The sequence below is a fragment of the Anastrepha obliqua genome, chromosome 1, assembly GCF_027943255.1.
Source record: "Anastrepha obliqua isolate idAnaObli1 chromosome 1, idAnaObli1_1.0, whole genome shotgun sequence".
Taxonomy (NCBI): Eukaryota; Metazoa; Arthropoda; class Insecta; order Diptera; family Tephritidae; genus Anastrepha; species Anastrepha obliqua.
In genome coordinates, this window is record NC_072892.1 from 113,673,433 (window position 1) to 113,734,380 (window position 60,948).

General features: G+C 36.0%; 2 protein-coding genes across 7 annotated transcripts; one reads left to right on the top strand and one right to left on the bottom strand.

The window, feature by feature from the left end:
- The first annotated feature begins 31,801 nt into the window (after positions 1 to 31,801).
- LOC129235683 (atlastin) lies at positions 31,802 to 59,144 on the top strand. 6 transcript variants are annotated; one of them, XM_054869664.1, is made up of 7 exons: positions 31,802 to 32,051; positions 56,953 to 57,255; positions 57,351 to 58,130; positions 58,222 to 58,377; positions 58,452 to 58,732; positions 58,825 to 58,891; positions 58,975 to 59,144. In XM_054869664.1, the coding sequence occupies exons 2-7, from the start codon at positions 57,061 to 57,063 to the stop codon at positions 59,101 to 59,103; spliced, it is 1,608 nt and encodes a 535-aa protein (XP_054725639.1). In that variant the 5' UTR covers positions 31,802 to 32,051; positions 56,953 to 57,060; the 3' UTR covers positions 59,104 to 59,144. The 6 variants fall into 6 exon arrangements, with proteins under 6 accessions (XP_054725639.1, XP_054725642.1, XP_054725643.1 ...); XM_054869667.1 differs by lacking the exon at positions 31,802 to 32,051 and adding an exon at positions 33,232 to 33,334; XM_054869668.1 differs by lacking the exon at positions 31,802 to 32,051 and adding an exon at positions 33,366 to 33,428.
- Positions 44,601 to 48,248, bottom strand: LOC129235682 (putative inactive tyrosine-protein kinase Wsck). The gene is made up of 2 exons (XM_054869663.1): positions 46,449 to 48,248; positions 44,601 to 46,373 (listed from the first exon to the last, which is right to left on the bottom strand). Exons 1-2 carry the CDS (start codon positions 47,751 to 47,753, stop codon positions 45,069 to 45,071), a joined length of 2,610 nt encoding a protein of 869 aa, XP_054725638.1. The 5' UTR covers positions 47,754 to 48,248; the 3' UTR covers positions 44,601 to 45,068.
- Positions 59,145 to 60,948: the final 1,804 nt, after the last annotated feature.

Consider the following 60,948-nt stretch of genomic DNA (forward strand, 5'->3'; position numbering starts at 1 on the left):
GCAGTTTAGCACTAAAATAGTACACCGAGTATAAAAATAGGTGAAGGTCGTCGCAGCCATAATCAACAGCAACATCCACCCTCTTCACAACAACACCTTCGTCATCGAGCAGCATCAGCATCAAACGACAACACCAACAACAGGGACAACAACAACACCAGTCACAACAAAAAACAGCAAGACTGCAAATTTTATTTCAATCATAAGAATCAGCAGCAATAACAACAAGAAGTAACAAAAATTAATACCAACAACAGTACAAACTCGTGACAGGACGAGCAAACCATAAAATCAAAATAATCACAACCTATGAATAAATATGCACAGTTACATATGTACATAGTTCTCAAAGCAGTGACTGTTGAGTACCGCAACGAAGCGCAGAGTAGCACAGCAACAACGCAGGTAAGAAGGCCTTCTCTTGGTCCAGGGACAAGCAGTTAGACAAGCATAAATGCAAATAGAAACAAGAAAAATGAATACTCATCCTTATACAAATACTTAGTTGTTGGTCGAGCACACAAACCAACAATCCCAGATGCAGATTTCGATTCGAATTCAGACGCAGACGCAGTCGCAGCTGCGCTTGTCACATTCATTAAATTACAAATGCACTCACCTTAACACTCTTCTGCCGACCGCCGACCGCCAACTGCCGTCAACAACATTATTCACAAAATCACCCCTCACCTACTCTCCAAGTACACACCCCACTCCCTCTACGATGGATGTTGTTTGATTCCAAAAATAACAGAATCATTCATCTTAGTGGTGGTATCATTCTCTAAGCACGAATGGATAAAAAATTCTCAAACCGCACTCGTAAACAACACTCCTTATTTGGCTCTCACGTCGTCTTACTTGTTTTGCTGTCGGGTTCTCACTCGTTCTCTCGTCGCGAGTTTAGATATTTGGGTACTTGTGGAAGTACGTGTATACTTACGCATATATAGATGAATACACGAATACTCAAATTATATTACATATACATGAAAATATATGTATATATGTATGATATATAAATATATATAGAGTACGTCTCAAGCATTCAGAGGCTTAACAAATTAATAAATATCAAATACTCGCTCTGTTTCAATAAAATAAATTACTCTACAAATCATGTAATCTATTTTTTATTTAGATTAAGAACAGCCTTCGTAGTTTAAGTTCTAGTTTAAGCGGAATAAAGAGAGCGTAAAATATATCATATGTATGTATGTAATTATGTTTCAAGCAAAAAGCGTCAGCTTGAAAAGGATTGAGTATACATACATAAAAGCTACAGTATTCTACTAAAAAAATGTTAATTCACGCGAAATGCCTGCCTCTCCAAAAATGTAGGTCTAACATATTTTCATAGTTATTTTTTATTTATTCGTTTGATGTTTTTCCCCAAACGGAGGAGCCTATAGTTTTATTGCGTCTGCAAATGGCAGATGGTTTTTTATGCGGCGTTTTTTCATGGCAGATATACACGGAGAATTGTCTCCACTGCGACTGCAATAAAAACACGTTTCGTATCATTTGGTGTTCATATCCATCCACATTCATCCACAAGCCCATTCGCTTGCGAAGAAACAGCAATATAAGGTGATTTTTCTCAGAAGCATGATGTAATTTTTTCCGCTCAAATTTTGTTTCGGATAGAGTTCTGGAGTAAATTTTTCTAGTACATTAGATTGATCTGCCTGGTGGAGTGCTATCTGCTATCTTGGCTGCACTATCACGGCAAACAGCAGAGCAGATGAAAATGTCAACTGCAAGGCTAAACAAAGAAAGGGCGGTGTTCGGGCGAAATCGCAAATCTCTAGGCGCTCTAAACAGCAAATATGCAGCTCATGAGCGAACTCAGTATTGTGAATACCTCGGCATCATCTGTAGAATATGCCGATCAGAAAATAACCGAACCTGTGGCAAATCAAATGCTTAAAGTGGCGATTGATGGGTCACACGCTTAGAAAACTACTAGATAACATCGCGAGAATCGAACTGAACTAGAACCCGCCAGGAGGCAGATACTTGTAAAAGGTCGATGTTGCGTGAGCTAGCAGACACCGACATCACAGGAGACTACGCAAAAAAAACAGCCTAAAACTGTGTACGATGGAAGAGTCTTGTCGACGCCCTATGCACCCAAGCGGATTTAACAAGGAAAAAACTTCGGTTTTTTAACTTTGAACTCAAATAATAGTCGTATTGGCATTTCTCGACTAAATTCTTCAAATCGACCAGACTTCGACGCACTTTCCTCTATCTTCAAAAGTGGTAATAAAATTGATGTAGATAAAGTTACGTATACGTTCAAGCTTTCTACAACTTCGAAGTTGTTTGAATGTACAATTAAAGATAAGTTAACTTTTGCAGTCAAAAGCCTCACTTCATGAAATCGACAGGGATTTATTCCATTCTAATATTGAGGTCTCTAATATTGCCGTCTTTACGGATGGTTATATATCTGAGTTTCAAGATGGTTTTCAGACAGATGTTGTTTACATCGATCTCTAAAAGCTTTTGACGGGGTTTCACACTCAGTTTTAATAAGCAAACTGGCAATCATAGTTTTTCACTCTATTTTTCTGGAATGGATAAAATCTTATTTAAGGAATGATACTCGTCTGGCGACCGCTGTAGCTGAATGAGTTGACGCATGTCTACCGTTAAGAAGTGCACTAGTTCGATTGTCCGTGAATGAAATACCAAATGATAGAAAACGTTTTTTCTAATAGCGCCATTTGTGCAAAAGTGGCGGCAACAGTGCATTTCTGCCTCGAGAAATTAGCATAGCTTTTTACTCACGCAGGCGACTTGTTGAGAAGCAATGGGGTTTTCAACCGAAAATGCTCCTGATGAAACACCGTAACTCATTTAATCATATCTTACGTTTTCTTTTCGTGGTTGGCAGCCACACTTAATCCATAACATAACATAATCAGAAACTAGAAATTATGCTGAAGGGAGCATTCGCTGGAAGAACGAGGACAACGAGAGCATTTTATCTTACCCATTTATCTATGTAATAATGCACACTGCTTCAATGCCTGCTATAAGGCTCTGAGAACGTGGCTTATAGAGGGAAAGCATGAAGCTTTACTTTTTTTTACCTTCAACTACGATTTGAAGCCAATAAACCAATTTCACAGCCACTGCACAAACTTAGAGCGCGGATTATATACAAGGAATATATCGAACTCACTGGAAGTATACATATTCTGCCTGTTGACTGACTGTTTAAATGTCTTCCAGGCATAGGTGATTGTTACTTCTATTGTGTTGCCATTTTTCAGATAGTCTAGCTACTGAAGTCTGTTATAGATAAAAGTAGGAGCCAATAACAGTATTCAGGAAGCGCGAGTTTTTGAAGGTGGTTATAGACTCTGTGAATATCGTTTAGAAACTGCATGTACACAGTCGGGCCCAGGGGTTGTCTAATGTGCATGGTGATCTCATCGATCATTTAGTGACAAGAAAATTGCTCGGCTCATAGCAGTAGACTGTTGGGCTGGTTGCTACGGTAGTATCCCAGATGAAAAACCTTCCTCAGCTTGATGTTATACTGATTTACTAGGGGCATGCGTGCCTCACTATGAAGATGATCCAACCAGCATAGTTGGTTGTCGCTAGGTTTGGGTCCCGCCACGTAAAAATGCTCCCAATGAAAACGAAAACAAAGCCTCAGATGAGAACTGTCTGCACTGATGACGACCACTGGGATCAAAATAAGGATTACGATTTGAGGGCATGCACCTGGAATGTCCGGTCCCTTAATGGAGAAGATGCCTCTGCCTGGCTGATTGATGTCTTCGTAAGAGTAAAGGCTGACATCACTGCCATTCATGATATGCTATGGACGGGGCAAGGCAAGAAAAACATCGAACCTTGCGACGTCTACTGCAGGTGCCTTGTAAAGAAGCGCAAATTCGATGTTGGATTTATTGTGGAAAAGAGACTTCGTACTTACGTTCCCTCTGGTGGACAAGCGTCTCGCAATAATCCACATCAAAGCAAGATTTTTTCAACATCTCGCTCATTTGCGCCCACGTCCCGACAGAAGAGAAGGACGATGTGACCTTCTATGAGCACCTGGAACGTTCCCATGAGCGCTACCTCCGCCACGACATAAAATTCGTGCTTGGCGATTTCAATGCAGGGTGGACAATGAGGGAATTTTTGTCCCTCAGTCGGGACATTCAGCCGGTACTCGTCATAATTGCCATACCCAAAATTACAAGATTACATTTACATAAATGACAATACTGTAGACCAGAACAATTGCAGCAGAAATACCGCCGCGTTCATCACAGTCGAATTTTTTATAGCAATGTAAACAAACTAAAAGCAGCAAAAATTAGTTAGTAAAAAGGCTCGCCGATACTACTATTATTGTCTATCGCTCGCTGGCAAAAGTTCAGGATAGTTGTGACACGAAATGACAGGTCATCTCAGATTTCATTCACTTCGGTAGTCCTATTAACTGGAGCTAACATTTTACTTGAATAGGGAAGATACTGGGGTACTCAGAGCGCACATCAAGACAGCAGCCTTCTTACGCATGTTCTATGAGGTAATTTGTATTAAAAAATGTATCTGGATTGAAAAGACCCAACAGCATCTGCTTAATTGTTAAGCAGAGATACTAAATCAAAGTTGAAATTTTGCTGACATGACAATTATTATTACTGCTAACATTTCAATTGCTTAATCTAAAACAAAGTTGACCAACAGCAGAGCATACTATTTATCAATCTGACGAGATTCAAACAATGTCTAAATTATTTGTTTCATTGCTCATTCCCTCCTTTACTGCTGACTAACTAAATGACTTTGAGCGACAATGTGAAGGAATGTCCCATAAAACGAAAGAATGTGTTTGTATTTATAGATACATACAAAAGTGGTAATGGTAGAGGTTGGCTATCAAACTTGCAAGCATCTTCAGACTCACTTAAGAATTTTATGAATACAACAATAACAATCAACAAACATCCACAAAACTAGCCGACCGAAGGCATTCATTAAACGATAAAAGTCAAGTGTTAAATGACGAAAAGTAAAAAACGAACATAAATACACATAAGTACATACTGACGAACGACAATGGACGAACATTAAGACAAGCGACAAGCGATAGAATACCAGAATAGCAGAACGACACAGTGGCAAACAACTGGCGATGGGGGGGCGGACAGTAGAGGATTGAAGACAGAAACCACAAATGAAAGCGACAGGGTGCCTTTGCGAGCAGTGTTTCAAAGGATATTTTACGCGCCACACGCACACACCTCCACATTGAGGTTCACACAATAACACGCGTGTTAACAGAATTGAAATATTTATGCATAAATGTAAATAAGTATGAAGAAGCATATGTGTGTGTGTGTGTGTATGTGTGCGTTTATGGGTACCACACAGCAAAGCAAACGGATAAATTTATTTGTTTGCTTGTGGATGAGTGTGTGCCAGTGTCTTCGATTGCGTGTGTACTTGAGGCACACATAGACATATGCAAGTAAGTAGATATTTAATATATGCAAAATCGTCTTGAAACATTTGTAGTTTTAAGGATTTACCCACACACAATCCAAGGCATGTGAAGAATTCAGTCATACAAATGCATGCATACGTACACATATACATATAAAAACACACGCACACACAAATTTATATACTAGAATAAGATTCTTGAATTTAAAGACACGCTACAACACTAACAACAATAACTGTGGTTGTCTCTACTTCTAGTTGTTGTTTGCTCGGTTGGTTGCTTGTTTGTACGTTGTTATTCCAGAATAGGTTGTTATTCTGAGATTTTGCATTATAAATCGGCAACTTTAACGTAACAATCGACATTTGTAAATTGCTTAATGTTTGTATGTATGTATACGTATGTAAGTATGTAAGGACGCAAAAGTTTGGACATGGGTGTGCACATGTACGAATGTCTTCTATAAAAGCTAACCATATGCGAATACATATAAATACATACATACATATGTATGTTCATATATAAATATAGAAGTTTTTGTTTTTTGGCATCCGTTGCTCGTTTATTCAACATCGCACGAGTTTCGCCTACTCGTTGAATTACGTCGATTTACTACTCGCTATTAACCTTTATTTTTGGTTCACTTTCGACTATATCTGTTAGTGCCAGTGCGTTGTATATTTAGGTTCGAGAAAGATGCCAGATATCAATTTTTTGAAGTGCGTGGTGCATTTAATCTTTCCAACTACAAACTTTGCTTATATCTACATATATACAAATATATACATTAGGCCGGGTCGATTTGTGGGGAGACAAAAAAATCGCCCATTGCTCTGTGAAAATCATATTCTAGGGATCAAAATAAGAAACTTTGCCGAAGGAACCATACCTCTAATACCACGAATTCTGATGTCCCCCAATTTGGGTCGAACTTTTTAGTTTTTTTTCTCATGTAAAGGCCAAAAATGGTGATATTTTGAAATGATTGTATGGGGAACCCCCCAGGGGAGTTCCAGGGGGTGTGCCACTGGCATGGGTGGATCGGCCGTCCAAAGTTAGGTGGGGTCGGTCATACATTTGGACTCGATTGGAGCACTCTAAATGGGTCAAAGTAGGATTTTTCGTTCGACCCAAATTGGGGGACATCAGAATTCGTTTTAGAGGTATGGTTCCTTCGGCAAAGTTTCTTATTTTGATCCCTAGAATACGATTTTCACAAAGCAATGAGCGATTTTTAAATCGACGCGCCCTAATATACATATGTATATACATTTACCTTCTCATAGAAAAACCCCAACTCCTATTTTGTTACATTACAGAAGAAGGAAAAAACTGAGTGGAATTTCAAGCAGAACAGTAATAAGTTATTCAGATACTTGTATGAGCCTCTGCTTGAATTTGGTATTTCCTAGCATAACCTCACATATAACGTTTTCACTTAAGAGCTTTAGTTGTTCTTTTTTCAGTGAGTTGAAAATTTCATCTCGCCCAAAAGTTGGAATTAACTCGTGAAAATTTTCGTGCAATAATTTATTACGATTTTCAAAGTGGTAAAACATCAATCAAGAGTATGGATGTTTCAAGATGCGCTTGGTTGATCGGTTAAAGTGGTGATTCAACCAGAATCCAACTACCGCTTTCGCACCATTTTGTTGCCACATCCTCGTTACCAACTTGTTTACCGGTTAATTACAGCCTGACTATATCCTTATTAGGTTGTTGACGTCTAAGCCAGACAGTTGTTCGAGACTCTCGAGCAGTGGTTTCACAGAGGAAATAGAAAATCGCTTCCTTTTCGTTTGGCTTTTTACAACTGTGACACTGTTTGTTGTGAGGGATACCCATTTTGACTGCTTGTTCTCCGACAGACCAAGCAGTTAGTTATGACTGCCATGAGTCTCCATATGTCCCGTTGTTTCATTTTTATCAATATGGACGTTTGTTGGAGGTAGTAAGAGGGCCACAACGTCTCCATATCGTCGGGACTCTCCATCTACGATCCGCGATTCGAAGGTATTTTGAGGAAATTGTATTCTTAATTGCATCCAGTGATGTGAATACCGATTCTGCAAGAACATTATTCATGGCAGATCCCCCTCTTGTCAGTTCATCTGCTTTTTCGTTACCTCTAATGTTCTGATATCCCGGTACCCAGATTAACGTAACATTATGGTTTTCACTCAACGTGGTAAGACTATTCCTACTTTGTTCCACCAGTTTAGAGGTTGTTGTAGCCAAATCCGGTGCTTGGATTGCAGTACCAGCAGTACCAGCTCCAACAGCAGTGCATTTTTGAACCTACTGTTTAGACTGTAGTGTCGAAGTTATTTAATAAGAATATCTTATTCCATTCTTCCTGAGAAGGAATGAGAGTGGCAAAATTCCTATTGAAAGTTACCGTCGGGATGATGTAGTTAGTTCTTTCCGAGCTGTACACAATAAATAGACCTGGCATGACCATACGTTTTTTCTTTCCAGCGACCCGCTGTATTTATCCTGAATGCACTCATGGTTGCCATGTATGTGGGTCTATCGGTATAACATGTGTCAGTGCATTAAGAGCCTCCCTAGGATATACCTAGATGTAATTCTCAATTGTATTCCGCCAAGTAATTTCGTATTGTAATTCCTGCCTAGAGCTTTCCACCAAACTACCACATTTATGCCACCATTCTCCTCAAATTTGTCGTGATATTATCTTCCAAACCAAAGAACCAATAATTTTATGCCGAATTCCGAATGTTTCTTATGAAAGCTTTTTATGTGAAAAGTTTCCTTTAGCCTCTGAGCGCCAACTGTATTTAAAAAAAAACTATTTTTTCTGGCATTTGATATTTCATATCTACAGTGGACTTCGAACCGAAAACCAACCGACTAGTAGTTACGTGCAAGTCCACACGATTATGACGCACATTCATTCCTAAGCGGAAAAAAGTCCTAATGTAAGAAATCTAAAATTTATTTTTACTGTAACTATTTGAAAAATGTTTAGAAGCTAGTCCCATTTTTTCATTATATAAATTCTATGTCCGTTAAATATCCACTTAAATAAAAGTACAAAAGGCAAGAATATAACAAATAAGTTGCCTAAGTACGGAATCTGTAGTGGGATAGAGGAAGCCAATAATACCCTCTGACTGAAATTAAGAGCCAAAAAGTAAAATTCCATGGATTGCAAAACTAAAAAATAAGTTTTTTTTTTCGAAAAGAAATGTCTCAACGATATCGCCCAACTAAAATCTGGCCCAAACAGACATCCGGTGTGGTTGTACAAATGCAACAATTCCGCCTGTTAACACAGCCGCCAAGATGAAAACGAACTTCATTTGAAAAGCTAACTTTTGCTCATCACAACCAAGTGTACTTCTGCTCATTGAGCGGATTTTGTTCAAGCAAAAAGCGATAAACTAAATTTCTGACATGTCGATATTTCAATTCTCAAAAAAAAATTTAAATAACTTCGGTCTGTTCCAAATTTGCGCAAAAATCCATTTTTTCCATGGTAGATAATTTTCAAATCATTGATTAAATATTAAATAAATAAATAAATAAAAAGTAAAATAAGTTGAAATCATGTTTTATTGGCTGTCGAACAAAATAAAGGAAAGTATCAACATAACAAAAAAGCAAATTAGTTTTTATGGGCATCCTAATAAACATACATATATATCTACCCTTTCTATATGTTTGCCCGAGCTTCTCCTCCAGCTCGTTGGGTAGGTGTGGATATTGTAAAATCAATAGTGGTTGAACTGTAGGTCCCACCTTCGAATGGCAAATGATTTGTTTAAGAAGCTTTCTTTAATGGCATAGATGCCGTCGCATGTTTTGTCACTGCCACCCGCCGCTATTATTAAGAAGTTGCTCTGTCATTTCATGCTTCACACCACAAAAGACATTGAATCCGTGATTAACCGCATGCAAACAATTCTCAATGGGTTCCATAACAAACAGTAACAATAACAGTAAACCTACTTGTTTAGAAATCTTGTTGGGTATTTTTGGTTTGCGTACACGAACTCTTGCCTGAGCTCAATCCCTAAGGAAAACAATGGACCTTCAGTGTGCTTGTAAGTGCGTGAGCCCACAAATTCGTGCTCCTCTGGGATTCATGAGGAAAACTTTCTGTTAAAATATAATATTTCTTGGTTAACATTGGAAATATTTGAATGCATAGACATTGTCCCATTCAAATTTGGTTAAACTTTCAACTTAGCACACTAACTCTTTCAAGGGCAAGGGCACACAGTATTACTGGCATTATTGGCATTCTTTGCTAATTGCAGGATACGTTTTAGAGCAGGAAAATGTAGTTTCTGTGGAAAGTTTTTATGTGATTTATAAGTCTAAAACGCAATTTCTTTCTTTAAATTTATGGCGTTCCAAAAAATTTCAAATTCTTACGTTTTATGTTGCTGCACTGCTGAACAAAGGTAGTGCAAGAAAAAATCGTTTGTGAATATTATTTTTGACGGTTTGTAAAATTAAGGCACGAGATTTACGCTACACAACAATAATTATATTTAAATAAGAAAATTTAAAAAAAGAAAAAATAATTTCTTTTGTAGTCCCACCAAACTGATAACAAAACCTTTTTTGATGAATATCAGCTTTTGATGTTGCTTGAGTTGGTTCACCTGGCCAGCTCCATGATTTTTTCCGCTTGATATTGTGGTAAACAACCCAGTTTTTATCGCCAGTTATCAGTCGTTTTAAAAATGGATCATTTTCATTACGTTTCTTTAGCAAATCGCAGCTGTTAATGCGTTGCGTTAAATGCATTTCTTTCAGTTCGTGAGGAACCCATGTATCGAGTTTTTTAACATAACCAAGTTGTTTTAAATGATTTTCAATGCATGTATGTGATGCATGAAGCTTCTCTGCAATCTCACATGTTGTGCTGTGCCGATCCGAATCGATTATTGCTTCGATTAGGGCGTCATCAACTTCAACAGCAGGAGTGAAAAATCACCAGAAACGAAATTTGCCAAACCAATTTTGACACTGCCGTTCTTTTAAGGCTTCATCACCATAAACAGCACTAACGATGCGGTTCTCCCTTTGCGGAAATAAAAAAGCAAAATATGACGAAAATGTTCGTTTTTCCATTTTTCAACGAACGCCAAACGAAACCTACGCAACCGATCAAAAACTTTTTTTTACTGATTGACATCTGAATTGCCAACTTTCAAAAAACAAAATGTGTTTTACATTTGTATCACGTCTGCAAACCTAAAAATTCAACTGAAGCCATCTATGAGTGAAATCCGCAATTACTTACTTGCCAACCCAATACAGAAAAAATTGTGAAATTAAAATAAAAAACGCTAAGAAGGGCCACTCTTGCATTTAAGGGGGGCCTCTCATCAGTCGGCTTCAAAAAATCGATTTTTTTTTACTGCAATCGATAGATATATTATAGGAGAATATGCCCTCATGCGAAACTAATTAACTAACAAAATACAAAACAAAATCATTTTTTAATGTTATTTAACACCTTTTTTGAAAAAAAGCGAAAAAAGCCCTTTTTTCAATAATTAATTGTGGGTTCATTTTTTTCATATTTTTATACGAGAGTAGTCTATTATATGCGCGAAAGCCTTCTGAATAAGACAATATTTTTCTTTTGTGTTTCAGCTGAAAACTACGACCGCAATCTTACACGCCGTTTTACTAGCACGCACCGAGAAGCTGTGCGAGATCCCTCATATTTCCGCCATTTTGTTTTTTTATTTATATTAAACAATTGTTTATTACTCTTCAATCATGCCTTCAAACAAATGCAAAAGATTATTCCTGTGTGTCGCTTTTTTCGCCTCGAAAAAAAATTGAGAAAAAACACCTTTTTTTGAAGCCACTGATAAGATGCCCCCCTTCACGCTTATGCTATTTCAGTGCTATTGAAATTTTGTTAATTCTTATAAAATTTCATATTTTGAAAGTGCAAATCTCATTTTTAGCTCCATTTGAGGTTATGCAAGAATATTACAACTTTTCTTAACATTTAAAACCTTTTTATAAATTTTAAAAAGCCTTTTACTATACAGAATACGAATTAAAGCCATAGAGCCATATTTAAAAAATTAAGAAAAAGATACCGGATAATACTGAACAAACCATAATGACCTTTTTGAAAAAGAAGTACCTTATCTTTTGTTACATAACCTCAAATATAACAAACAAGTGCTTTTCGTCCTTTCCTTAATGTCTCTTAACATAAGTTTTAAACACAAGGATGGATTTTTAAAACAATTTATTTTAAAAAACGCATACAATTAAAAAACCCTTTTTCACGCATCCAAAGTTCTTTAAGTAGTTCAATAAAAATTTGGTATTTTTCTTTAAATGGGCATTTTAATGCTTTCTTTTACATCCAAAAATAGATCACACAGCAGTTGCGAGAGAGAGATTTAACTGCTCGTAGAAGAAAAAAAAGAGCAAACTTGGAAAAAATATATAAATAAAGCGAAGAAATGTCACACACAAATAAATCAGCCCACAGACCGGAAACAAATCGATCGGTGTGTGAATTTGTTGTCGATTTTAGTTTCATGTTGTTCATTGCTTAGTGAACATCGAGCGCGAAAAAAAATTATTGCCATCTATGGTATTTATTTGTGCGTGAAAAGACTGTTGCAAAGAAAGTCCTGTGACTGATTGTGGTCAAATGACTTGATGTTCAAAACTTAACCGTTTTCGAGACAATCGATTTTAAAGATTATTTAAAAATAAAAATTCTGTTTGCTTGTATGTTAAGATGGATGTGCATGAAACGTGTTTTTCGTTCCCGTTCCTAGCAGTTTCGAATTCTACCTAAAATTCGGAGAAAAAGGTCTATTAGAGCAAAGCTCTTAAGCATTGATGGGCACATTGCATTATATATGTATTTACTGCATTACAAATAGAAGTAATCAGTCAAATTTTACTGATATATATATATATATATATATATATATATACAATATATAATATATATATATTTATATATATATATATACAATATATAATATATATATATGTATATATATACCTATATAATTGGCTCGTACACCCTTTGGGTGTTTGGCCGAGCTCCTCCTCCTATTTGTGGTGTGCGTCTTGATGTTATTCCTCAAATGGAGGGACCTACAGTTTCAAGCCGACTCTGAACGGCAGATATTTTTATGAGGAGCTTTTTCATGGCAGAAATACACTCGGAGGTTTGCCATTGCCTGCCGAGGGGCGACTGCTATTAGAAAAATGTTTTTCTTTAATTTTATTATTACTAAAAAACAAATGCAATACACATTTTTTTTAACTGATTGCTGGATAAGAACTTCAGTAAAAATATTTTTTACTGCTTACTGGAAAAAATTGCAATAAAAATATTTTTTTAATAATTACTGGAAAAAATTGCAATTTCAAATCTGCCAAATTTGAAAAGAAGCTACCTTTAATTAGTACCCAAATTGCAAGTGAGACACAGCAGTTCAAATATAAAGTAGAAAAAGTACACCTTCTGTTGAAAGAAAAAAGTATCTAAACCCAAAAAAAAAAAATTATTATAAATTTGTGGTTAATTGTAAATTAAGCATATGATTAGAAAAAAATACTAAAAATTAATTTTTGAAATTCTACAATATTTATTTTTTTTTTTTGCTTTTTAGCAAATTCCTCTTAGAAAATTAAATATTTGCGTTCAAGCTATTCTTTAAATAAATAAAAAAGATATCAAAAATAATTTCTTCGAACCAAAAAATCCACAACTACAAGTTTGTATTAAAAAAATAACACTCAGAAACTGGTACTGTCGAGGGTAGAAAACGGACTGGTAGGTCAAAAACTGGACGTTCGCTGAGAATGTTGCTGCTGCTGTTGTAGCGCAAAGTGCGGCAACATCGATAACTCGACGTTCTCAACAACTTGGAGTTCATGAATCGGCTCTTTGGCAGATTTTTCTTGTAGACACAGTGGATATTTAAATGATGTCATTTTTCATATATAATTGTTACGAGCCGTCTTTTGAATAAAAATAGTGAAACCTGAAAGAGTCTAAAATCTGTAATTTTTTTTTAACAACATCTAGCCGCGTCTTTTTAATCTTCACCTTAACTTCGCATTGATAAAATATTGAAATTGATTTTACACTTTTTTCTTAGAGTTTTATGTAGAATCCGAATTTGCTAGGAGGCACATTGAGAAAAAATTACCCGCCTTAATGTAAATCCATTTTCTTTTTAAATGTTACTTCAAATGTCAAGTTTTTTTCCTGTTTTTCGTTAAAAGGTATGTCACTTAATAAAAAACCATTTTAATACTCGTAAAATTTGAACCAAACCCTGTGAGTTAAAAACGGCTGCTTGATAAAGTTTTGAATTTACAATTTTTCACTAAGCGTTTCCTATTTTTAACATTTTTTTATCTTTTTCACATCCTTAACAAAACAAACCTTCCGTCATTTCTGCAAATTCTTTTAAGAACTGGCATGTCTTTTACGCTATCCAAAGGGGTATAATATTCTACGAATAATGTGATTGCACAGACTCAGCAGGTAGTCCAACTTAACGAAACATTGACTCCAAACACTGGCAATCGAAAATTTGTTTAAGCAATTTTTTTGCGGTCCACAGGCCTTCACTGTGTACATTCCTCACTCATTCCTTTTTTTTCTCTAGTGCATTTGTGATTCATCTAGGACGATTTTCCCGGTAATATTGTATATGTAATACATATTAAAAGGTAAAATTTAATTTCATTCGATCCCGATGTTTTTTTTTTAGTTTTCTATGTTTTTGTAGTGTTTTTATATATATTTTAGTTTTTTTTCGGCAAACCGATAAGATCAGGCTTTCGACCCAGTTTTTTAAGCGGAACAGATCCTTTTGAAAACGGTCACCCTTCGAATCTCAGATTCGTTATCAGTGATATCAAGACCTCTTAGGGCCAATATTCGCTTAGATTTGCTCCATTTAGACGATTTACGTACAGCAATTTTGGAATGCAGATCTCCAGATGATTCCATTTCAATGATTTTCGTGCTCCATATTGGGTCCGCCATTTGAATTTTGCATTTCCAATCTCAGATTTTATCTCAGCAATCTTTTTCATTTCGGAAATCGAGATATTAAAAAATTCGTCAATTACAAAAAAATCCCTCTGAATGCATTGAAAAAGCAACTTAAACTAGAAATTTTAATTTCCCTAGGTATCTGTGCTAAAAAAAACTCTGTTTCTATGCATAATATTAAAACAAAAAGGTGGTTTCCTATTGTACGCCGTGAAATAATTTGTATTAGATAAAATAAAAAATAAAAGTATTTTATTATTTTGATACTGCCCAGAGTAGGTTTCAAACCTAGTCCTGGTGTATTACACACGAACATATTCGGCCCTGGCAGCCCCTTAAACTAAGTATTAAAAGAAGTACGCAGCATTTTATGGCAAATACTTTATTTTCAAAAGGATGTGTCATCGAGCCTCCATAAAAAAACTACTTTGGAAAACATTCCGTCTGAAAAACAAATTCGATGATTGCTCTCCTATTTGATTCGACTGACTAAAAAAGCTTATTTTCTCAGAATTAAGAAATAAATTAATTTTCTAAAAAACAAATTTTGACAACTACTACATTCATATTTTTCGAAATTATTATTTAAAACTAAATTTTAAAGTTATTTGGCTTTTGAAAGACTTGTATTTCCAAGCATCTTCTGAGTAGCCAATTTTCTGTGTTTTTGTTTTTGGCATTCAGAATAGTCAAATACCTGAACAAGTACTTGGTTTTTTTTAATTTCATGCATTTGCTGTACTCGTGCTTGTACATTAGTGGCGAGAACATCGCAAAATGTCAAATTACACATTTGGAATATTAGAATTTGAGAAGCCTATCCAACTGGCAGCTGTCAACATTTTCGCGTGCTCCAATTAGCCGAAATATTTATAGTGAAAAAAACAAGTATTCGAAAGTATGAGAAATTGATGTTCACTTGCACGTGTAGAAAATATTAGATTTTAATTTACATATACAGGGCTGGCAAAATCCACGCAACTCTTCCTAAGGAATCATAAATAGAAATATTTAAAGATAAAAACAATTAGGAAGTGTCTAGCCAAACCTAATTTCGATGCAATTCGAATTGAGCAAAATCTTAACCAAGAGCAGAAGTATTCCGTACGAAAGTATCGTAGCACTACAACAAAGTGTTAGCAAAATAGTTAACTTGTATACTTATAAAGAGTCTTTCAAAGGTGAAACTTATTAATGTAAATGATCGATCTTTAAGGGGACCCGGTGGTCTAGATATTTAAAAAAATCGATTATTTGTTTTTTCAATATTTCGAAAGTATGGTATCTTACTGAATATTGTCAAATTTTCATGCAGAAATTCTCAATTTTATAGCTTCTACAGCCCATTAGGGCAAAGAGAGCGGTCTGCGCGATCCTGTACCTCAAACTTTAAAATCATTTATCTCGAAACGACTTTTTTCGGCCTGGTGTTGTAAAAAGAAACAAAACTATTCAACCGAATCGACTGAAATTTTAATATGTTGTTCACAACATCAATGGCTATCGCTCGTATTTGAATCATATTCTTTCAATATTTCAATTATTTCGTTTTTCTTTTATTAAAAACTAAAAACAAAATATTTTTAAAGTGTCAAATTCCAAACCGCGCCATTTTGCCAATTTTTTTATTCTAGTAGCGGGACATAGCTACAGTCATACTGATTAATAATTTTTTTGGGGTTTGTGTTTCAGATAAATAGAAGAGCCAAAATGGACAACACCGTCGAGCTCCATTTTTTCGGCAGGGTCAACTTTAGCGTCATTTAAAATTTTTTTTTTTTCATTTTTGTAAATATATAAAAGAAGTTAAACAAAAAGCCTAAAAATTTAAATATCGTTTTTAATATTTAAAACCTTAAAATTTCGAGCTCTAGACCACCGGGACCGCTTAAAAATAACATATCACGAAATTCGAGACTTTTTTTGGTCGAAATAATCGCCCGAATGAGTCGACAATTCAAAGGTTGATGAAAACATTCATGGAAATGGTTTTTTCGAGTATAGAAAAAGGACTGGCAGACCAAAAACTAGACGTTCTATGAAGAATATTGATGCTGTAGCGCAAAGTGTTGCTGAACAACCTGCAACGTCAAACCTCGACGTTTTCAACAATTAGGCATACATGAATCAACTTTTTGGCGGATTTTACCTGTAGATGTGCTCATATTGGACATTTAAAGTATCTCATTTTTCAATGTTTGGAAGTATACCAAACAATCCGATTGCCTCTGGCTCCAAATAGGGTAGCGCTGCCTGGAGTCTTTTTTGAAAAAAAACTACGCTGCGCTAGAAACTCATTAAGGATTCTTCACAAAAAATATCCTTACTGACGGCTTAAAGTCAGAGAATGGAATGGCATGAGTTGATATGCCAGCGATCTTTTAAGCGGAAGTTATTACAATACTTACTGCATCGGAATGGATAATTGAGAGGGGTGTTGCGGTTTCATGACTGGTGACTACAGTGACAGCTAAACTGCCCTGAGGAAATGCTTGTAAAAATGCTCATAAAAATTTGTTTATGTGTATATTTTCTTGAGTTGAAGCGGAACATACAAGAGCAATAGCAAAATTAAATAGTTTTTAAATGATTTCAACACCAGGAGACTGTTGATTTCAAGAAAAATAACTGCCTGACAAATTAGTAAATTACGTAAATAGCATTCCGCGGATAAACACTTGTGGAACAACAAAATGCTTCTAAGAAAGATCAGGTCAGTAGGCAGCGAAATTTCATATCAAACTGAAAAGAACTTAACTACGATCTAGGGCAACACTTTGAGTAATTTTACTTTTCACAACTTTTAACAGTTAATCTGTTTCGTTTGTTCCAGCGAGCTGTCGATCCGTTGGTTTACAATATATCTGAATGATGGAAAATACGTAGAAGCAAAGCTTCTATGGTGCTATCTTCATCGTTTTGCACTTAAAAAGTCCTTCGGGATCCTATTTGTACCCGAGGTGATTTAAGTCAGTGTCCCCTAACTAACTCAGTTCTAAGATTGCTGGCACGGGGTCTGTGACATAGTGGCCACTCTTGCATCTCTTTAGACGAGTACAAGTGTTCGCTCATTCTTTTCAATACTTTTATGAACCAGCTCTCAGTGGATAGTTACCAGTATATCAACGCTAAGTTCATGCATCCAGGCTTTGTACCGTCGTATGTAAAGTGAGCTGGTCATCACAGCCGTTTCTCTCTCAATTACTGTGTAACTATCAAAAGAATTTAAACTTCTAGTTCAGTTTTATTAGCCGCGTCAATCTCAGCTGCAGTGGATTGGCATCAAGGATGATAGATTACTCTGTTTGGCCATCACCATGGTGAAAACAAATTGTGGGAGTAAATTCGGCTGGCACACAGTAGTCCAATATTTTTTTTTTATATCACCAGCACAATCTCATTTTTTTCGTGAACAAACCTCTATCATAACCCCGGTTACGTTTGCAAATCAACTGATTCCATCAAAATGGCTGAGAGCCAATTAACGGTCTGATATTTGCCGCACCTCAGCACTCTGTACCAGATGTTGACTGTTAAAAATCAAACATGTTTTACATCAATAGCCAGTAGAGCAAGAGAGACATTGTTGTTGTAGCAGCATAAATATTCCCCATACATATACGGAGAATGCTGCCGGAGTGACAGTGTCGTTCCGGTAATTAGAACCCACTATCGTAGGAACGTGCGCCGGCGTAGCCGAATGGGTTGGTGCGTGACTACCATTCGGAATTCACAGAGAGAACGTTGGTTCGAATCTCGGTGAAAACACCAAAATTAAGAAAAACATTTTTCTAATAGCGTTCGCCCCTCGGCAGGCAATGGCAAACCTCCGAGTGTATTTCTGCCATGAAAAAGCTCCTCATAAAAAATATCTGCCGTTCGGAGTCGGCTTGAAACTGTAGGTCCCTCCATTTGTGTAACAACATCAAGGCGCACACCACAAATAGGAGGAGGAGCTCGACCAAACACCCAAAAAGGGTGTACGCGCCAATTATATATGGACTTGTTTCACTTGGAGAAGGGAAACAAACAAAAACTATCTACTCAACGCATTGAACCCTTTCGCAAATTAAATGAATTGTTACAATAAATTTTTATGAATTCATTGATCTTAATAAATAAATAAATATGAAATTTCCTTGATTATTTCGTATTATTGGGATTTTATATTCTACAGAAAATGTTTATTGGGCATACGTCACCCAGGATAAAGAAGATAATTTTTAAGTACAATTTTTCAGTAAGAGTAAAACTTTTTATTCAGACTATTTTCGTTATCCGAGTGAAAATCCGTTCCGAAAGGGGTAAAGTTAGGATTATTTTATTGACTTGGTTAGTAAAGCTTTATTTATTGGTTAAGTGAGTAGATGGTCCCTTAATGGCTCCTTGCGATTGTTTCCTGTTTGATCGAGTGAAAAAGCCACTATGGGGAACGCGTTTTGACTGGCGAAAAGAAGTAATGGAAGAATCGAAGACGGATCTGGTGGCTATGCTGAAAATAGAGTTCCAGAAATATTTCGAGAGCTGGATCAGACGGTCTTAAGTGCGTTACAGCTGATGCGAAATACTTTGAAAACGAATATATATTCCGCAAACTTTTTGATCAAAGTGGTATGTATGTGAGTTACATTCGAAAGATTTATCCATGTAGAAAACATCCGCTACTTCTTTATTTTATTAGCCTCTACACAAAATTACACAAAAGAAATTACAACTTATTCTGAAAGGAAATATTAATAAGAAATCCATTATTTGCTCGGTAGACGGCTATAGTGATCGATTCCGTTCAGGCATTTTGGATGTTAAAGAAAATGTCGATATGTCGAAATAATCGAAGTTGACCGCCATGTTAGTAGTCGTAGCCTCGCCCAGGAGCTAAAGATCGACCATAAAACAGTTTTAAACCATTTGCGCAAAATTTTTACTCAAAAATTGTACATTTCTATTTCTCCAAACTCATATTTCCGTATCGTTTTTTCTACAAAAAGAATATAAACATTTTAGAGGTTAATTAGTAAACGAACTCCGTACGTGTGGCAACACCCGTATTTGCGCAAGGATATGAAACGCTAAATATGTACGAATCTATGTATATGCCTATGTATGTACATATTTATTGACTGAAATACAACAAAAGGATAATAAAAACAACACAAATCCCACCAACTACCAAAAAGTAGTGAAAATAAAGGAAAACAATTTCGTAACTGCGAAAGGCATAACAGCAATAAAATTGAAATGGAAAAACAACATTGCGCGTTTGATACCATTGCGAGAGAAAGTGAGAGCAGAAATAGATGTGGTAACAATGAAAGCTAACGAAGGCACTGTGGACACGTCCGGGGCAGGCGCTGATCGGTTACTCCAGCACACAAAAGAGAAAGGCAAAGTACAGGAGGAGAGGATGCCGAATTATATTGAATTGGCAATGGTAGTACAAAGATGTTTTCATATGATAAATCAACGAAATTCACAGTTATACACACCTACTTTGGAAAGTATTGTATTTTATTATATGATATTAAGACTTCACACACACACACACAAGCTTAAATAAGCATAAAAAACGACGATAGTCGACAAACGAGTAACGACAAAGGACATTCGCCAACTTAACGCAGCTGATGCGAAGTAATGATGGGGGTATAGAGGTGGGCGCATGGCTTATGGCGTTTGGCATTTTACCCATGTCCACTGCATGCTGGACAAACTTTAATGAGATGAAAACTTAAAAATCATATGCAAGCTAATTTCATTGTGCATATTGATGCTGGAAAATTAACTTTAAATGGAACGCAAAAATCATTATAGCATACTTTCGAACGCGATAAGTCAGTAATATCCATTTCAACCACCTTTGCGCCAAGTGTGTGTATCAGGATGCGAAAATAGATAGGTTGGAATGTAGATATGTTTGTATGTATATATGTATGTAGAAATATTAAAGAGTAACTTTAATTTTATGTGTATAAGAACTTTTGTATAACTTAGTATACACTTCGTGTATATGTATTTACATATAATATACGTGTGTTTGTGTGCGTATGAATTTGTAGGTAAGGTTTGCGTATGTTTATACTTAAAACGAGCACTAAACTTTTCACTGATTTTGTATGTATGACTCGGCCCCAAACTACTGGCACTCAAGGTGATAAATGTACATAGATGCATGCATACGTTTGTACATATGTACATACAAACATAATATGAGCATCATCAGATGTCATGTCAATCAAAGAAAAGTTGAAGACGGAAACTTCACAGATCCGTCAACTGCCACTTGATATAGAAAAGGGATATTTTTTTACATAGAAAATAAATGTGTTTATTTGTCGCAAGCTATTTCTTGCGTTATTGTAAAAGAGTTATTTATTAGTGTGAGTGTGTTTGACAAACATATAAATATCTTGCATGACCGTTGTCGTTGTTGTTCCCTTGCATTGTATGTGTATAAATAAGTGTACATATGTAATTATATGTTTTGTAAAGTTACACATATACGTGCATACATATATGTATGTATGTACTTGTGTGTATGTATTGCACAGCATATAATTATGATAGATACTAAAATTTTCACTTCACACAACTAACAACAATTTTTTCACATCAATTGTAAAGCTTCAAGTAGAATTTTCATTTTTTCACTTTTCGTTTGAGCGCAACGGTACTTGATGGTGGAAAGTCCTTATTATTTCAAATACATTAATGATTTTTTACTTTCTTGTGCACAGAAAAAAAATTTCTTCTTTTAGGCCAAACGCCTTAAAACGCTTGCATTTATGCGCTGAATTCTTTGCGTGATTTCATATTTTGTCCTCTTTTCGAAAATTCCTTGTCCATTTCATTTCATTCAGATATTTATTTATTAATTTCGTTTTTGTTTTTCAGTTGCATCTGCATAAATAGTGCATACATATGTATGTATGTATTTTCATTAACGTCGATTTAATAAAAACAATTTTTAGAATTTTCAACCGAAAAAATTTTCGCCGCGATTTTTCGTTGTTCTTTAATTTGTATTTGCTTCTTTTTTTATTTTGAATTGAATGCTATTTATCTTTTAATGGCCATTTTAGCCTTTCACAAATAATAATTTTACATTTAGTGATAATATTTGGTAATATTTTCTTTACTTTCTAGAATGATGTGTAGAAAAAAAGTAAAATAAAAAATAAACGCGTTTGGTATTTTGCCGTTTTTTGCATGCGAACCAACTATTTTACGGAGCACTACTATTTTGGCCAAGACGAACATCAAAGACGAGCGAGCGACAGTCAAAATCATCTCGCCAACAGCATCACCTTCCTGCCTCGCCCTCAAAAGCGTCTACACCTTCGGCGCTCTAATCTCATCACCGTGCTCGCTGCACACTCTGCCTATCTGACGACGACGTCAGGAGTCCGCCACCCGATGATGACGTTCGCATGTGTTTGTTATTGTACCCACTGAGATGCTGATGCCCCAACGACGAGTGTTTAGGTTTTCTATGGGGCTATGCGCTCTCGCTTCTGCACGCTTTCTGCACCTGTCCACTCTGCCAGTAGGAGAGAGAGTGCGCCTTTTGGTATTGCTCGTACATTCGTTCATACATATATTCGTGTTCATACTTGTACTTGTACTCGCATAATATTATATGTGTGTTCTTGTATTTGTTTGGATGTATGTATGTGCATGTGTATATGTAAGTAGTGGTAACTTTCACGTTGGCTATCTGAATGTTTACCACTTTCTCGCAGCAAGCGTTTTGGGGTGAATGAAGGTGAGCTATGGCAGGCGGACGGATACGCTAGGGCTCATGCTTATATACATACATACGTATGTACAAATATATATATGAATGTGTGTTGGTATATGTGTACATATGTGTCATATAAAACAAATTTCGTGTGCCATCTATTACATATATTCATGCGTATATTGGACATGCCTTAAATACCCATACACAAACTTGTACGTAAGTGTGCATGTACGTATATATATCGTTTTTGGCGCGTTCTATTCAGTTGCTCGGTTCGGAAGAACAACAACTCAAAGCAATATACTAAACCATCGGAAAATACGAAATATGCGAATAAGAGATAAATGCGCATTAAAATGGACCGACAAGAGGCCGAAAATTCGACGCGCGCATCCCACTGTTCGATTCGAATGACTTTTAAAAAGTTGCCAGACAAAATAATAACACAAGTATACAGGGTTTTCTATCTGAACAGCCAAAAATGTTCTGTTAAATAATTTAGATATTCTTTATTGAAATTGGATATAAGTTCTCACACTTGTCGCGACTTCATTGCATTTGCATAGCATATACTTAGGCGTTACACTTACATTTGCACATAGTTTGACAAACTCGGTATGCCAGAATACTGATAAGGATAATATAAAGTGTAAGGATATACTAAAGTATTGACTATCAGACAACATTTGCGGTAAATAAGGCAGCAAATGCTCCCTATCACTGAAGTATTTTTTAAAACAATTTCTTACCTCTTTGGTTGGTTGGTTACTCATCTTCATAGACGGTTGTTGTCCTTTCTCGAGAAGCATGTTGCTGAAATCAATAGCGAAGATATCTTATAAATTTTTCTTGAGACCGACAGTATCCTCTAGAAGTTTATTGACATCACATTAATGGTGACGTTGAGGCTTACAACCTTTTCACTTTATTATCTACCATACATATGTATGTGTGTATGTATGAGTACGTTAAAAATAAAACAATTCTAGATAGATGTATCGTTATAAGTTTTGAACATTATTATAATTTTTTTTTGTTATATTGTTTTTTGTTATTATTATTCAGTACAACAGTTTTTTACATAACAGTTATAAAAAATGAAAACTTTAACATGCCTTTTTAACAAACTAAGTATATTAAAAACAAACAATAGAAATGACAACGGCGTGTACAGGGTTTGATTGAAAAGTAATGAGCCTTATTTTGTTTAAGCAGTTTTATTAAACCTTTTGGCTTATACAACTAATATTCTTCAAAATAGGACCCTTGAGCGTCGATACATCGCTGGTAGCGGTCCTTTCACTGCAGGAAACATTTTTTTAACTCATCCGCCGGAATCGCGTTCAATTCGGCTCTCACAGTTTTTTGGATCGCCTCGATGGAGTCGAAACGCCTCGCCTTCAACTTTCTTTTCAGGCGCGGGAACAAGAAGAAGTCCGGAGGGGACAGGTCTGGGCCGTAGGGAGGGTGGGGAAGCACCTGAACCCCCATCTTGGCCAATGCAGAGGTGCAGAGGAAGGCGGTGTGCGCCGGCGCATTGTCGTGATGAAGGGTCCAATTGTTGACGAGGTCGGGCCAAATCCGGGCGACGCGGTTTTTTAGCCGAAGGAACACTTCTTTTTAAAATGCCGCGTTTACAGTGCTTTCTGGAGGTACAAACTGTTTAGCTTAACGAAAATTTGATCGAGTAACGTTGCTCCAACGATCGCTGCATTTTCCCTCACCAGCCGATTCGGTTGATCGCTTGGCAGACCCTCCACGCGCGAAGGCTCATTACTTTTCAATCAAACCCTGTATTTTGACATTGCATGAATTCTCTAGGCAACAATTAAATAAAAAGTAAACAAAGTTTGATTATTTAGAGAGTACATAAAATTACAATGAAAAGTCGAATCAGCTGTTCTACTACCAGCTACTACTCTTGATCTAATTACCTTAGCTTAAACTTTGTAGCTTTGATGTGAATAAAAATTTAAATTAAGTGCTTTTTGCTAACCAGTAGAAAAACTAGTTTTTCCACCGTTCACTTAAGGTGGAACGCCACTGTGTGGGGGTCAAAAAATACTCGATTTTGGGAATGTTTTTTTTTGTAAGTAGGAATGATTATTCGAGGATCGGACAAAAGGCAATTTATTATATACATATGTATTAAACTATGTGGATGCAAATTTTTATTAAAAAATATTGAAAATTGACAAGTTTATGTCAATAAACGTAACGAGTTAAAAAAAATGACGTAATCTGGTAACAGCAAATCAGCAATGAATAATCATCTGAAATCAAAAAACCAAAAATTTTATTAATCTACACAATAGTGGCTATCGTTGTACGTAGCCTTTTTTTTTTGTTTTTGACAAAATGGTGATGATTTGAATTTCGATGTGTGTTTTTCACCATTTTTTGATTTTCAACAGGCCCAAAAAAATAGTTATTTTCCAAAGTTTGAAATTCAGCTACGTACACGATAGCCAATGCGATACCAAAAATTTTGAAAAAAAAGAAAATTAAAATTGGTTCATTAGTCTTCGAGAAATCGTTGCCACCGTATCAAAAAAAGTCGTTTCGAGAAAAAAGGCGTTTGAAATAAAGCATCGTATCGTATCGAACGGACGGGCGCTCACTTAAGTGCACATAGAATCGGGAATAAAGCGAATTTCGCTTTAAAATTTTTACGACGTTTTCTTCAGTAGTTATACTAACAATTTATGCAAAAAAAAAACAGATTTTTTTGAATTTTCACAGTGGCGTTCCCCTTAAAACAGGTGTGTATAAACAAAAACTGAGTACTTAAAATTTCTATTTCGACTTTTGCCAGCATCTGAATGATAGAATACAATATTGCGCCTTCCGAAATCGCCATGTCGTAAGGGTTCATCTGTAAACAAACAAAAGGAAGGGGAATTACTTGGTTGTGAAGAGGAAGAGTAGGCGAAAGCAATAGAAGCTGTTAAACCCAAATCTATTTCATCTTTTTGTTTTAAAATGTTACTTATTTAATGTAAAATATGTATGTTAATCATTAATTAATATTAACTAATGGCTTCACACTTAACAAAGCAAGCAAGAAATGAAGATGCATAGAACATCTGAGCATCTGAAGATGAAAAAGATTATGCTAAGTGCCTGCAAAGGGATTTGAAGACATCTTAATTCGCCTTGTTTTAAAATAACGCTGGAAATACTATTTTCTAGTAATCAGCAAAACACTATCCATAACTCTCTCCTTTCGTAGTAATAAAGACATCTCTGTAGCCTGTTTCTGTAACCACTCTCGGTCAAGTTCCCGATATTAAAAAGAATGTCATTTATTAATATGAAATTTCCTCTTGATATTCATGTTTGCTTTTTTCAATGTTGCCGTATAGAATTGTTCATTTGATTTCACTCATTTCATCGATTCGCATACCATTTTCCTAGCTGTTTCACATTTTGTCGGTTAATACTTATAGAAACACTTTCTCGCCCAATCGTACAATTTGATTCGAATCAAAGTGGCGACATTAAAATCGACAGAAACGGGCTACTGAACTTATTACTTTCGATTCCCAAACTTTTCGTAAATTGTAATAATTCTAGACGTAAATTCTTGAAGCCTCACATATAACAACTCGCTTCTTTCGTTGCACTTTAATTCCGCTTTTAAACCTACACTGAAGTGATAAATAAAACAGAATATTTTTAGCCAAGTGTTTGTTATATGGCTGCGAGGTCTATAAAAATGGAAACCGAAACAAAAATTTAAAACATTTTATATTTATCGGTGTAATGTTAATAATTGATTTCATTCCAGAAAAACAGGTAATATTTACATGTAAGGTAATAATTTTGCATTAAATGAAATAATCCATATAACAACCATATAGCAACCTTGTGAAATAAATGGAATCTTCTTCTTCTTAATTGGCGCTATAACCGCTTACGCGATTTTGGCCGAGTTTGTAAAAGTCCACGCAAGTGGGGAAAGTTACTGATCGCCATTCACTTGGGAGTGACCAGGACGATTCTTCTGCATATGGTGCAAGCAACTCACAATGTCCGGGATTAGCCCACGTATCCTCTGGGTAGCTTCCGAACACCCGTTCGGGAGTGAGCTAACGTGAGAAGGCGAAGCATTCCAGGATAGCTGGTTGTGCGCTGGGTTTGGGACCCGCCACTTAAAAATATATTTAAAAACTTTATTTTTTTTTTTAATTTAATTTTAGGGTAGCTCTTAACACTATGTTAATTCTGGACTGACTGCCAACATATTTGACAGTGGTATTCATACTTATACCTCATCTTACTGTTTTAAGTACACGACTTATATATTATGTTCTTTGTTTGCTGTTTAGGAAAAACATGTTTATCTTTCGTTATTCTTAAAATACATATGTATGTATGTTTGGATTTGTTCAGCCCTGCATGATTATACTTAGAATTTCCTTAACTATTTTTATTTATTATTTGTGAATGAAATCATTCCTTAACTAAGGCCTACCTAATATGTGGTAGTGTAGCAGCTATTTATCGTTAAGCTAAATACACACCAGGCAACCGTTGAAGCAACGGTTGCAGCAACGTGTTGCCTTTGTTTAAGAAACATGTTGCGACCGTTGCTTCAATCTCAGTATTGTGTATAACTGTGGTGCAGGAAAGGTACAAGCGGAAGATACGTAAACTTAAATTTTTTAAATGATCGACGAAATGCGTAAAATTACTTCTCTTATTATAATTGACGAACTTTTGTACGAAAATGAGGAAGAAGAAATGCAACAAAAGAAGAGAAAAAAAATCTGGTCCAAAAATTGGCTTTTAAAAAAATCGAATTTTCGAACGAGAGGCTGCTGAAAGAACTGAAGGAAAATGAGCCAGCGGACTATAAAAATTACATGAGGATGGACGAAGCCCTGTTTAGAAAATTGTTGGACTTCGTAAAGGCCAAAATAACGAAACAAGATACCATAATGAGAGAGGCAATATCAGCAGAAATTAGACTGGCAATAACTTTGCGGTATCTTGCAACAGGAAACGCTTTTGCGGACTTGAAATTTTTATCAATTTTATTGTATTCATTTTTTAATTGTTCGTATGCTTTTTTTCTAAAATTTTTATTTTTATGTTTTTCACTACTTATATCCCACAGCTCTCTCAAATTTTCATATTAAAATTTTATATTAATAAAATTAACATAATTTTCATTATTTTCAATTGCCATATTTTTCCTTTTTCACTTTATTTTACTCCGCACGAACCTTCTTCTTTCCTTGTGTTCAACGAACTGAACGAGTAAAAGCATTAAACAATGATACACACGAAGCAACGGTTGCAGCAACCTATCCCAAAAATTAAATTTATTTGATATTTCAGGCAACGGTTGCAGCAACACGAAAATCATTTGGCAACACAGCTACACACGAGGCAACGGTTGCTTCAACATGGCCGAGTTGCTGCAACGGTTGCCTGGTGTGTATTTAGCTTTAGGACGTATGGTGAAATGCGAAAGCAACGGGCTGTACTCGCATCTGTGGATGTACACATGTTTTAACAAACCAAATATTTGTTTTGCATAACTCTATTGGCATGTATGTACAGGGTGGGCCATATAGCGTTTGCTTTTTGAACCACCTATTTTTTTGAGAATGGTAACACAAATTACATGTCAAATGTGTTCATAATTTACTTAAAGGTTTGACATTAAATTGAAAATCTATTTCCAAAGAGGTGAGTCTTCTTCTTCTTTTCTGATTTTCACATCGGTGGCTACGTCAATAAGCAAAATTGTCGCATTTGGGGCTTAGAAAATCCACACGTTACTGTAGAGAACCGAATGCATCCACAACGAGTCACTGTTTGGTGCGGTTTTTGGTCTGGCGGCATCATCGGGCCATTTTTTTTCGATAATGAGCGAGGGGCCGCGGTTACAGTAAATGGCGAGCGTTACCGTGACATGCTCAACGAGTTGTTTCCAGAAATTGAAGAGGATGACATGGACGACATTTGGTTTCAACAGGACGGTGAAACTTGTCACACTGCCAAAGTTACACTCCAACTTTTGGCTACCGTTTTTGAAAACCGAATAATCAGCCGAAATTCCGATATCAATTGGCCGCCTCGGAGCTGTGATTTAAGCCCGTTGGACTCTTTTTTGTGGGGAGCCGTTAAGGACAAATGCTATGCGAACCATCCAAGAGACGATTGATGCTTTAGAACACGAAATCGAAGTTGCCATTCATGAAATTGGAGCCCGAACAATCGAAAATGTGCTTAAAAATTGGGTTGATCGAATGGCCTTCTGTAAAGCCAGTCGTGGCAGTCATTTGGACGATATTATTTTTCATTCATAAATGACAATGTTCAATCTTCAAAATAAAAAAAAAAGTTTGAAAAAATATTGATTAGTTTTTTTTTATAGCCGATTCAAAAAGCAAATTTAGCAAGGCCCGCCCTATATGTACTCTCTCTCTCAAACCGGTTTGGTGTTTATGCAGCAACAACAACACTAGTAGCAAGCAATAATGCAAATAAAGACAAAGATTACAATTTTGCACTCAACCATTTTTTTATTTCTTACAATAAATAAATATTAATAAGATTTCCAATATCCTTTGGATTTGTTCAGCTCGTGGATACGATTGGGCATACTTCGTGTATACCTCAAGCTCATACCCACAGCTCATTAACTCCACTGGGCGGATTTGAATATTCGGCAAACTTCGATTTTACATGACTCCATAAATTTTCGATTGGGTTCATGTCCGGTGATTGAGGAGGCCACTTCAAGCTGCGAAATTTTTGGCGTTGCATCCAATTACGTACAACGTGTGCGGTGTGCTTAGAGTCATTGTCTTGCTGAAAAATTACTTTTTCAGCAGCAAGACCCATTCTTTCCACTACAACCGGCAGATTTTGTTGCAATATGACCGGGTATTCCTCTTTGCGCATAATACCGTCTATTTGTACTAAAGGACTCACACAATTTTTGGAAATGCAGCCCAACACCATAATGGCGCGACCACCTTGTTTTACTGTTTGCTTGATGTGATGTGGCTGGACAGCATTCCAATACCAGGCCCGACCATCTGACTGAAATCGATTGATTTTGAATTCATCCGACCAAAAAACCTGAAATCCTTTTGAAATTTTATCAAAAAAGGTCTCTTATAATCCATAAATAATAAAGACGTGCCTGATCCCAATCTTCAACTGTCCAGCTTTCGTAAGCCGCAACAAAATCCCGCCTCAACCGCATATGTCGTTTTGTCAGCATTGGCTTCTTTTTCTTCTCTGCTGCCTTTAGCCCCAGTTTTGACAGGCTGCGCCTGGCTGTCCACTGACTGGCATCAATATCCACCATCTTTAGTGCTTCTTTGGGAGTGACTGCCTTGCGGCTTGTTAGCAAATTTGCCAGATGGCGGGCATCGCGGTCGCACATCTTCCTTTGCCGGCCGCCTTTGTTACTGGGAACAGCGTCTGGTATATTTTTCCGCAGCCATGTGGCTAACTTCGAATGTTTTAGCTATTTTTCTTATAGACTCTCCCTTCTTCAGCAAATCAATTATTTGGTGGTGTACTTCCCGATTTAACAATAGAAAGTATTATATTTTGTTACAGTTATACTCTTCAGTGTATATTTTAAGCAGTTATTAACAAATATTCAATTTGAATGAAATAATTTACTGTTTTAGCAGTTACGTATCACTGGCTTATTTGCGCAGCAATGAAATAACTTATGGAATAAGAATTAAAACACATATTAATATCAAAATATGACTATACAACTTTATGCTATAGATTTTTCTTTGATTTTCAGCTAAAAACATTGTTAAATGAAATTATTTGATGAAAAACGCGCGCATTTCAGAGAATTGAATGGTGTGAAAGTCAAAACAAAACAGAATGGGCAAAACATTATTGCCTGTTAACTTTTTAGCAAAAGTTTTTATTTCTGTACTTTTGAGTGTTTTTTATTTAGAATTTACTCTGAAATATTAAATAGTTTTTCCAAGAAGACATCACGAATTTATAAAATAGTTCAAGGTGTGCCGACACAGGGTGAAAAACAAGCAACTTACACCACCTTTAATTATTGCTTCATGAGTTGAGTAAAATATAATATTGCTCACGGTTCCCAACATCAAATGGTTTTTCCTAATTTTGATTGAAGCATTGAGAAAAGAATTTATTACTTAAATAATATTTCTAAATTCATAATATTATTTATATAGATTTCTTCCTTCATTCTTTTTCAGACATTTGAATTTTCATTTTTAACCTACAAATTTCCACCCTGTACTATTGTACACATTGTACATTCCTCTGCCTGTGAAACACAGCTCAATCAGTGCTGCAGCGCATGGGTTTTTCGCACCATTAAAGGGCCCGTGAGATTTTGCGTTTCATTATGAGATTTCTACTAATACGCAATAAAATTATTTCACCAGCTACTTATCTTTACTAAGGTTCAAAATTCCTGAAAAATTTTCTCTTAATCAGGATTTTTTGAATTGCTAGATCCCACATTGCTCTTGACAAGAAAAAAGGTAATATAGCAAATCACTTAAAAACGTTACCAATTATGTTAGCGTTAATTGCAAGATGAGTGAATCAAAATTCGTGTTTATTTTAATGAAGTTGAAAAAAGTAAGTTTTCAATTTTAATGTGGATATTCGTGGCTAATTAAACAAATTTAAATGGAGATAAGCTTTTCTAAATCTAACTATCCTTTTTAATTTTTTTTTTTTGTTTGTTCTTTATCACTCGCTGATGCGTTAAATCCGAAAGTTATACATACATATATAGATATGCCTATAGGCTGCTCATGAGCGAAGTTATGTACGAGTTGCAAATAGTTCATGACAGTACAAGGTGTTTCATTTGTGATTTAAATTCAAGATTTTTGTTTGATTTATGAATATTTTAGGTACATCTTATTTATTGAAAGAAATTAAAAAAAGTTTTAAGAGAGAGAGGTTTAAGAAACTCGATATAATATAATACAACAACAAAAGAGTTCACCAAAACTTATTTATTTGAATAGTATTTACCAAAAATTTCAGAGTGAGACTTCATTATATAACATTTAAATGTATTTATTTATTTATTTATTAGAATTAACATATAATACTAAAAATAATACTAGAGCGAGTACTACCTGCCAGGGCCATTTAAATGTAATTTCCGGTATTCCACTTAGAAATTTGCAGATATAAAAAAGGCTGACAAAAGCCCGAAATTGTCGAAATTAATTAATCAGCTATACGAAGCGTTGTTTTGGCACTGCTAAGAACTAAATAAAAGTTATTCTAACTTTTTTTAGTCGTACATAAATTTAAATCATTTTTCTGCAGATCGAATATTCCGTAGAAAAGTTACCAAAAATAAATATAAAGTTGCCAAATAATCAAGCAATTAAAAAGTTTACTATTTTAGTAACCAGTTACCAAATATGGCAACCATTGTTTGAAGTTGATATGATTGCTAGCTGAGAAATCATACTTTTTCTCCATTTGACAATACGAAAGTTTACACTGCAACCCATTTGGTAAATTGACGTGTGTCTCCAATAATCGTGTTATCTCGGTCTTGCGCACGATTTGTACTTAAGCATGCAACAAAAACAATAAGCATTTAATGGAAAAGAGTGTCAATAGCCAACAAAAAACTACAAATCGACGACAGTTTAAAGAAAAACACAAAATTTTGCGAGCAAATTTCAGAAATTAATAGAAAAAGAATATTTGCAAGCGAAACGAAGCTTGGGCAGTTGGGTGCATAAGGCCAGTCTGAAACGCAAAAGAAATATGTAAGTGCAAAAATGTGATTATAGAAAATTCAGCAGTATTCTAAGTAGTATGTATAAAGATTCGTGGTCAAGTGTTAAATGTGCAAGTCGTGGAACCTGGACAAAGCAGTAATATTAAAAACTATATCGAATGATTCACATGACAATTGGGTTTGCGTTTATTGCCCGGTTTGCGGTATATGATCAAAGATCAACCAGGGTAATAGGGCAAGCAAGCTATGTACATAGGATTCGTTGCCGAGAGCAGCACTAGGCCAAGTTATGCACATTCCCATCAAAAAGCACAAGCAGTAGTAGGAAATTACAAAAATATACATAACTGTTACATTGAAATATTAAAATTGAGAGAAATTGTGATCTTACATTCCATAATAATAAGATTAAAATGTGTCAATATAGCGCCTTTGTTTGATTTTTCAATTTTTGTGAGATGTTACTGGACGAGGGAGTGTTGCTTACCTAGGGTAGCTGCTTGAATAATCACATTTCGAAACGTCTTGATTACATATAGTATATTGTTGAGGCAGGTTTTAGAGCGACACCCAAATACAGTCGTATACGTACATATATTTCGAGCATATTAATCAACAGTTAAGTTACATTGAAATAAATGCTGATAAGTTAGTTTCGCGTGTAGCTGAACATAAAAAAATTAAATGACGGTGTTACCTCATTCCAGTAAAGCCGAATATACAACTTATGAATATACAAATTATTTTCGAAACTGCTTGAAATACATTAACTGGTTTTTTTTAACAGAAAGCTATGTTTGTTTTCAGATTCAGCTTGCTAGTGCATCGCTAAGAAGCTGGCCAGAGCTTTTTCATTATAAAACTTCACATAGAGTTGACCGCTTTACAGTAGTTCGAGTATATTTCCATCATAATTCAAGGTTGAAAAAGAGATGAGGTTAAAAACTTCCACGTCTATGAATGACTTCTACTTCGAGCACATTAATAAAATAAATTAGAGACTCAAAATATTCGTGTACAACAACTCCCATATTAAAATACAGCCATAAATTCAGTTCTTGACTTTACGTCGCAATCATAAGTTTTTGCTTCCTCTGTTTAAAAAACAAACAACACAAAAAAGCACTCCTGTAAAATCAAATATTTTATGAATCGTTCAAAAAGCCAATTAGTTTCAAAATTTTACTGTATGTGACTAATCGTTTAAATTTTGTTTTTATAATATATTCGTGGCACAAATTTTCCCACTGCGAGTGTTTACATAAAACATAATGTGCGATACATGAAATAACTCATTGGCGCAGTACATATGTACGTATCAGCTTTGTGCAATTTACATTCAACACCTGTGCGCCATCTAATCGTACTCGCCTCTACATGCTTATGCAGATATAATTCATATTTTGTAAGATCATTTAATGTGAAATTTTCATCAATGTATGTATAAGTACATACCTGTTATGTGATGTAATTTGTATGCATGTGCAATTTTCTAAGTGCATATGCACGAGTATGTTAAAGGTTTCTTAAATCTTTTACTTTTTATTTATTTATTTATTTATTTATTTATGTATGTATATGTGGAACTATAAATAGTCCAATTCCCAACAAAGTTGTGCACTTCTATCATTAAAATTGTTGGTCTTTCAGCAAAATATATTATTGAGTTAAAAAGCTTTTAGGTATAGCTCAGGTATACCATATATTATCAGGTTTATACAATAATGAAGCTATTTATTTTTTTTAATCAAATTTACACATATGTATGTTATCACAATGGATCGGCAACGGTGTAAGTGATTCGATTTAGAGACCGACTGCCACTTCTACTTACCTATGTACATACATATGTATGTATGCATAGCCTTTTTTACCGTTTATGAGAGATGTCCGCTTATTTAAATATCGTTATTTAATTCATTAATGTTTAAAATACAAATTCTATTTATTATTTGATAGCAAAAAACGCAATATGAGTACAAACTAATTTCAAATTAAACAATGTTTAATGTAATACAAATTCAAATGCACATGCACATATGTATACATAATAATAAAACCAAAATATAATCAAATTCAATCTCAAATGAAATCACTTAATTTTTTTTTTAAATTTTAAAATTTTAGTTTGCTCGTTAGTTTTTTTTTCACTTTCTCTCTCATCAAACTATTGTGGTTGCTAATTGTTTTCTATGTTGATAAACTAAATCGCAAGCATAATTATTTGTCACACGCATCACACACACTCAGTCTATCTCAGCTCTATCTTAGGTTTATACAGAGAGCTGGGTTTGGATGAGGTACTGTGATGAGGGCAGGGCTCAAAAAACCGTAAGATCGAAGTGCATACATCATTTTCATTCATTCATTCTTTTGAAATTTGATTCCGTTTGAAATTTGATTAGTGTCTTTTCATCTTTATTTATATACATACACCGTCCCTTCCCTTATCACTTTCAATAACACAAGATGCTATTGATTATAATGTAAGCCTGCTCCGTGTGTGAACTTCCGTAATATAATATATAATATAACGTAATCATTTAAACAAATATTTATACATCGAATGATTTGGCTTACAAACCTTTGCATTGTTTTACCTATAAACTAAGGCAAAGGCTACAAATTATTTTTTGCGTTCCCACGATTCTTTGTTCTATATCACCGGAACGACGCGTATTTATATTCGACCAAACACTGTCACTTCAGCTGCGTTTCATAAAAATAGATGGCAAATATTTTATGCTATTACAAAAACAACAACTACTTCTTTATTTTCCTTTGTCGTAACAACTGAATAGCGCAAAAAAATTATAAGGAAATTTATTTCAAAAATAAAAACATTTAAAATTAAAAAGCGAAAGTGGAATAGTGCTCGTAATGTTGCAAATCAAAACAGAGAAAAAATTGTCCGCCCGTTAGATCTTTACGTGGACTTATGGAAAATCGTTTTCATACATAAAGTTATTTTAGTTTTTATTTCCTTTTCAAGTAAAAATTGTTTGTTTACAAGTATTTGTATGTTCACAGGAGATGCCATTTTATTAGAATATACGGCTTTTTGATGTTTTGTTGATTGTTTGGCCGAGTACAACCTCCAAATTGTGATGTGCGTCTTGATGTTGTTCCACAAATGGAGGGACCTACAGTCTTACGCCGCCTCCGAACGGCAAATGGTTTTTTGTGAAGAACTTTTTCATGACGGAAATGTACTCACAATTCCTTCCGATGAGCGACCGCAGTCAAAAAAAAAAATAATTTTAGTATTTCGGGCCCACAACGGGTTTCGAACCCAGGCACTACCGAATGAAGGTCACACACCAACCGATTCTACTAATGCTACTTAGTACTGCCATAAATTTTGTTACAAGATTTTCGAAGCAGTAGTCTTTTAAAGCAGCTGATTTTGTGGTCTACTTCTTTGCTGCTCTAGTGGCACCACCTTTAATAATTAGCCCCCTTGGTTCACATTATCTATTTCACACAATCTATAAAATAATTGTTAGAAGTCTTTTACCAAAACTTTAATCAATTCAATGAAAATAGTGAATAAAACATTTTTATGCAACAGATTTTTCGCTGTTGTATTCTTTCTTCAATGGCTTTCTATAGCTCTTCTTCGAATTTTACTGCCATCCACATTTAAATTAAGAGTCCTCATAGCCTCATTGGTGATGAAAACAAGCTTAGCCCAACTATAAACAAAATGATAATTCATGAAAAGTGCAATGTGTACACAGGTGTATTTATTTCTTTCTCGCTTTGATATACTTTTTTTTGGAAATATAAACTCAAATTTGCCTATAAAATAGGTACGAGACTAATAACCACGTACTCAAAATATAGGAAAAATATCAAAATAAGTGGTATAATTTCACACCAGCTGCTCGGCTAAATAACACATTCACCCCTGATAACGCAAAAATACAATTTCATATATGTATGTACAGTGGCTCACATAAGTATTTTACTTGTGATCTATAATTTATTTCATATCTGTTATTAAAATTATAGATTAATACTACATAATTAATTCAGCAAAACGCGAAGATAATTTTTATTTTAATATAAGCTTAACAATATGTAAAAAAATCAGAATTAATTCCCCACAAAAGTATTTTGCTTTCTACTAGTAGTGTTGTATAAATATCCCATTATTTTTATGTACAGCCTCCAAGCGCCTTGACATGGATTTTATTAATTTTTTACTGAATTTGGCAAGTATTTTCCCCCATTCCTCGAGCAAAACAACCTTAAGATCACTTTTTGATGAAATTTTGGGTTTTATCCTCGAGATAGGTCTAAAAATGTTCTGTAAGGCTTGTGTCAGAACTTTGGGGAGATGTTTGCAAATTCTTTTTGTTGCAGAGTATTCTCATTTTGTTGTCATAAGCTTATATGTTTGGTACCGTTATCATGTTGAAATAAAAACCTTCTTCATAGATATACCCACTTTTTCTGCGCTGGAATGTAAAATTTCCCTGTCAATGGACAAAGAAAGATGCTTACCCATCGTACCCTTCTATAAAAACTAGTTTTCCGACTCGATGAGGTGATATAAAACCCTAAACGATGACAGAACCTCCGCAGCGCTTAACAGAGAATTTCAAGTTTTTGATTCGCAGCTCTTCATTTGACTTCCGCCATACTATACGACGACCATCGTTCCCATGACAGTCGATTCTATGAGACTACGGATCGACCTCGTTTTATATCCTTGAAATCCAAAATCCACTTGCCAACAAGTGGTACTTTGAACTACGTAGGCAATCGAGTAGTAAATTCTTCTCTCGACGAACAAAACTAACACTCTACACTCTACAAGGCTCTCATCATCCCCGTCTGAACTATGGCGCGGAAGCTTGGACGATGCCAATATCCGATGAGGCGTCCCTTGGAGTGTTTGAGAGAAAGATTCTGTGGAAGGTTTTTGGTACTTTGCACGTTGGTGATGGCGAACATCGCAGGCGGTGGAATGATGTACTGAATGAGCTTTATGATGACATAGACATAGCTCAGCGAATAAAGATCCAGCGGTTACGTTGTCTGCGTCATATCATCCGAATGGATACAAACGCTCCGGCTCTGAAAGTATTAGATGCGGCACCAGCTGGTAGTAGCAGAGGAAGAGGAAGGCCTCCTCTGAGTTGAGAAGATCAGGCGGAGAAGAACTTGGTGTGTCCAACTGGCGCCGGTTAGCACGAGAAAGAAAGTACTGGCGCGCTTGGTTGAACTCGGTCAAAATCGCCTAAGCAGTTATCACGCCAAGGAAATGCTCAAAAATTAGAGCACGCATTTAAAAAAGTAAATTCCTCTTAAGGGGTTACGCCACTCTAGCTACTGTAAAAAAGCAGTTTTTGAAGGATTTTTTTTACATTGAAAGAAAGGTGCCAGGAAAAAACTTTTTAAGTATATTATTAAGCATGTATTTAAGTGTAATTACAAATATTTTTATTGAAAAATATTACAAAATGGCGCCTTTGGAGTGAATCTCTGAACGCGCCCTGCGAAAAAGGCACTTCACGGCAAGCAGTACAACTGACGTAAATGTCCACCTAAACCAAATTAAAAACATTCTTCTCAATCGACGTGAGTATAGCTGTAGAAATACGTACGGGATTTTAGAAATATTGAAATTTGTGTATTTTGCAGATGTTTGAAGTCAAAAGTAGAATTTTTCGTCTAAAATGGAACCGTTAATTGTTTATAAAAATTTTTCTAATTAATTAATAAAAAAATCCGTACGTATTTCAGTGCGGAATAATGTTCTAAAGATCCTTGTACAATTACAAGTGAAAATATTAAAAATTGTTTGTGTTATGCTGCTTGCCGTTTTGAAAAATCACGTTTTGAGATAAACACGCTTTAAATTTGAATAGTCGGTTCAGAGACGTCAGAGGCGCTCGCGCAAAAGTGCGAAATATTAGAGATAAACATTTTTTTCACGCATAGGACTTTTTGTTTTATATTCTAAAGAGTTTAAAGCATCTTTTAAGCAAAAAAAAAAATTTCGATATTTTGAAAATCCTAGAGTGGCCTAACCCCTTAATATATCAAAAATTTAGAATTCGTACATAGAAAGGGACTATGCAAAATACTTCTATGAGCCACTGTACTTATATACGAGTATTAGTGCATACGAGATTTCCAATTTTTTTTTTGCCCACTCATTTATGTATATACATACATACATACATACATACGTAGTAGCCAATGTTAAACCATAATGGGACCTTTATTGACTAATAACCTTTGCACCGCCGTAGAGAAATTATATTTGTTAGACAGAACGATCTCACCTACCGATTCATGTCTTTATGCATTCTGAATCGTAGATATTAGTTTGTGGTTGTGTTGTGGCTTTCCACCTCGGAACTTTCACATTTCTCTTTAACGCTCTGCCAATGCTTGTTTCACTCAATTCACGCAGTTTCATTCAAAATATCTGCATGCACACGTATGTACAAGCACACGTACGCACATACATATATCCTACTAGCTATGGCCTGCCTTATAACGCTGATCACTTTGCAGTCGATCGTTGATCATCGCTTGATTAAACACGGCCATCGCTTCAATTAGTTAGCGATGTGAAATAAAATGTTCAGTTGAATTGTTTTTCTAAGGTGAATCGTGTGTAATACTTTTTATATTGTTCGGTGAGCTAAGCCATGGGAATATTGTATATTCACAAAATAGTATTTGAATTGCAACAAAACATTAAATAATGCTGCGTACGTACGTAGATAGGAGCGTAGATGTTGTGCCGCTCTTATTCATATTTGCTATTCTGAACACACTCGTCCAAGTATGTATATATATTTGTAACGGGTGTTTGTTTTTAGCTGCCGGCGTATGACGACAGGCTTTTGATATTTCTGTTCTGTAATTTAGCAAATTATGCAACGTCACAGAAAAATGTCTCGTTCTGTGGGTCAAGTCTTTAGCAATAAAAGGGATCGATTTATGTTTGGGTTCACTCCTGTTGATTATATTCAACATGAGCTGTGCAGCAATATCGCTGTAGAAGCGCATATGAACGAGATCTAAAACTTGTCCATTTGACCACTCGGTATATGCCAGTCCGCTAGGTGGAATATTTTAAGAAAAGATCTTGACCTACACCCCTATAAACGCATGTTGCTGATGAGATTTCACTGCTTTGAAGTTAAACTAGCCTTTAGTCAAAACCGGATATGGATGCACCGTTATTATTAATAATGGGCGCTTCGTGATTTCTTGGCTTCCGAAGTCAATACTATTCATCTTTTTCCTAGGTTATACAACTTGGCCTACAGCATGCAAAGCGTAATTTTATAGCGAACGTTTGTTGACTTAAATAGTCTCTAGAAATGGCTCGTATCAAATGACCATCTAGATCTCGTGATTTGGCTCCTTCCGACTACTTTTTGTGCAGGTACGATCATACACTAGTCTATGCTGATAAAGCAACTGCGATCGACGACTGTAAAGCCAAAATGGGAACGTAATGGCTTTTTATGTGCAAAAGTGGTATTTACATTGCTTAGAAAATATTGGCTTGGTGTTTTATTTTTAACAAAAGCTCTATATCTTAAAAAAAAAGAAACACCCGTTACATAACTATACAGCGCTTTGTATATTGCGCAAAGTTCTGATTGTGTTTTATATTTTTTAAAACCATATTGCAATTGTTCCGGAATTATCTAGGGTTTTTTAATAGGTGCGCTTCAACTTTTTTCCGATAGGGAGGGCGAACGACGCAATATTTTTTATTTTTCGCTTGTCATTTGTAAACTTCATTAGTATACATTTCATCATGGAACGCTACACACTTGAGCAACAATTGCAAATCGTGCAAATTTTTTATGAAAATAATCGTTCTGTTGCTGCTACTTTAAGAGCATTACGGCCATTTTACGGTCCATTTAACAAGCCGTCCCGTTTTGGGGTTATGTGAAGTCATTGGTCTACAGTAACAAGCCGGCGACGATTTGTGAGCTCAGAGCCAATATTGAACGCGAAATTGCTGGAATTTCGGCCGATCTATGCAAAAGAGTGGTCGAAAATTGGGTTCAACGATTGGACTTCGTAAAACGTGCACGTGGTGGTCATGCAAAAGAAATCGAATTTCATACTTAAATGTATATGTTCAAACTCGATAATAAAAAAAAATTTGTTAAAAAAGTCAAACCGTGTGTGTTTTATTCAAAAAAGTTCAAAAGTTGAAGTGCTCTTACTGAAAAACCCTATACAAAACTTCCGCTAGGGGAGACTTTGAATTTTTGTGCAAAACAAAGTAAGGAAGGCTAAATTCCGTCCGGATCGAATTTCATATACGCGCGCAAACTTAATTTGCGCTGGTTATTAATTTTTGGAATCAAACAAACTCATAGGATATGAAAGTTATAGTTTGTAATATAATATTAGTCCAATGGACGGAAATTTAGTCTTACTATGTAAAAAGTGGGCGTGGTTTTTATTCGATTCCAATAAAATATGTCAGATCTGAATGAGATGCGGAGTAAAACGTGTACCAAGTTTGGACGAATTTGTTATCCAGATATACGCATTTACCCAAAAGTGGGTATGACCCCGCCCATTTTTCAAAATTGGCTTCTGTTGTATTTTTTTTTCTTGGGTGCATCATTTGTAAAGAAATATCGCTTTTTTTTCTTTTTAAAGATTGTCGTTATTTGGTAGGTGGGCATGGTTATTGATCGATAGCGCTTATTTTTAATGCCAAACTACATTGGCGAAAGAGTAACATATGTACCAAGTTTCAGTGAAGTATATATATGTATGTATTAATTTTCGCTCGAGTTATCGTGATAAATCGACTCCTATCATTATTCTGAGCATATTTAGATATATATCCCGACTATTCTATGCTGTTACATACAGCAGTTACGTGAGGAAAATTACAATACCTAGGTGCATAAGTGCACGTAAGCCTAACAGCATGTGGTCCTGTTTTATCGCACACCGCTGTATTTAACAATGTTCTGTATGCAGATGCCCATATATAATATATTTTGTATTATAATATATTACACAAGTTTAACAATAAGCAATTGTAATTTGCTTTTTGTATATAACTAAATTATTTCTAAAAATATTTTTGCAGTTTACAACAACAAGTTTACAAGTTTAGTGCGCTTGTACATGTCTACGAATGTTTACCTATGTAAATAAATAAAGTAATTCTCAGTTGAATAAGGTTCAACAAGCATTGATACAATATACTACTTAAGTCTGTATGTACCTATGTCTGCACGTACTCAATAGAATATGCATTTATTTGAACATCTCATTCTTAGGGTCGTTTTCTTAATGCCTGATTAAGCGCTTACACAAAATTAAAAACAGTAGATGGCTAGGAAATGATTTTTCAATGTGCGGTAAGCGAACATCTGTCACTTGCCTTTTACTTAAGTTTTTCGGAAGATCTGCTGTCAGTTACCCCACATCTACACCTTCTATAGATTATGTTAAAAAAAGCCTGTTGAAACAGAAATGCTACGTGGAAACTGCAAATTTCGCTGTTAAAACATATTTGTCTTACCGAATTTCTTGCCATCACTGTTTAAACATCAGCTTTTTTTCGTAATTTGACAGCCCAATTTAAATTCACCACCCAATTTGCATGCGCGAATCCGATTTGCTCGGTGCCATTTTGAAAATGAAATGCTAAGACAGCAAGATGCCCACATGTGAAAATGGGACAAAATCAAAAGAGAAATTTGACGGATGTTAAGACACATTTAGTAGAAGGTGTAGATGTGGGATAAGCTGCCAATCAAAACAACTAACATCTAATGTCACAGAAACAAAATTATTATTTTTTGCCATCGTTTTGCAAGTTTACAAAGACTTATTATATTTTTTCAAATAACGGAGGATTTATGGCGAATTCACCTTCTGCCTATATTAATATTACTATAATGTTCCGATGGCACGTAATTCGCTCTCTTATTAGTATTTCACTTCCCAATTACCCTTCAAATTAGGTAAAAATTGTGAGAGCGAATGACCTCATTTGATGGAAAGAATAATGAGATGGCGCCTATCGTGGTCCCGTTACTTTGCTCTCAGCGAATTTGACAACGAGTTACGTGATTTTAGCTCCAGTATGGCCAGATTGCCATTTTCGTAACTTGATTTAGCATTTTTTTTTTGTTATTTAGTCTGAGAGTTTTAGTTCTTTCTCCATGACATATTTCTAGCCTGTTCTAATTAAAAGTAATGTTTATAATTATGTAAAATATACATTTTTTTATATTAGTTAAATAATTTACTTAGTTTTATTTAGATTTACTTTTTTTAACATCTGGTGGCATTGCCCGCGATTACAGGTGTTGTTGGTGTTGTTCTGCTTTTGGCAGTCAAATCTCTCTCTCGCTACTGCAGTATTGCCTACCTTTGGATATAAAAACGCACTAAAATTCCAATTCAAAGAAAATAACACAACAAATTTTTATTGAATCATTTAAAGAATTTTGTATGCGTAACAAATTGTCTTTAGAATGTGCGTTTTTTTTTTTAATAAATGTGTTATGCTTATGTACAATTTAATTTATAAGTTATTTTTGTCAAGCGAGACTCTTTTGTTAAGGGAACGACTTATTTGCTATATTTGAGGTTATGTAACTAGATAAGGTACTCTTTTTGTAAAAATGTCAGTATGGTTTCTTTAGTATTTTCTGGTATTTTGTTGCTTATTTTTATAATGAATACACCTCTTGATGCCCTATGTCCCACTAAGGATTGATGGCCGGAAGAAACGATTACACCTCTATGGTTTTAATCCGCATTCAGTAAATTCAAACTCCTTTTAAAATGTGTAAAAAGTGTCCAATCTTAAGAAGAGTTGAGAGAGGGACATTTAATATTCTTCCATAACCCTAAAAGGAGCAAAAAATTAAATTCACACTTTCAAAATATCAAATTTTATAAAAACCAACTAATTGTCATTAGCACTAAAATCTTCTCAGAGTGGCCTTTTTTAGCCTTCTTTTGTATAATAATACAGTTTTTTTTTAACCTAAGGTTTCGGTAGCTTTAAATTAAAAAAAAAAAAAACAAGCACGAAACTTAAAAATTTTCGCATAATCGGTATAAAAAAGCACTAAATTTATTGCGGAGAGCAAATGGTTGGCAATACTGCACAACTCAGCAAACGTGACGTCACGTACTCTCTGATGGGCGCAATCTTCTTTCTATCATTCTTGATAGATTACCAGGTTTGCTATTTCACTATGGTGAAAAAGAAAATTGTGAGGGGAAGTTTGGCTGCCGAGTCCCCACGACACTTGGGACTCGGCAGCCGAACTCTGCACGATCATTTCACGCATATTCACACACTCGTCTAATCAGTCGCTGCTCAGACGGCAACGAAGTGTCATTGGTTGATTTTATTCTTATATCACCAACACATTCTCAGTTTTTTTGTAAAATTAACTCAGAGCCGAATAACGGTCTGTTAAAGATCCCACCTTTGAAATCTTTTCACCATGATTTGCAATTAATTCTGTCTCAATCACCTTACGAGTTACGAAAAATCGTTGTCTTCACTAATTTGTTTTGAAAATCTATCGAAATTAGCTGTCAAACCCAAAAGAATCTTCAGTAATAACCAGAAAATGTTTAATTTTAATAATGGAATAAAAAAAGAATTTTATAGAGGAGATTGTTCAATACCTCAAGATTTGTACAGGAGCACATTGTCTTCTGAAGAACTGTTCCACCTTCATGAGGAGCTGCTATAGCTATTGAAGCAACTGAATCTTCTCAAAGTACTGTTAAGTTAAAGTTATAATTAAACTCTAAAAGTGTAACCGAGAAGGAAGTAAGACCTTTGGAAAGCTTGTGTGAACTATAAAATGATCTAAAATCTTGATTTTAACTTACGTTTTCTCATCAATATTCAAAGCTAATAATATCAATGAAAAGCAGAGAACAAGAACAATATGGAGAGCTGTCATACGAATGCGCCGTGGAAATAGGGTAATTCGCGAATTACCTAGCGAATTACGTGCCGTGAGAGCACAGCAAAAGATTATCTTAATAGTTTATTCAATCGCCAGTAATAACAATCATTTTTTAAACGGCGCTCTAGAAATTCGTTTTCCCATTTCTTGTTTTATCTTCGATTAATTTTAAACTATTAGGAAGAACCATTTCCCAATAATGGATGGCAAATATAAACACACACGCTAGCTAACCAAAGTTTCATAGAAATGAGATTGTAATTTCAAGTCCATCATTCGGTTAAGATCCCACCAGTTAAAGGCAATATTAAGCAAAAAAAATATTCACGAGTAAAAAAAAATAAAAAATATAATAAAACAAATACATAGATTCAAATGTATTCTGTGATAATCGTTTTAGTGCTTATTAGATTAAATTATATTTAAAAATCATTTATGTATTTATGATTGAAATATTGAAAAAGAGTATCTTCTATTTCATACATAGAAATAAAGTAATACTAAAGATTGTGTACTTTTTTATAGAAGTTCTGTAGTTCTTCTTAAAAATACCAGGTGGCATACACCCTATATATACAGAAAACATATGCCAATGAAAGAAATCTTCCTTTCAAGTGTCTTCAAAAAAGGTTTTTTTTATTATAAGCTGCGTTTTTTCTTTACAAATTTCTCCCTCGCTTGCTTGGGTATTTGGTTTTACATTAATCATAAATAGTATATTTAAATCTGTTGCAAATCAGAATACCGACATTTTATACTGAGAACACTTGCATATCTTAATTTCAGCTAGGATACATACATATGTATATAAATATAGTTATTAAGCAATTCACTCATTGCGCTAATAAATCTACAACTAAATTTAATTTTATTTTTGTAAATAACAATAGATTTTACTTAATGACACACAAGGGCTTTTTGGTCATATTTGAGAACCAGAATTTGTGATTTCGTCTTCATTGTCTGCCGGCATTGCTAAAATAAACCTTTGAATCTAAACAGGCTGTCCTTTATTTTCGTCTTTCGTCAATGCGGCTCTCTAACCTGTCAGCAGCGGCTACAGCTGTCTAGCTCGCCTAGTTGAGCATTTCCAGCATTGGCATGTAGTATGGCAGTGTGTCGAGCACATTATTGCCGGGCATTTCTGTCGCTCGATCAAAGCACAACGCGTGTCGTGGTGACGTCATCAGCTGACGCACATTGTACGCGATCTCGTCGAAATTGATACGTTCACTTGGCTCTAACTGCCAGCAGTTGAGCAACAGTTGGTACAAATCCTGAAAGACGAATGTCGGTTGTGCGGGTCGTGAACCGCTCTTAATTGCGTCGAGCAGCTGTTGTGTATTATTTATATTAGAATATAGTGTACCGCCCAAGGTGCAACACTCCCAGGCGACACAAGCAAATGACCACACGTCCGATTTAACGGAAAAATGTTGATAACGTAACGCTTCCGGTGCCAACCAACGGGTAATGTCGACTTTCTTTTGGTTTTGCACGTACGGAATTGGGCCGAATAAGGACACCTTCAATTTGGCATCGGCTGTGACGAAAATATTATGTGAGCACAATTGTTTGTGCACTACTTTGCAACTGGTGAGATACTCCAACGCACTGGCTATCTCGTATATCCACTGCAGTACTAGCTCCTCAGAGAGAGCAGTAATACGTTGCATGGGCGCTGAACTAGGTACACGGCGGCTCTCTATAAGTCGTCGTTTTAAACTTACATTTTGATGTTCAAACACTAAATAGAACCAATCGGAGCTGGCTGAGATGCCGTAAAAATCAAGCAAATGCTCGTGCCGCTGCAGCTTGGAAAGATTGCGGAAGTCGCGCAACAGATGTGCTTGCTCTTTGCCCTGCAATTCGTCCAATGCTAGCACATGCAGCTGACAGTCGGCACTGGCTTCCGGCAGCGCGGTAGAGATGAATTTGCCAGTAATCACCTCGCCGTAACGACCCTCCGCAAAGATATCATTAACATTCATGCGCAGCGCATTGCGAGGCAAACGCTTACTGGCGTCTAAAGTCGAGATGAGCACATCAAGCTGCTGGCGGAAATTCTCAGCAGGGGGTAGTTCATCCTCCACCACAAATCCATTGTTCTCGCGCTCGATGATCGGTTGTTGCATAGTCATCTCGTGGGCATTGCGATTCATGACGTTGCGCGCCTGGCAGGTCTTATAGCGCAAATAAAAATAAGTGAACACACTGAGTACCAAACAAATTGCAAACACAATACAGGTGACGGTCAGTGCAATAATCGAAGCACGGCCCGAGTCGAAGGTAGCGTAGGTAAAATTGTCCAAAGTAATTGAGTGTTGCTCGTGAGAGCCACGAGTATACAGGGTCTTTGTTACACCGTTTAATGTGCTGACCTGATGAAGAGGAAAATTTGTATAAAGTGATCAGTATATACTTGTATTAACGTTGGTAATTAATTCTCAACCTACCACGCCCAAACTGAGATGTATATCGGCCCCGGTGGCATTTAATGGCATATTGACATAGGGTCCATAACGTTTACCATCGCCTACAATAAAGAGACTTGTCCGATTATCCTCTGGTGCATTGTAATCCAATTGAGCAGCTATGTAGTACGGTAAGCCATCTTCTTGCGCCTTTTGCCAGCTGCCCAAAAGCTCGGTATCGAAGGGTTGACTCAACGATTCATCGACGCGTTCCACAATAACCAACACTTTAGTTAGTGGACCGTTATCATTCCGTAGCGGCGCGATTTCTATAGTCATAGTGGAGTCAGTTGTGCGTACAATACGCGGCTGTGGTGGCAACGGATTCGGTATTCCGACCTCGGTGCTGGCGTGCAACGAGCCATTGCCACACACATCCTGAGCGCACATTGCTTCAACGGTGATGTTGTATTCAGTAGCCGGATGTAGGTCAGTAATTTCGAAACTGGTCTCCATGCTTTGCACAATGAATTCAGGTTGGGGGAAGAAGGGTAGCGTTGAATACGAGTGAAGTACATGTGTACGTATGAGGAAATTCGTAATCTCTTTCACTGGATTGATTGCTGTGGCCTCCACACCAGCAACGAACACTTTGCTAGGGGACACGTGCATATCCCAAGCAATTGTAATTGTGTTCTCGGTTACGTTTGCCACACGTAAATTGCGCGGTGCCGTCTCTGCAGCCCAGACTGTTGAATAATAGCTGTGTACGCCGACGCCACCACAGTACTGAGATTTGTCAGCTAAGCAACGAGTGTTGCAAAGATTGTCATCCTGGCGATCCTTCGAAATCACATTGTTCGTGCAGAAACAACGCTCCGCAGACAATATAGCGTAGCTCAACTTTTGATGTTCGCACATTTCAACACATGACTGCGGTGTCTTCGCGTATATGGATTCCTTAAAGAGGTCTGAACGTGCAGTATAGCAACCGACGTAGAAAAATGTTGAATCACCAGCGATCGGCACAATTTGCAATTGATCTGTAGTTTGAGCGCTTACCAGCGTTAATAATGTACCGAAAAATAACGTTGCCAAACGCAATATGTGGCCAGAACGAAAGGTAAACAAGTGCGTTAAACTGCTAGCGTTCGTGCTGCTATTGCTGCCACTGCTGCTTCGCCAGGTGTGACTCCACGCGTTACTTGGGCGGTGGCCGCTGTTATAGGCTTTCTTCCTACACTGCGGCCGCAGCGTTTTACGATGTTCTTCTAACGGCGTTACTGACATTTTTGATGTTGCTGCTGCTGCCTCTATTGCTGGATTGTGACTAATTAAATGCTCCATGCGCTTGGCGTTCAGGGTGCCACCCTCGTCGGTCTGTACGCTATTTTACTCTTATCAAATTCGATTATATCTGAGCTTTATTCTATCGTTGGCTCACTAATTAAATCTTGCACTACTTTTATTGGACTTTTGAATTATGTTTTAAATTTTCTCCAACGTTGTTTTCCTTATTATATTTTATTGTTGAAATTCGCATTCGGAATAGTTGACGTGCTTACGCCAAGTATTCTGCTTCATCGTAGACTATCTAGCGAGCATCAGCAATCAGTAACGTTCCATTTAAACACACTACCAGCATAATCGAATTGACTAAGCGGCGCTCAGTTGTTTACTCACTTATTCGTCGCACAAACGACACGAACATTTCACAAGTGACAAAGGCGAATTGAAAAGCAAAAACTGTGTTTAACTAACTGGCTGCAGAGTGACCAAACGTTGGCTATCTATCGTTGTTACTTTCATATTTTTCTGTTTACGTGCCACCACAAACCTTTAACATGCATGTACAGAAAAGAGATCGATGTTGAGCTCACCTCACGATCGGAATGAACATGTTTTATTTTCATTTTACTTTATATTCATTTTCATATTCTTCTGCTAGTTGTTTTACACACAATCGCTTCGGGGCCTCACCTGGTTTTACCTTAGCCCGGCTTAAAAATCATTCAAGCCATTGCTGACTAATACACAGAAGTCAATGTGGCACCCTCAGTCATCTCTGACTGGCTGAGAGCGCGCAGAAGTATTGAGAGTGTGAGATCAGCGCCAGTTGGGAACAGTTGATGTGAAAAAGTCACCCTGCAAGAACTATTTTAGTCGATTTTAGATTTAAAAGAAAATGTTGGATACAGGTATGATGTAATTCGTGTCCATCTTATTGCATATAAAAACACTACTTTGTTGCATTTTTAATTAACTACTGCCATATATTTTTCGAAGGGTATTATTATTGTTATTAACCTATTTTGGAAATTTAATTAAGTATATAAAGCATAAAGTAATTAGTTAAAACATAACGCAATGAATGGATCGCGATGCTAAAAATTAGAGAGTTTTTTAATGCATTTGAACCCAAACCGTATCGTCTTTTCCGCTCCACATTGAAATTTCATGTCAAAGGAGACTAATTAAAATATAATTTCGAAAACTAAATTTTTTGTTTTTAAATTAAATTAATTAAAATTCACGTTTGAATAAAATCTTTTTCTCGCTTGCCATTTATTTTCAAATTGGTGAACAAATAGTAGTCCGAGAAATCCGAGGAAGTCAAGTCTAGAGAATACAGGGTGCACGATATGAAGTGTTACCAACTTCACACTGCTTGTATCTGTAAAACAGCTCATTACATCAACGTCAAAATTTTTCCAATGACATTCAAATATATTGTTTATAAGCCTCAAAAGCATTTGCGTCTCAGTTTTGTTGATTTTTTTTTCTGTGATGGAATTCAAACGTAATAGGGTGATTGCTGGAAAATCACAACCAGCCATTCTTCGTGAGCTCAGTCACCTCAAAGTGAATAAAATGTCTGTGTATCGCACTATAAAACGTTACAATGATACTGGTAGCATTGCAAAACGCTATGGAGGTGGACCAAAAAAACCGCAACATCGCCAGAAATGAAGGCGGAAAGGGATGGCTCGACTTGAACGAAATCCACGTCGAAGTGGAAGAAAAACGGCCATAGAACTGAAAATATCGCAAGACAGCATTCGACGCATATTGAAAAATGAGCTCAAGGTGAAGGCTTACAAGTTCCAAAAAGCACACGATCTTTTACCCCAGCAAAAAAAAAGTTCGGTGCGAAAGAGCAAAAGAGTTGTTGCGCTTGCACGAACGTGGCGAATTTCCTAGCATTTTGTTTTCTGATGAAAAAGATTTCCCAATTGAGCAGTTCATAAACACTCAAAACGATCGTGTTTACTTGACCGATACGAGAATTTGAGCCTACGTATGGCCACTCGAAGCAATTTCCCATCGCAAGTAATGGTTTGGGCCGCAGTGACCGCTGATGGACGCTCTACAATTGTTTTTATCGAACCTGGCGTCAAAGTGAATGCGACCTATTATCGGGAAAATGTTTTAGAAGCTGCTTTAGAGCCGTGGACACGCAAACATTTCGGTCGTAGACCATGGACATTCCAACGGCACTCCGCACCGTCTCATAAAGCTCGTGTGAACCAAGAATGGTTAAAAAATCATGTTCCACACTTCATTTCGTCCACACAATGGCTTTCGAATTCGCCAGACGCAAATCCGATGGACTATTCCATCTGGTCCATTTTGGAGAGCAAGGTGAGGACAAAAAATATGCCAGTATGGATGCGCTGAAAAGAGCGACTATACGAGAATAGGCCAAAATACCTCAAGATCACATTCGTGCAGCATGCAACTCATTTTTTGACCGTTTGAATTCTATAGTCAAGGCAAAAGGTGGTCATATCGTGCTAAAGTAAATATATGTTAAAATTGTAATCATTTTTGAACAATTTTGTCTTTGAAATCAATAAAAACTAATTTCACACAAAAAAGTTATGGTGTTTTGAATAGGTAATATCGTTCATATCTTTCACCCTGTAGACGGATGTGAAACGAGTTGGAACTTTATTTCCATTGATTTTGCGATACAACTGCTGAGGCGTAAGCTAGTGCGTCGTTGTGATCGCAAAGAAAAACCACCCGACTTCCCCGTTTCAAACGAATGCCAAACAAAGAAATAACCGATCTGGCTGAAACTTGCGGTGTGTTTTCCAAAGAATTGCTACAAACTAAACATCACCTGCTGGCGCCCAGGATCATCTCTATGACTTTGCACACGGACTTTTCAAAGGACTCTCATACTTATGTTATTATTTATTTGATAACTTTAAAATTTTCAACAAGTCTTGATTCAGAGTCGCACGCAAACCAAACAGAATAATTTGAGACCGATAAAAAGTTAGTGCAATTTATATTCGTATAATTCTCTATTAAAGGGTATCTTATTAAAAATGCTACAAAAACCCCGTTCAATATTTTTAGAATTTTTTTAGAAAAAATATTTGTGGAGCATACAACGAAATTTTACAACAAAAAATGCAAAAAATATAATGTTAAGAGACTCGTTTCTAGATTGTCAGCTTAAAATCGATATTTAAGCTTCGTGGAAACAAATTTACATCACCAAAATGGCTTATTATATGATTGTCGCACTTAATGCGGAGATTATCAAGGTTGAACGACTTTTGTCATACAAAGCGTCATCCCGCTGCAACCAGAGTTCACTTAAATCTTATTCCTCATGTCTCTGTGGTGATCTTCGTTGAACGTAACGTTTTTGTTGTATGAAAAAACTGAACGATCACTAAGCAAAAAAGTGCCAAGAGGCTTAATTCTTAGCCCTGTAAGAGCAGGATAGCTGATTCATCCTTCAGGCATGTGTATCGAGAGTAATGCCAAGTCTCTCTCGGATACAAAAGATATTTTAGGTAGAAGTTCCGGCCATTGGACGCACTAAAGATACAAAATTTTGAATGCCAAGTCTCACCGCGTGTATGCTTAACAGACAATGTTCGAAAAGCACGCCCACAATCAAGCTCCGCAAGCTCCGACTTTCCATATCATTATCTTACAATCTTACGGCTCAGAAGTACATCATGACTGAATCTGAAGCCTAACACCGTCTTACTCTAGCAATCAGGGACCTCCAGTCGTCTGATCACTGTGAGATCATTGCTGCTTAACCAAGCTAACGTTACCTATGTAGATGTGCATGGTTTTCGATTTATTTTTGATACCTTCCAAAGCACTTTCATATGTATGTAGGTATGTACTAAGCACACATACATACATGCGCTACTCCGAGTATCTACTGATTCCAGTTGCTTATTTCCGCTGTTGTCATCACTGAGCAATGAAATATCCAAACACCCATGTACGAGTATAAGCTCACTCATTCTTGCTACACTGCTAAGCGTTTGCATACAAAGACAAAAAGAAAAAACACTATAAAAACATAAAATTTCAATCGAACAGATCGTCGATGTAATCATTTTATATACTTTTATACTTTATCGATATAAGCAGGTTTTGTGACTTCGTTCTTTTTTTTTGTGTTTGGTTTTCTCCCCAATCTCGGAATCTTTGCTGTACTATTAAATGGAAGAGACAAATGCTCGAGTTTTTATGCATAACATTCTGCCGTTGAGCACTCATTCTCTATACGAGTACAGGAGAACAGGCAACGATGACACTCTACATCATTTGAAGATTGTCGTGTATAGAACCGAATCACTTCGATGTCAAGTGAACTAAACTAATCTGTGAGCTGTGCTGAATCGAGCAGAGTTGGTGCTATTGAGTAGTATTCCGACTGCGTGCGGTGACGGTTAATTAATTCAATTAAATCCGTCGTTTTCCAAAAAACGAAACGAAAAACGAAAAACGCGAACGCTGGTAAATACTTACTTAGTAGTGATAGAACACGATGGACAAGAGTAAATGCATAATTTTCCATAAACGGACTGCTAATTGTTCTTGTTTTTGTGCTTTAACTGCGACAACCTACTACGAAGTTTACAAATATTGTTGACGTAGTTGCTTTTGTTATTGTTATTGTTATTAGTATTACTATTATTATTATTTTTTTTTTGTTGTTTTTATTTTTTTAATTATTTTTGTTATTATTTGTATTATTATTATTATTTATTATTATTATTATTATTTTTTTTTTAATTATAATTATACTGCGTGTGGTGACCGCTTTTGGTTTATAGCGATTTATTTATATATTTATTTATACAGTTCACTGTAAAACATTCGTATATTGTGTACAAGAAAGTGTGTTGGTTTTTCTTATTTTTCCCTTTTTTTCTATTTTACTGTTAATATTACTCCAAGTTTTCGGTTAAAACCTCAAGTTTTGAGGTGCTTTCAAGCATATGCGTCCTTGAAAAGAAACGAAATTACGTTCCAAGTTCAAAGTTGTGAAGTGCAAAGACGGTGATTTCATGGTTAAGAATAATCATACAAAAAAATGATACATATGTATATGAAGAAAAGACTCAAAACAAGTTCAAAAATGTTAAGACTTAAATATGTTTGCCAGTGAAGTTTAATTGTTTTCAGAGTTCTAAGCAAAAATATTATCTGGACTAGACGCCCTATTAATTTTTATAAACATATATATCGTTTAGATTTATCCCTAATAAGTATTTCACTCTACATTTACATCATTTCATTGCTGCAAACGTCATGAACCAAAGTAATTTTTATTAGTAAATGAATCGTGATTTAATAGCAGCGAACGACTTGTTGCTCAATTAATTGATGTCGAAAAGCCAAAGTTCTCCGCCGTTTTTCACTCAAAACTGTTCCCAATCAAGTACAATATACTTGTAAAAAAATATATGCATAATATGTGAAATTGTTGCTTAACGCAACGGCGTCGTCGTGAAGATCGAAAACAATTTGTGAGCATATTTGCATTTGCTAAAGGTGCTTGATAAATTTGGTGGTGACTAAATGAGTCTCTTGACATTTGTTGCCGCAAATCAACTACAAAACGTATGAGTTGTTATTGTGATATGGTGATTAATTTTGAGATGTGTGTCGCAAGCATAAACCCGTTGGCTATAACGGCAGCATGCATGCAACATATGAATTTGTGTACCTGTCACATGTACGTACGTGCATTTGTATGAGTGTAATACGTTTATGGTAAGACCAGAACAGCTGCAGGTGCACAGACTCTAGCATACCAACATATCCACTTCTGCTCATATTCACCTGTCAATGACTTCTACTTTAAATAAACTTTTAGCCGTTCATTCTATTTGCAGTGGAAATTCCATTTTATAGCTGCACTTTTTTTCCGGCCACTTACCTCTGCCCTAGCATGTACATATGTACATTCTATTCGTATTAGCCTTTTGCATCACATCGCTTTGGTTTGTCGACGGCACTACGACGGCCGCCTATGACGAATGCAAGCTACCTAAAAAATTTATTTTTGGATTCTAATAATTTCAAAAAACAAAAAAATTTAAAAAAGTAAAAAGTACACTACACAGCATTTCTCTGCGTTGCGTTGAAATTATGCTTTCATTTAAACTTTTAATTTTGACTTATTTGTGTTTGCATTTTTGGCACCTTCACATGGTTTTGTGTCTTTGCTTTCTTTGCCTTCGCTCAGCGCTCCTATTGCTTGCCAAGAATTTGCCTTTTGCAGCACTTCGCTTTGCAGACGTTATTTATTGCTGTTGTAAAATATTAATTTTCCTGCTTTTTGCAAAAATTCATTTTGATTTTAACCTTCTTTAGCCCTTGCTATGTGGATTTCAAAAATCCATTTATGAGTTGATAAACAAAAGGCTTAATCATTTCAAAATGTTTTCAAGAGAATTATATTCCCAATTAGGATTGAGAACAAGAGCTGTAAAAGTGTTGCTTAAGGTAAAATCTATTCAGTTTATAACAAATTTTGACTAAATATGTATCGGATGTTTTTAAGAGCTTGAAGACTTAATATTAGATTGAAGAATGAGAAATCCATTATTTTTGCGTAAAATTTGTGTGCAAATGGTTTAAAACTGTTTTATGGTCCTGGGCGATGCTATGATTACTAAACATGCCAGTCAACTTCGATTATTTCTGTGATTTTACCGGCATATTCGACATTATCGACATTTTCTTTAACATCAAAACTACATGAACGGAATCGACGAACCCAAAATTGCGCGTAATTAGTTGTTGCAATATCAGCACCGTAAACATTATTCACAATTTCAGCGGCCTGGCATGCATTTTCGCCTTCATTAAAGAAAAATTGAACTCACAACTGAATGGAACAAATGAAAAAAAAAAAGATTTTTTTTAGTGTGAAATGTCACCTTGACAACAAGCATAAACTTTAAATTGCTTGATCTATGTATACTTTACGAGAACCGAGAAAATAATGGATTTCTTTTCCCCCAAATTAATATAATAATACAAAAGAGAAATATTGTTGCAATTAATTTTTTTTAATTATCGTCTGGTAGATAATTTCATGGCATTTATTTTTTGAATTTGATACCCGGCATATGTCAGCCGTGGCTAAGAGTTACATGCTCCATTCGATCATTACAATTTTTTACTATTTACTTACTGAACAGAAATGTCAATAGAGTTTGCCATTCTGAGCTGCCAAACCATAGTTATCGATATCTGTAGATCTCATGCAGCTAAAAAAACACCTTATATGTATGCACTCCCTGTGTTCAAAATAGTAGTAGCGCGACGAATTACCAACTTTTAATTTTTTGTATTTTTAATTTTTTATTTTTTTTTTTGTATTTAATTTTTCTTTTATATTTTTATATACATAAGTATCGTGCATTCTACAAGAAATAACATATAACTCAAAGCTCTAAACTGTGTACAAAATTCACAACAAATTAACAAATTAAAAAAAAAAAATACATAAAAATTGCTCAAAAGTATCGCGAATATTGAATTTTCGCGGGTTACATATATTCGAATTTTTGGTACTCATATTTCTCACTCATGCCGGCGAGTTTGGCCATTTTTACTGTTAACAAACAAAAAACAAACAAGTTGGGCCATTTTGAATGTTCAGTTAATTGTTGACAGCTGCTTTGCTTGCGCGTGTTTCGGCTCGTCTTCGATTTTTACCTATTCAAAAAGTTGGATCAAAGAACCTGTATCAAATTTTGTATGAAAATCGAAATTAAGTGCGCGGATGCATTCCGAATGTTGACTGTGTCATACGGAGAAGCTATTTTGGACCAAAGCAACGTTTATCTGTGGTACAAAATGTTCTCAGAAGGCCGACAAGATGTGAATGACGAAAAGCGTGCCGGACGCCCGAGCACTTCAACAACAGATCAAATTTTTCGATGGAGTGAAGAAAATGGTATTGGCTAATCGTCGAATCACCGTTAGAGAAGTTGCTGAGACCTAGACATATCGATTGGCTCGTGCCATTCGATTTTTTTCAATGATTTGGGCATGAGACGGGTCGCCGCAAAAATTCGTACCGAAACTGCTGAATTTCGACCAAAAGCAGCATCGCATGAATATTGCCAATGAGATATTGGACCCTGTCCGCGACGACCCAAATTTGCTCCAGAGGGTCATAACTGGTGACGAATCGTTTGTTGTTGTTTATGGTTATGACGTGGAAACCAAAGCTCAATCATCTCAATGGAGTTATGCGCAATTTGCGCTAAGCATTCCGCCAGCAACGCCCGGATTTGTGGAAGAAGGAAAATTGGCTCTTGCATCACGATAACGCCCCTGCTCACACATCAATGCTTGTGCGCGACTTTTTGGCCAAAAACAACACACTAATGATGCCACAGCCACCGTATTCCCCAGATCTGGTCCCCCTGTGACTTTTTCTTGTTTCCGAAACTGAAGAGGCCCATGAAAGGACGACACTACGCTACGGTGACGAGATAAAGACGGCATCGAGAGAGGAGCTGAACAAGATAAAAACATGATTTTTTGAAGTGCTTCGAAGATTGGAAAAACGTTGGCACAAGTGCATAATATCTCATGGGGACTACTTTGAAGGGGACAAAATAGATATTTATGAATAAATATATAAATAATTTTTGAAATAACACAAAATTCGCGATACTTTTTGAGCACACCTCGTATATCATTTTTAATGTTCAAATCGAAGTCTTGCCAGGATTCATCATTAAATAACCCCTCCACATATTTTTCCCAAGTAGTTTTTACTTATTCTTGGCCTGAAATTATTTCATTTCCTTCGTTCATGAGAACACCGAAGGTTTTTTTCTTTTACTAATTCATTAAAACTTTACTTTTAAACTTTTGTTACATATATAAACAAGTAAGATTAACAAAAAGGAATTAGAGCGAATTATAGAACTCCTCAAGTGTGATATATAGTCGTATTAGACGTATTTTTGGATCGGATCGAATGTCAAATAGCGAAGTTAAAATTCAAATTAAAAAATATCGTTTTTAAGAATAACCAAAAACAAACAAATTATAGTACTGAAATCTTCTCAACATAAACTTTAAATGTAGGGGTAGAATTTTGCCCCTTTTTTTCAATCCAGTCTAGCAACATAAATTCCAAAATGGCAGGAAACAAAAAAAAAATATTTAATTAAATTTCATTTGATTCCGAATTTTATTTAATCATGCAGTAAAAAATAACAATTTCGCTTTTTCTCTCTTTCAGCTTAACCCATCGTGAGATATTTGAAAAAAACAAAAACGCGACACACACTTGTCAATTTGCAAAGCTGTCACTGTAGTCCGTAACATTCGTACACACACAGCCGTGAGCATGCCTGGAGTGGCAGTGCAGATAATAAACACATCGGAGGAGCACACCTTCGTGCTGAACGAAGATGCGTTAAGCGAAGTGCTGATGCGTGACGAGGTGAAGGATCGCTTCGTTTGTGTCGTATCGGTGGCTGGCGCATTTCGAAAAGGCAAAAGTTTTCTACTCGACTTTTTCCTGCGCTACTTATACTCCAAAGTAAGATCGATCGTATATTGCATGCGTATGTTTATATATATATGTGTGTACAGTGCATCGTATGCCATAAGCATTCTTCTGTTTCTCCATTGTAGTATGTGCGCCATGATGTGGTAACCGATTGGCTAGGCGATGATCACGAACCGCTCACAGGCTTCTCGTGGCGCGGTGGTTCCGAACGTGACACCACAGGTATTTTAATGTGGTCCGAAATATTCCTGCACGACTACCCAAACGGTGATAAGGTGGCCATCATTTTGCTCGACACACAAGGTGCATTCGATAGTCAAAGTACAGTGCGCGATTGTGCTACCGTTTTTGCACTCAGCACAATGGTCTCCTCCGTTCAGATATATAATTTGTCACAAAACATACAGGAAGACGATCTGCAGCATTTGCAGTTGTTCACTGAATATGGCCGTTTAGCATTGGCCGACACCGGCAAAAAGCCGTTTCAACGTCTACAGTTTCTGGTGCGCGATTGGAGTTTTCCATATGAAGCTGAGTATGGGGCTTTAGGTGGCGATAAGATACTAAAGCGCCGCCTAGAAGTGTCAGACAAACAGCACCCGGAATTGCAGTCGTTGCGACGACACATTGCCTCCTGTTTCATGGAAGTGGCATGTTTCTTAATGCCACATCCAGGCTTAAGCGTAGCAACTAATCCCAAATTTGATGGTCGTCTCAAGGATATAACGCCTGAATTCAAACAAAGTTTGCGCACATTTGTGCCAATGTTACTGTCACCAGACAATCTGGTATATAAAGAAATTAGCGGCCAACGGGTGCGTGCACGCGACCTCATACAGTACTTCCAGTCATACATGAGCATCTACAAGGGCAATGAGTTGCCCGAGCCGAAGAGCATGCTAGTGGTAAGTGACGTGATCAAATATAAATAAACTCCTTATTCGCTTGATCGTGCCGAGGCAACATTGATTTACTGGCAACTATTTATCATTTTAGGCCACCGCTGAGGCTAATCACTTGACAGCCGTAGCATCAGCGAAGGAACTTTACAATCAGTTGATGGAGGAGGTTTGTGGCGGTACTAAGCCGTACTTAAGCACAGCACATCTGGATGCAGAACATTTCCGAATCAAGGATCAGGCATTATTCCAAGTAAACAACATACACACACACTTCACACATACACACACTATTGCTTATACTCATTTCATGATTTGTATACATAGTTCGCATCTAAACGAAAAATGGGAGGTGAAGAGTTCTCCGAGAAATTCCGTCAACAGTTGGATGTGGATCTGGAAGATTCTTATGCCACTTACAAATCGCACAATGAGAGCAAAAACATTTTCAAGGCTGCACGCACGCCGGCCGTGTATTTCGCCGCAGCAGTGATCTGTTATGTACTAAGTGGAATATTTGGTCTAGTAGGGCTCTACACATTTGCCAATTTCTGTAATCTAGTAATGGGTGTGGCTTTATTAACATTGGCGCTGTGGGCTTATATTAGGTAAAAATCACCGTTACAAGCGTGAATGGTTTCTAACATTTGCTGAATAGTAAAATAATAATAGTTATAAATCCAAAAATATCCACTAACAGGTACAGCGGTGAAATGGGTGATTTTGGTGTAAAATTGGATGACTTTGCGACGTTTATGTGGGATAATGTGAGTTCATATTCATATTTTTTACTCTTTGGCCTTTTCAAATTTTTTTTAAATTTGATTTGCTGTTACTAACCCGATTTCAGTTCATGAAACCCATATATCAGGGCTGCATGGAGAAGGGTATACAACATGTGGCAACGCATGCTGCCGAAGCGGCAGTTGGTGGACGCACAGCATCTACGGCAATGAATGGTAAGGTGAAGAAGTCATGAGAATACGCCAAAAGATCTCACCAGCAACAGCAACAGCAGCAGCAGCAAAAACAACAAACTCAACCAAATTCTAAAGGGAAAATAGTAACAACGAAAATAAACAACAATAATAATGTGGCACAACAGAAAGGTACAAGAGCAGCAACAATTGTGCCACAAGGTGGTGGTGGTAATATTGGCGATAGAGCCGACAAAACTGTGATCATGCAAATTTGGTCACGTTTAGTGGGTACGACGTCCAGTTCGCAAACTAATTTTGCTCAAACTCCCAACACTGCAGCACGTCAATACGCTACCGTCACACCGCCAAATGGTGATGCCAACAGCAATGCAAGCAACACAACAAATCCAAATAGCGCGGCTAGCAATCGCAAAAAGCGAAGACCCAAGAAGTAAATGTATTGTACATAGAAAAAAAAAGTTCGCCCAACGCCCGTAAAAAATGTTTGTTAGCTACAAATGCAAATACTGAACGCAAAATTTAGTAACTATACATAACTGCAATCTTATTATGCAATTCCGTAAGTTGGAAATGGAAATATTTTAAACTCGGATAATTTATGTACAGTCTTACTCTTCGGCCAATTGTAGAATTTTGTCTTAGATTAAGGAGTTGCATATAAGAGCGAACATTTGCCCAGCATTTACCCTATTCGCTAAATATTTATATACCTTATAATATGGTCCACTAGCAACACTGTTTAAAAAACAAAAAAAAAACATTGACCGTGATGGTCACTGTTGTTGTTATACGATAATATAATGGTGTTTGTTATTATTATTTCGATAATTGTATTGTTTTCAGTGCTGCCTTGAAAAACTAAATGAATAAAATTTGAAATCCTTAGAAATCATTACAAAAATAGTCGTCTATACCATTCACAGATCGTAAATTTTAGGCATTATGCGGTTGTTAAAAAATGCGATCTGCCGATGCATACATATGTACGTATGTAGACATAATTGAATTTTGATATATTCTCATTTCTCCTTATTACTGAGCAACAGATTTTACTAAATTATCAAATTGCCTATTCTAATTTGAGCTCGCCAACAATGCTGCAGAGTATGCTTGAATAGAAACAATGTTGAAGTTGTTGGTGGAATCCAGCTTTATTTTTATACCCTTGAAAGACCCCTCAAGAAAAAAGGTCTTATTAGAAAAAATAAGAAGCAACGTGTCATTTGTGTATGAAAAGAATTTATAGAATTTCCGCATCACTGTTAATTTTTTGATTTATGTTTGTTTTCTATTTTTTGTGTTTGTTTATCCACCTGCCTGCATATTTACATAATATTAATAATGATGGTAATAATTAATTTGTTAATAACTACAATAATATTAATGTTGCATATTCGTACCATTTCTTTTATACAATTCGTCTTCTATAACTTTGTAAGAATTATTTGGTTAAGGTATTAAATGCAGTGAATATAAGTATATGTATACATACAGAATACAGCAATTGGAAATTTTAATTTTTGAAATTAAAAAATAAAAAACAAAGTCAATAAAAGTGAGTAGATATGAAGTTTCTCTGATATGGATTGGGATTTGTATATTTTTCCCTTGGGTATAGTTGAGACACAAATTATAAACCTTCCGATAGGGTGATTAATTTTGCGCAACCTTGTATTTTTTTTTTTCTACCAGCTGTTAAGCGGAGTCCTCTCCGGTTTACCGAGAGCTCACGGAGCAAATAGAAAAACCCGTCGCGTTTTTCTCAATTCCCATCTAACTCGAAAAGCTCCGCACTGATTTACAAAAAACAAATGTTATTACAGGGTCTGGCATTCGAAGTGTAACCAACTTCAGGCCGCTGTCTATTAGTTGGCTAAATGACA

What these genes read in the sequence shown, in the direction of transcription:
- LOC129235683 (XM_054869664.1), top strand. Translation starts at nt 57,061, where the DNA reads ATGCCTGGAGTGGCAGTGCAGATAATAAACACATCGGAGGAGCACACC. An exon ending in AGCCGAAGAGCATGCTAGTG is followed by an intron (nt 58,131 to 58,221) that starts GTAAGTGACGTG and finishes TTATCATTTTAG; the next exon opens with GCCACCGCTGAGGCTAATCA. An exon ending in CGACGTTTATGTGGGATAAT is followed by an intron (nt 58,892 to 58,974) that starts GTGAGTTCATAT and finishes ACCCGATTTCAG; the next exon opens with TTCATGAAACCCATATATCA.
- LOC129235682 (XM_054869663.1), bottom strand. Translation starts at nt 47,753, where the DNA reads ATGGAGCATTTAATTAGTCACAATCCAGCAATAGAGGCAGCAGCAGCA. An exon ending in TACATCTCAGTTTGGGCGTG is followed by an intron (nt 46,374 to 46,448) that starts GTAGGTTGAGAA and finishes CCTCTTCATCAG; the next exon opens with GTCAGCACATTAAACGGTGT.